General features: G+C 34.8%; 9 protein-coding genes across 10 annotated transcripts in view; 3 read left to right on the top strand and 6 right to left on the bottom strand.

Moving 5' to 3' along the window:
* Nucleotides 1–7683: 7683 nt before the first annotated feature.
* Nucleotides 7684–8952, bottom strand: LOC136807919 (uncharacterized). Its single transcript, XM_067064539.1, has 3 exons — nt 8821–8952; nt 8465–8641; nt 7684–7778 (listed from the first exon to the last, which is right to left on the bottom strand). Exons 1-3 carry the CDS (start codon nt 8900–8902, stop codon nt 7699–7701), a joined length of 339 nt encoding a protein of 112 aa, XP_066920640.1. The 5' UTR covers nt 8903–8952; the 3' UTR covers nt 7684–7698.
* A 2011-nt stretch (nt 8953–10963) lies between these two features.
* On the bottom strand, nt 10964–16326 carry LOC136807921 (uncharacterized). Its single transcript, XM_067064541.1, has 3 exons — nt 16219–16326; nt 12589–13057; nt 10964–11736 (listed from the first exon to the last, which is right to left on the bottom strand). The coding sequence occupies exons 2-3, from the start codon at nt 13017–13019 to the stop codon at nt 11232–11234; spliced, it is 936 nt and encodes a 311-aa protein (XP_066920642.1). The 5' UTR covers nt 13020–13057; nt 16219–16326; the 3' UTR covers nt 10964–11231.
* An 851-nt stretch (nt 16327–17177) lies between these two features.
* On the bottom strand, nt 17178–19508 carry LOC136807914 (uncharacterized). The gene is made up of 2 exons (XM_067064533.1): nt 19034–19508; nt 17178–18208 (listed from the first exon to the last, which is right to left on the bottom strand). The coding sequence occupies exons 1-2, from the start codon at nt 19444–19446 to the stop codon at nt 17713–17715; spliced, it is 909 nt and encodes a 302-aa protein (XP_066920634.1). The 5' UTR covers nt 19447–19508; the 3' UTR covers nt 17178–17712.
* A 3347-nt stretch (nt 19509–22855) lies between these two features.
* Nucleotides 22856–24710, bottom strand: LOC136807915 (uncharacterized). The gene is made up of 2 exons (XM_067064534.1): nt 24646–24710; nt 22856–24194 (listed from the first exon to the last, which is right to left on the bottom strand). The coding sequence occupies exon 2, from the start codon at nt 24156–24158 to the stop codon at nt 23247–23249; it is 912 nt and encodes a 303-aa protein (XP_066920635.1). The 5' UTR covers nt 24159–24194; nt 24646–24710; the 3' UTR covers nt 22856–23246.
* Nucleotides 24711–25851: 1141 nt separating this feature from the next.
* LOC136807917 (zinc metalloproteinase nas-14-like) lies at nt 25852–40890 on the bottom strand. Its single transcript, XM_067064537.1, has 16 exons — nt 40744–40890; nt 40049–40252; nt 39521–39644; nt 39012–39108; nt 38797–38865; nt 38420–38633; nt 37571–37642; nt 36800–36913; nt 36230–36358; nt 35694–35861; nt 34724–34840; nt 34352–34441; nt 33815–34057; nt 33001–33165; nt 27020–27117; nt 25852–26055 (listed from the first exon to the last, which is right to left on the bottom strand). The coding sequence occupies exons 1-16, from the start codon at nt 40811–40813 to the stop codon at nt 25921–25923; spliced, it is 2109 nt and encodes a 702-aa protein (XP_066920638.1). The 5' UTR covers nt 40814–40890; the 3' UTR covers nt 25852–25920.
* Nucleotides 28510–32806, top strand: LOC136807916 (interaptin-like). Its single transcript, XM_067064536.1, has 4 exons — nt 28510–28812; nt 29293–30885; nt 31691–32034; nt 32529–32806. Exons 1-4 carry the CDS (start codon nt 28549–28551, stop codon nt 32719–32721), a joined length of 2394 nt encoding a protein of 797 aa, XP_066920637.1. The 5' UTR covers nt 28510–28548; the 3' UTR covers nt 32722–32806.
* A 62-nt stretch (nt 40891–40952) lies between the features above and the next one.
* LOC136807918 (DNA replication complex GINS protein PSF3-like) lies at nt 40953–42745 on the bottom strand. Its single transcript, XM_067064538.1, has one exon. It carries the CDS (start codon nt 42678–42680, stop codon nt 42042–42044), a length of 639 nt encoding a protein of 212 aa, XP_066920639.1. The 5' UTR covers nt 42681–42745; the 3' UTR covers nt 40953–42041.
* An 11371-nt stretch (nt 42746–54116) lies between these two features.
* Nucleotides 54117–58655, top strand: LOC136807920 (phosphoenolpyruvate carboxykinase, cytosolic [GTP]-like). Its single transcript, XM_067064540.1, is given in 8 exon segments — nt 54117–54267; nt 55253–55510; nt 55632–55816; nt 55948–56339; nt 56449–56764; nt 56952–57425; nt 57655–57713; nt 57716–58655. Coding segments are annotated over 8 exon segments (1953 nt in total). The 5' UTR covers nt 54117–54238; the 3' UTR covers nt 57956–58655.
* A 996-nt stretch (nt 58656–59651) lies between these two features.
* LOC136807922 (pyruvate dehydrogenase phosphatase regulatory subunit, mitochondrial-like) overlaps nt 59652–70106 on the top strand; it is a 12781-nt gene continuing 2326 nt past the window's right edge. Inside the window, exons 1-16 of one of the 2 annotated variants that reach the window (XM_067064542.1) lie at nt 59652–59750; nt 60271–60353; nt 60588–60719; nt 61447–61574; nt 62397–62478; nt 63228–63309; nt 63763–63844; nt 64186–64310; nt 65474–65494; nt 65880–66123; nt 67089–67213; nt 67720–68071; nt 68503–68624; nt 68923–69083; nt 69452–69668; nt 69881–69964. In XM_067064542.1, the coding sequence (XP_066920643.1) occupies nt 60301–60353; nt 60588–60719; nt 61447–61574; nt 62397–62478; nt 63228–63309; nt 63763–63844; nt 64186–64310; nt 65474–65494; nt 65880–66123; nt 67089–67213; nt 67720–68071; nt 68503–68624; nt 68923–69083; nt 69452–69668; nt 69881–69964 (2010 nt within the window). In that variant the 5' untranslated portion in view covers nt 59652–59750; nt 60271–60300. The remainder of the gene's footprint in view (nt 59751–60270; nt 60354–60587; nt 60720–61446; nt 61575–62396; nt 62479–63227; nt 63310–63762; nt 63845–64185; nt 64311–65473; nt 65495–65879; nt 66124–67088; nt 67214–67719; nt 68072–68502; nt 68625–68922; nt 69084–69451; nt 69669–69880; nt 69965–70106) is intronic. The other variant, XM_067064543.1, reaches the window with a different exon arrangement.

Genomic DNA, 70106 nt, shown 5'->3' on the forward strand with positions numbered 1-70106 from the left:
TTGACACTTTTTAGTGAATATTTTTACACGAATCTGCTGATAGGAAATTCTGAAGTTTTAATTGTGCGGTGCAAATTTCAAAATTTCGACGGATTTTTTTAGATAAAAGTAGCCCAAATTTTCTGCGTAAATAATGGACCTAAACTTCTCGATTTCACCCGAAATTTCAACAATTTTGCTGATTCCGGACGAAATATAGTATTTCACCCTTTTCAAATTGTAATTTGACGTCTTTTAAATCGTGTAACATACCTTTCATAATTTTGGTGATGGGATACTTTTCATTAATAATTTTTGTGATTTCATTTTTCACAGAACGCTTCATCTCGGCAAGTCGTTTCAAGTTCTCGTCAATCTTCTTTCCCATAGCAACAAGACGGTTGATCTCCTCCTCGACTTTTTTATCGTGTATCTTCAGTCGGCCTTAAAGCATGATATATTAGAAAGGTTTTAAGTTAGATTTTTATGATTTACATTTGCGTTTAAAGCTTACATAATTTTATATAAGGCCAGACCGATTTAATTTGCTGTTCTACGGGCCCGACCGACCCTATTTTTGCTAAAATCAAAAAAATAATAATGAGTTTCCACTACTAGGAGTTGCCATAAAGCCATTATGGTAATAACAGGGAGGGCACATTGCTTTACATTGTATATTGGCTCACTGCTTTTGTAGTTTGAGCACTCTTGGATTGGGTGGAGAGTCTTCATTTAAGACGCTCACTATTTGCATTATGCATTGCTCGCTGCTCGCAGTTTGAGCACTCTTGTGACTCCACAATGCAATCCACAAAAAGTAACCGTACATCCTGTGCCCAAGTTCAGGAGTTGCCATAAAGCCATTATGGTAATAACTGGGAGGGCACATTGCTATACATCGAGTTTCCACTACAATATATTTCACACACTAGTTATTTGTAAGAATTAAATTTGATAAAGCTGAAAATGAATTCAAGAAATTGAAAAATTGAGAAAATCAAGCATTCCATACACTAAAATTTTATTATGATCTTCATCGAAGATAAAAATGTGAATTTTTGATCCAGATATTTTTTGGAAAATATTTTCGGTACCTTACCAACCCTGATAAATGAAAAATTTATTCTTATTTTACCGACCGACCGACCCATATTTTTCTAGCGATCTGCCCGTAGAACAACAAATTAAATTGGTCTCGCCTAACTTATAAAAATTGATTAGTTTGATTCGCAAACTTTGTCTTATTGAATTTCTAAATTTGGTGAATATTTTGACGAATAATTATAATACGTTTAAATTTCGCAAGAAGCAATTTTGAAGCATTACGTTCACACCAAATTCCCCAGCAGAAAAAATAATTTTCTAACGAGGATGAAATATCGGAAATGATAAAAATTTTACCTTCTTTTTCTTCAACTTTTCCATGTTCTGCATTGACAAACGAAACCATCAAGAAGACGGCAAATGCAAATTTTAAATCCATGATATGATTTGGTACCAAAGATGCTAAAAAAGTAGCATTCAGATTTTATAATCAGATAGTTACTTCGCCGAATACAAAAAGATCCACCCTTTTATTATTGCAATTTAATTGCCGCAAATTAAAGCGATATTTGATATAAAAATCCCTCAAGAACTGACATTCATAAGATCAAAACATTAACCCTAAATTCGGTAGAGCTTCATTCAAGACAAATTATAGTACATTCATAAAAAAGATCCACTCTTTTATTTTTATTACTGCAAATGAATCGCCACATATTAACCGTGCAATCAAAAGTAATCGATTGCCAAAAATTAAGAATTAACTAGTTAGGTCACTGATGGAGGTAACATCACTCACTCCAATGTTGATTTGAAATTTGAAATTTTAATTGTTACGAGATAATTTGATGCCTCTTCCGGCCTCCTCAAAATTAACTTCTAACGCACTTTAAGCTTAATTTCTGTGGAGAACTACTGAAAACCTTGATCGACTCCCCCCCCCCATAAGTCAAAGATAAAATATCAGATTTAGATTCCCTGGTTTAATTCAAATTTTGTCAAGGTTTGAAGAAATTATGTTACAGTACATTATGTACGAGATTTTTGGTGTCCAAATTAAGGGCTCTGACTATAGTGAATCTTTTATATTTGCCACTTACAAAATTCAAAGTTCTACTTAATGTAGCCCACAAAACTGTGGCATGTTATACATTTTCTGTTAGGCCAATTATCCTTGATATATATCGCAATGAAATAATTTGATGAAGAAGAAAATGAAGACTTTTGCGAAGAAGAGTATTTCAACTTTGAAGAGCTTAGTTTCGGCGGAGAAAAAACATTTTGAAAGAATTTTTGCGGTAGATGGTGAATCTTTTATCAAACTAAAATTTTTTTAAACAACTTTTGATGCATTAATTTAGAAAATTTTTCCGAAAAATTTGAAACAGTTTAATTCTTTGCGGATAGTTTGAAAAAACTTCGAAACAAAAAGTTTAAAACTTTTTATAAAAGAAGGTGGTACAACATATTATTAACATATTTTTAAAGTTCATAACGTCATTTTTGTAATTAAATTCTTAATTAGTCTTAAGGGATTTGATTAAAAAGCAATTTATAAAGGCAATTCTTTGTTAAAAGTGTTAAAGAACCTAAAACATAACTTTTATGTTCAAAAATACTAAAATCGATTTTCCGACCTTGGTCAGACCCCTTAAAAAACATATAATTGAAGTCTAGTCACGATAAGTGTGCACTAGTAAATTTTGCTTTGCTTGTTATTTCTCAACCAATGCTTCAATCTTAAAAAGTTTGGTATCGTTGGGAAGGTGGGAAGGAGCTTATTAATTTACTGTTAGTTTTTTCCGTGAAATTTGAAAGGAACATGAAGAAAAATGAAGAAGAAAATTTAACTTTTTATAGATAGGTCGTATATAAACGTTATTTTTACATCTTTGAAAAGCTTATTAAAGCTTGGAGATTTCAAAATTATATTTTTACTGTAGCAAAATTTAGTGCACACTTATCGTGAATAACTTTAAACCTTTATCTTTTTGAAATTTTGATCGTTCTTTGAACAAAATTTTACCAAAGAAAGAGTCGAAATTCTGTCCCAATGAAGACGCCAAAAACACCTCATCTAATTTAGTATTAGGTAATCATTTCAACCATTTCAATTTTAGATCCTATACTTATTAGGACGAATTTTTTTTTTCTTTAAAACTTTAAAGAAAATAACAAAAATGAAAGATTCAGAATAATGTTAGAGATGAATAGGTAATATAGCCTTACAGAGTTGTCGAAGTAAAGTTGTACGATGGAAGGAGGTTGCCTCTGCCCCCAAAATTTACGATGGCAAGAACAAATGTTTCAAGAAAAACACTTTTCACCTCTCTGATGTTGTCTTGTTGTGTGTGATCGCAAAAAAATAAAATTTAAGGAGCTCCCGAATTCCTGAGAGACTTTAAAATGATAAAGTTACACACTATATTCCCTCAAGAGTGTAAACACCCATTTTTTTATTTATTGAATTTTCAAATTCCAGAAGACAAAAATTCCCAGGAGACGATGGTTTGACACAGGCGGTAATTTTTCAAATTTCTGTCCAGAAAACAGGTAGAAAATCACTTCACAAAATTAAGTGAAGCTTATAATATATCTTTCTTTTGTAGGATGAATCATCATTAATTGTAAAGCCCCGAAGGAGCTAGAGATGAATCTTCAATCCTTCTCAAGAGGAAAAAGTGAAGCATTACAATTTGCGCTGCATTTAGAATGACGGATTAAATTCAGCAATCTAGCCTTTTCTTTATTTCCAAGCAGCATTGATTTTCAAATCTGGCGATGGATTTTACTAAACCACGTGGGTTGCACGTTTTGGATGGAAAATAATTAGGTTTCATTTTCCATTCAGGAGTTTCAGATCTATGCCCCTTCGTGGCTTTGAAATCAATTGGATTAACCTCAACCGGCTGGATTTACTTCCAAGAGCCCCTCCCAGTCGACCCTTAATTCGCGCACATAATTTTGCCAATTCACGTCTTCACGCGCGAAAAAAAAACACCTTCACGTTCACGCGCCAATTTTGCTTTTACATCTTTGGTTAAAACGATTGTGACCTTATTGGGCTAAATATGACCTTTTTATGGTTTCTTTAAGCAGTTTGACCTATTCTTATGCCAAACATTTTCGCCAATATGAAGTATTCTGCAGTTTTGTGACCTTGTTCTCGATAGCGTCGACCTTTTAAGGCATCTTTTACAGCTATTTGAGCTTTAATAAAGCAATATTTTAGGTCTGCAGCGCCAAAGTTACAAAGAACTACCCCTCTGGCGAAGGGTGGGCTTTTGGTGTGGGATTTTCTTCCTCGCAGAACCGTAAGAAGTCTTTTTAATTTTAAGTCGAGCTTGGGCCAATCATGGGTTGAGAAGCCGTAGACTTTAACACAAGCTTCAAAGAGGTGAAATGGTAGCAAAATCAGAGGACGAAAATTGCAACTTTTGACCCCTATCTCATTTCGACAATTTCCGCCTTTTTATTATGACTGAAAAACGGCCTTAATACACTATTGTTAGCCAAGTATACCTTGTTTGGTCACACAATTCTTATGAAAATCTTTGTTTTATTCAACACTGATGATTCGTTGGCAAAAATCTGGTACGACGGGATTCAAAACTTGACCTACATTTAATGGGGCATATACTACAAGCCTTAAGCCTACTTTTATTTCAGTTTCATGGTATATTCTACTTCTAAGAATTTTGGAGCTTTTCGCTTGCCGCCGAGAATAGATTCTGGGAAATTTTGTTGATTTTCATTCTACAGGGTGTCCAATAAAAGTATCGAGTTCGAACATGATTCTGAGTAGAAGGTTGCGGCGTGTGAATTAGATAAAAATTGCATATAACTCACTCTAGCTCCTTGGATATTGAAAATAAGTTATGAAAAAGGGGTATAGGAAACTTTCTACACCTAATGCCGTTCAGAAAATGTAAATATATCTGTGACTTTAGAGGCTGGGTAAAAGATATAGCATCTTCAAGGACAACCAGTATTTTTGAACCCTAGAATCAGCATTGACAAAACCAAAAATTCTAAATGTGAGAAAAAGCAAAAAATCTTGGAATTCTATCTCGAGAAATCGCTAAAATTTCAAACCTCCGTTTTGGGGGCCATTAGAAAAAAGCTACCTATCTTTAAGCGATTGAAAAATATTGTTGAAATTGAAAATTTTGAAAAAAACTTCCAGGAAATAAAGTAGAGATGTTAAAGGTTTTCATGCAGCAAAAATTTTTGTAAAATCTCTTTTCCTCTAGATTTGAGAGAAATTTCAAATTGGATCGCCGTTTTGGAGGCCACATACTGTATAGAAGTGGTACAGGCTTGAAGACACGAGAAGTTTTTTTCGCGTTGGTGCAATGCAATATGCTCCATCACACCAACCTGAAACGCTTTCTCGTGTCTCCACCCCATTCTTCTTTTTACCAATAAATGTGAAATCTCACTTTTGTACCTGGGAAATAATCAGCGTATCTTTTACGTATTTCCCTCACTTTTTGTCCCATGAAATAAAATAAGAAACCATGGGACACACTTTTTCTTGTGTTGGTGGGGTGGAGCATGTCGAGGAGCATGTTGTATTGCACCAACCCCCAAAGGTGCCGTGGTAAGATAAAAAATTCTATTTTAGCTCACGTTACATTGCAATAGAATTTCAGCGCTTGACCAATCAGAACTTTTGTTGATTCGGGATGTACAGTGTGATCTAGCCTCTACTTAGCAGACACCATTGAGAAATCTCATAATATTTGAGAAAAAAGGGAAATTCACCGGGAAGTTTTGAAACCACAATCGATTTGTAAGTGCTTTAAAGCAGGTTCGAAGGATAGAGTTTTAATGCTAGACTTTAGAGAGATAGCCCAATTCGACTTTCTCGCCGGAACTTTAAATCTTGAAAAACGTTAAAATAATTGGAATTTGCAATATATTTCAACCATAATTATAAACCTATCAGACTCTTGGAGGATGTCGAAAGGACACCATCGATTATTCAAACACAACATAGTAAAGGGCCTCCCCTTAGGATCCGTAGCGTCTTTCGTTGAACGCAATACGACATGTGATTGGTTCGAAAAAAAAAATAGGATTTCAGACTTTTTATGAGAGGGGGGTCACGGCTAAAGTTTTTATGGCTAAAAAAATTACGTTTTAGGCAAAACTCCAAAAAAGAAGAATAATTTACGATTTTTTTTCAACGAAAATGATTGATACTATCAGATAGAGCATGAAGTTCTGAGCAAAGGATATATTACAACAAGGTTTGTACTGAAACATATCAAGTGGAGTGGTCAGAAAGTGTTTACTACGGGGGAGTGGAGGATATTTCGAAAAATCAAAAAAAAATTTTGCACCCCCACCCCACCAGGGGCGACGTGTCACATATAAATCGGGTCTAACTACAGTAAATTTCCAGATTGTGAGTGCAATCCTATAACCCTCAATATCAAAATGTTGTGCACTCATGTGGGGAGCATTGACTACATTATATAGAAGGCGACAAGTGGCTTGATTTCAAACATGCAGGGGCAAAGAATTTAGTGACTAAGGAGGCGCAACCAGGAGAAAATTCTGACTTTGGACTCCTGATTTCCTTCAAACATAGCTCTTTTTGGACTGATTTAGCCCAGAAATGAGGCTTTCAATGTCTGAATCATATGGAATTTTAAAAGTGAAGTCTTTCTTTGCATATACAATATCTCCGTTAAGACCTGTAGGAACCTAAATGGTGACCCCTCCCTAAACCCTCAAAAACATTTTTGGACCTCCCCTCCCTGAAATCCTAAACCCCCCATAGTAGATGTATTTTACAGGATTTCTAAGTTTAAATGGGTACATCGAAATTTTTGTTTTTGAGTATAATCTCACTAAAGGTTTGCCCTTACTAACAAACTTCTTTTTATGAATCGATAAAATCCAAATTTACACCCCTGTGTCACAGACCCGGTGGACCCCCCGCCCCACTGGAAAAATTGGCCAAAAAATTGTCCCCGGTGGAAAAAAATCCCTAAAATTCCATCCCCACTGGGAAATCGATCTATGATTTTGTCCCCATTGGAAGTTGAATAAAAGAAATTGCACTTCAAAACCATCCCCGCTGGAATTTTTTAGTTTAGCTGGAAACAATAGATTTTCTATCCCAATTGGAATTTCGATAGAAATTTTCATCCCCACTGAGGGAAAAAGTTCCACCGGGGGACTGAGACAGGGGTGTAAATTTGCTAACAGGGTGAACAGAAGATGTGTTTAATATTTTCAGGTTTTCAACTTGACAAATAAACACTTCAAATTTGTAAATCAGATTTGCAAAAAAATACTTAAAATAGATGATTTCAAAACACTCATTTCTTTCGTATTGTTTATATCTGAAAGAAGCTTTACCCTCAATGCCCGCTAATGGGGTATTTTCACCATTGTAGATGGGATCACTATATATTTTTTCATTCGGGATGGGAGTCCCACCGGGTCTGTGGTACGTGTGATATGAATGAAAAGGATGAGTTTGTTTCAATAATTAACATTCTAATGTTTTGTATACAAAAAATGACTGCAGTAAAAGAAATTACAATATTTTGTCTGAGCATCATTTGATTGAATTATCTACAAAAATAGAAAAGCTACAAAACGAAGTAACGAAAGTCAAGCCTAGATTTTTGACATTACCATCAGGGAGCCAAAAGTTTAGCCGATGCAACACCAAATAACCCATGGACAACAACCACCGTTTTCAGATCTCTTGTTGTAATAATCTGATTGTTGACCTGTAGTAATAAAACAATTGTGGGTATGATAAAAAATGCACATTGAACATGCAAACTATTTATACTTACACTCTTATAGAAGAACAACCTTGATAAAACAAGGCTTGATTTTGGCAAAAAGGCTGAGGACAAGTAAGGAACAGCCGCAACCTCAGATTAAAAATCGCATAGGAATAAGATTTCAAGCCAAATTAGTCAATAAGTGAAAAGTAAAGATAATAAGAACAATTTAAGAATATCTTAGTCTTAAAATTGCAAAAAATTAAGAACAGTTGAACCACAACCAGAATTTACTAGTCCACATATAAAAAATCTCGAATTTAAATTTTTCGCCTCTAACCTGACTACTTCGGTTCAGAAATATTCCCCTTTTCAGAAGGACTTTTGGACAAAATGTTTGTGTATCTTATAGATAGTGTGTAACCAATTAAGTACAAGCTCGAATTACCTTGGTAGGATCGGAAGCCGCCGGTCTGCCTGGTTTTTACTCAAATGACAGATTGAAACTAAAATTTACTCCTAAATTTCGAAAAGATGTATCACTCGAAAACAAAGGAATCTGTTTCAATTCGTCGTCACAAATACGGCATATATTTTAAGGTTTCACTTTTTTTTTGCCCGAGAAAGGCAAAAGATTCAATTCTAGCCCTTCGGGTTTAAATGCTTCATTGAGTGTATAAACATACCTTTCATAAATTTGGTGATGGGATACTTTTCATTAATAATTTTTGTGATTTCGTTTTTCACAGAAAGCTTCATCTCGGCAAGTCGTTTCAAGTTTTCGTCAATCTTCTTTCCCATAGCAACAAGACGGTTGATCTCCTCCTCGACTTTTTTATCATGTATCTTCAGTACACCTTTTTCTAAAATCATTATGAAAACACGTTAAAACATTGACCTGTTACAAACAATTTATTATAAGCCATCTTTGTGGAAATTAATCGACGATTAAAAAAATTTAAATTTGAGATTGCTTTGACGAATAATTATTTTTGAAAATTATTCTAAAATAATATGATTATGAAACACTAAAATCTTTTACCCTTCTTCTCAACTTTCACATGTTCTGCATTAGTCAATGCAATCATCAAGATGGCAAAAAGTGCCACTAATTTTACATCCATGCTTGTATGGTTCAGTGCCAAGATAAATGCTGGAAATGTAAATTTTAAGATCAATTATTGAATACATGAATAAAATAGTACGAAAAGATTCACAAAAGATCCCGCAATATAACACCCCCTGTCTCACAGCCCCAGTGTAACTTTTTTCTTCTGTGGGGATTAAAATTCCTATTGAAATCCTAATGGGGATAAGATTCTATTGCTCAAAGGTTAAAACCCCAGTGCGGGGGGTTTTTGAGTGTAATTTTTAAACATGGAATTTCGAGTGGGGATGAAATCAAAGTCAATTTCCAAGTGGAGCTGAAATTCAAGGGTATTTTCCCACCTGGGACGAAATATCTGCTTAATTTTCCAGTGGGGCTGGTGAGGGGTGTAATATCAGATTGTAATTCATATTTTTTGCAGAAAATTTAAAAGGTTTTTTGTAAAAGACCATACCAATTTGTACCTAGAACCCAAATTTGGGATTATTCCGATTGAAATTAGAGGATACAGTACTAGTAATCTAAATAAAGAGCAAATGAAATGGAAAGGACCACAAAATCTCATCAAAGACGGAGGCTTATCGAAGAATTAATATCTCAAAAAGTTGAGCTTCACTAATGATTGTTTTTCGAGGAAAAGTTGACGATGAACTTCAATCTTATCGAAAATGGAGCCGATAACAGAACATCAATTTAGAGAATTGTACGATTGTACATAAAATGCAATGCAAGAAGTGCTTCAAGAAAGAGACTCTTCACCTCTCTCACTGATGGTGTCTTGTTGAAAGTAAACAAATCGAAAAAACGTAAAATTTAAAGAAGCTTCGAAATTCCCGAGGGACTTCAAAATAATGACATTGCTACAAAAGGTAAATTGGATTCCCTCAAGAGTGTATAAAGTTAATTGTAATTACTTATAATTATATTAATTCCAACGTTTTTTGTTGTGTTACACAGTCTTAAAGCTGGTAATTTACAAAGATTCCCAGGAGGAAGTGTGCAAGAGAATAGCATACCACAGTGAATCTAAAAATAGACATTGATTTTTCTGTTTGACCGAAATTCAATCCCATCACCCTTCGCGTTAACTACGCCTGCGTGCAAATTACACTCAACTACAAAGAAAAAGTAATGGCTTTCACGACGTTTTAATTAAGACGAAAAGGATGGTGGGATTGATTTTCGGTCAAGTGTTAAAAGTAATAATTATGACGTTTGTATAACGGTGTGCTATTGTATCGTGTAATAAATATCTGCTTGATATTCGAGCCACGAAACTTAGGCAGGATCTAGCGGCTTCAAATCCTACGTAGGAGATACACTTCTAGCCATAGCGGGCTTTTGCTACCCTGAGTATCAGAGGTTAAGTTTTCAAAGAATATATTAACCTCTGAAGACATGTGTCAATCTAATCACTGTAGAAAAAATCGAAGATGAAGGGCAAATATTACCTTATTAATGTCTAGCAGACTGTATCAGTATGCAGTTTACTATTCACGAATTCCCCAGAAACCTCCAAGTGTAATCGAAGTGAGTTTCTTTCGAAAGAAATCTTTTACATGATCCCCAAATGTATAACAGTAATTAGTAAACTATTAGGATTAATTATGGAAATGTCACTTTAATTGAATCGAAATAATAGACAGACTTTATGTTACGATTCTCTATCACTGACTCTTTTTAAAAAGCATTGATGACTTTTTTTAGTTGTGTTTTCAACGACGGGAATAAAAATATCAACTTTGAACTTCATCCAAGATTTTGGATGGTCGCCATGGTTACTTTTGTCTTCGTTGATTGCGCGCTGAATAGAATCTCGATTCGTCGGCACAGCGTCGATATGATTTCGACCTGTGCTTTTCACGGTAGGCTTTTGCTTTATTGATTTGAATTACAATTTTTCCTTTGTGCAGCAGATCTTTGCGAGTTTTCACTTACCGCGATTGCGGTTTGGAAAAATATATAAGCTTTTTCTGAATATTATTTTAGAGAGGGTCGAAAAGTCTTAACCCTTCATTTTGGATTTTTGAATTTTGTGAAATAATGTTAGAACCTTTTTTAACCTTTTTGTGATGAATTTCAATCGTATTTCAAGAAAAAAAATTACATTAAGTCTTACAATCTTGACGTAAAATCTTAGCCTTTAGAAAGTCGAGTAAAATATCTTTCTGGGTAGAGAAACCTGAAACAGGTTGAATAAAATGTACAATGCTACTAAATGAAAAAATCCCCCGACCAAACCTTCCCCGAATTTTTACTCCGTATAAGAAAAAATGAGAAATCCAAAAAATGAAAATAGATTAAAAATTAAAAATAGCTTTCTGTTCAAATTTAAAATTATCCATTCAATTCTTTCCAACAAGTGAAACTTTTTCGTCTTTTTTGGCTAGTTCACCATCAGAATTGTCAACTTTGTATTTAACCCACACAATGTAACAACGAATCACCCATAAGATACATACGATGAGTAACATTCCCAAAACCACTCCTCCAATTGCGTTATTCTCTCCCCAGACTTCTGTGAAAATACCACCCAATACCCAAATAACGCCAAAATAGAACGTGATTGTATACTCCATGTATTCTCCAAAATAACAATTTTCCAGTACGAAGAAAGCGAAAACTGAAAGGATGAAAATGGTTAAAGTAACTGCACTAGAGGTCTGGTCACTAGCGCCCAGGCCGTGATGTATAACAATAGCCATATTTTGCATACAAAGCATGAAATTCCAGGTAGCATAAAACAAAATTCCATTCTGGATAAGGATTCGATGACACCAGACGTCTGTGCTATTTTCGTCAGATATTTCATTTGTTTTGAGATAATTTCGAAGATTCAAACAGGAGAAACTGTAAAAAAAAAACAGGAAGAAATTAAAAGTGTAGCCAGTACCGCAGAATTGAAGGAAGTGACGAAAAAGTAGACCATATGTTATCGTCCGTTACAGTGATAGTAAAGGCGGTAAAATATAGCAGAATGGCGTTATGGCGTTATGACTGTAAACCTTTTTCGGCAAAAAAACCCGTTTGCGAATTTTCTTCGGCTTCGGGCTTATTTCTTAGAAAGTGGTTTGTCTTGGTCTTAGACTATAACATACGTAAATTTTAACCACTAGGCTGCTTGCATCCACTAACAGATCCGTGCTCCTTTTCTAGAGGTCAATGACTCAGACTTTTAAGTCACAGACGCTAATTGAAAACACGGCCATATTTAGCTTTTGGATCAGTAGTTGGTCATAAAAGAGGCCCCCCCCAGCGGTTGGCGTGATGGCGTGATGGAGGGTTTTTCGTGGCGTGATGCCGTGAATTTTGGGTCCGCTGGGGGCCTCATAAAAGGCTAAATAAATAGTCACAAATCGCTGATGGACCTTTCTTAACTAGGACATGAATGGCTTTTTTGGAAAGTTGACCAATTCAAGGCGAAATTAATACCTTTTAGGAAAGGAGGAATACCTTCTCGCACCTCAAAAATATTTGTAAGGATCACAAAAACCAAGCAGCTCTCTGAAAAGTTCTCACGAAATAACAAAAATCCCTTAAGTCAAAAGGTTGTGATGGACCTCATTAAGGTTAAAATTTTCTCTCCAAGCTCCAAGGAATGATTTTCGATCTTGAGCTCTGTCATACTCGTCACCCCAGAGTCTTTCAATAAATTATGTTTCTGTAATACAATCTCTACCAAAGCTAAAATATTATACTCACGCGAAAGCATAATCCAAAAATATTTGGTTCATAATCAACATGGCTAAAGATGTGCCTGACTCCAAGTTGGACCAGACAAATAACCAAACACTGATTGCAACAATACCAAACATGTATGCACCATAAAACTTCTTGTCCAAAATATTAGCCGCTGTTCCATTATTACAAAGTGAAATCAACGTAAAGAGGATCCATGCTAGTTGTAGGAAACAGTTGAATCCCCATATCGAGTAAGTGTGATGAGTAGGAGTCAATGAGACTTTTTGAAGGTCTGATGCCTCAGTGTATGACCTTGGGAAAAGCTTTTCGTTGCCGGCAAAAGACATTGAGGTGACAATACAGTGTAGGATGTAGAAATTTAAAACAATTGCGATTAAGAAACCGGTCAGGAATTTGTTACCGATAACGTTATTAGTAGTGTCGTTTGCCATGGTTGAAGATTTGTTTTGTCTTCTTCAGCTTTAGAGTTCTAAATTATAAAAGAAAGGTATCGAAATTTAATTCTAGATTTTATTTGTGATATCCAAAACTTATTACCTAAACTGGGTTTACGAGAATTGGAACAAGATTATAATTCTCTTTGTAATCAATATAGATATATAATTCCCAAGATGATTGAGATAGAAATATTAAGTAAATAAGTCAAAAAGTTTGGTATAAATTATGTTGTGAGGATCTTACTTCATATTATCCGCTTTTTTCGGGACACACTGTACTACTAATTTGAGGCTTACATTGCTTAAAATTTAGCTATTACACGCTACCATTATTGTTAAATTGTTCTTATGTTTGACAATTGAGTGTATCACCCACCATCAATAGGCCTTTTTGCCACCGCAGGAAGCCTAAAGCTTCCGAGGATGGCATTCATAGCTTCACTCGTGAGGGAAAGTTGGGAAAACATCTCATAATTTTGCGCGCGCGTTTCAGTATTTTAGTTCCGCTTAGCGGAACATTATCAATTAACGGTTATTTGATTTCCCGGAATGAAGAGCGATAAGCCGTGTTTTACAGGATAGCTCTTTTTTAGCTTGCGCGGCGGACGTTTGTTTCTTCCTATCGTGTCGGAGCTTTCAAACAATGTCAATTGAATTATCTGGTATTTCTTCTATTGACTATGTTTCAAACGATCAGCCGATGGCTCTGGCTTTAGGTATAAGGTAATGTCAGCGATAAAAAAGGAAAGTTGGTGGACCTGATGTGATGGTGGCAGACATCTTGAATTTCTCCCTGTTTCTTTAAATCTGTTTTATTCCAGTTATTAGCACAGTCCAGTAGTCCAATCGCACTACTTTTCTATAAACCCAACAATCCAGTGTGAGTTTGCTGAAAGGAAAACTAAACAATTTGAATCCTTTTTAGACATTGAGATTGATTTATATTTTCCAGCGAAACAGAACACAGACTGACAGAACAACAGTCTGACAGTTATTTATATAGTTTTTTCCATCATCGTTCTAACACTATTGATACAGAACAGCACACAGCTGACAATTAAAAGAATTTTTGAAACTGAACTAAAGTATAAAACAAGGCGCCCTATAAAAGGGAAATTCCATAAAGGAAAGTTTGCATTTTGCAAAAATCTATATATACAGTAGTTGACACTCTCTAATTCAAATTTCAAGGGATTCTCATCGAATACCACAGCATATTGAATATTGAGAAAGTCTCCCAAATCCCTAAAGTAAATATTGAATTATAGAGTAACACGGGAAGAAGAAGGCGAAGCGAAGGTTGATTATTGCGATTGGTTTTTGAACGTCGAATCAGTACAATAACCGAAGATCTTGCTGAAAATTTATATAAGTTTTTTGGAAGAAATCTTTGATATTTGCAATATTTGAGGAGTCAAATTTTGAGTTTCTAATTTGAACGCAACAAAATCGAACATTTGAATTTCAAAATATCTGGCATTTTTTTTGTTACTAGAAATCAAATAAGAGAGTGGTTTTTCAAAACCTTTAAAGTGACTTCAAATTTTTATCCAAAACGGGCTTATCAAATAGTAGAACGTCAAATTAGACAGTGTCAACTGTAATTACATTTTTTGCTTTTTGCTCCTAAAATAATTTGAAGATTTTTCACAGTATGGCAGAGGAAGACTTTGCGATTAATCTAGACACTGCATTGAATGTTGCACATTTCCGAAATTCAAGCAGGACAACTGGCAGTCGTACCTATTCTTGCGCTGTTGATTGCTTTCTTGAAATATGTTACGCTTGCTTCTTCCAGAAATGAAAGCTAAAGTATCATATGAAAAATCAAGTGATTTTTTTAAGCTGCTTCAATTAAGTGGATCAATGGAAATTTCACTTGAAGATTACGATATGAAAAGTAATGCTTTTCGACTGCTGGATGAAATTAGGGAACCGGTATGGTCTAAGATTATTGAAAATTGTGGTACCTTTGTGAGAAGAAATAGCGACGCAGAGTTTCAAGAGATTTTTGGAAGTAATATTTTCAAAGAATTATCAGAAGAAGAGAGACATGTTTTTGAAACAAGTTTTGTAATTCAGGGTACTTGTAATAGTTGTGGTAGTGAGAAGGAACAAAGAGAAACGGGTAGCATTGTCAGTCTTCTTTCGCATTTTTTGCCACCGCAGGAAGCCTAAAGCTTCCGAGGATGGCATTCATAGCTTCACGCATAAGGAAGTTGGGCAAACATCTCATAATTTTGCGCGCGTTTTTCAGTATTTTAGTTCCGGTTAAATGGTGTACCGTAACATTCTTAGCTTGACTGCATTTCTATTGTTTTATCATCATTAAAAACACTTTTCCGGATTAGTTTTGATCTGATTACCCATTTTCAAAGCTCTATATGTCTTTTTTTATTACCTCAGGGAGTCGAATTAAGGGAAATTCCTTTTTTGTTGGGAAATTCCCTATTTAAACCACAAGTAGTTATTAACCGCTCTGAGCAAAGCAAATTAGAAAATTTGAGTCTTTCTAAAACTTGTCGCGTGACTATTACATTAAAAAGGCAGATTAGTACAGTAGCGTTTACTATGATATAAACAAGCCATTATATACCATTATTTTGGTAATAAAAGAGATGACAAAAAAAACATATAAATAACTTTATCTTATCTCTATAAGAAGATATCTATGAGATAGACACAACTTGCTAATATTTGTAGACTAAATTTTGCTTCAGATGAGATGCCATTCTAACAGAAGTAAAGGCTATCAGTAACATTTCTTTCAAAATTCAACAACTTATTTGATCGTTCTTCTGCGGTGGCACTTTAATGAAAATTATGGCTAGTCATAAATTATTTTGAGTGCAACGACTGCCTCGTTTTGAAACCATTACCAAGATGATTTAATCCTTTGAGTGTTCAAGTGTTACTTTTTAATAGAGTAAACCCCTCTATGGGAGTCAATTACCATAGCAATAGTTTCAAAACGAGGTAAGCGCTGTTCATGACGTAATTTATGAAAAGGTTTATTACCCACAAACTCACACAAGTAAGAGTCCAGCTTAAGAAAAATTGCAAGATTGTAAAGATTTGTAAAAATAAGGTGTTGAAAAGTTATAAAAAGAGGAAATAAATTGTTCCTGTATATAAAAACAGAACAACACCTCACTGGATCTATAATTGCTTTAGAACAATAAAAAATACCTACCAGCCACTGTTTAACCGTACTTTCAATCAATTAATCTTGACTTCGTTATGTTTTCTTCATTTCACAGTTATAGTTTGAAGAAAAATTAGAAAACTCGAGAAAACTATCCACAGGTCTCAACAGAAAAAAACTTAATAAGACAAAAAGGTTTTTCGTTTGTGCAAACTCTCTACAAGGGTTACTTAACAACTAGAACTAAATATTGAAGTTAGAAGCATGGATGTTTGATTTTTCAAAGAATTTTTTCGATTCGAGACTTTTGCTTCGGATCAATCGGTGAAAAATTATCGAGGAATCAAAAATATTGAAAAGTTTTTCAGGCAATGAAATAAAAGCTCGAAAGGCTATAAAGCAAATCCCCTACCTAGGGGAGAGGCGTAGGGTATTTCGGAATTGCGGAAACCGACCCTTTTTTTGGTCAGAATTTCGGAGATGGGGCAAAATTCCTTTAGTATTTCGGAATTCTGAGATTGTTTTGGTATCGGAAATCCATGAATTTTTGCTTCGGAATTTCGGTATTATAAAGCTTTTATCCTCCTTTTTCGGAATTCATACATGAAAAATCAAATTTGATGAAAAATGAAGGAAAGATACCCTAAAAAATCGGTATCGGAATTGCAAGCATCTTTTTACGGAATCTTGGAAATTTTAGCAAAATTATTCGGTATTTCGGAAATCACCCCCCCCCCTACGTAGGATTTGAAGCCACTAAATCCTACTTTATCTGATACCCTGATGCGTATTGGCGGTCGCCCACGCTAAATTCTAAAGGAGCAGACCAATATGTAGTTAAAATATGCCCGACCCTCAGAAATTCAAGACTGTAGTTAAAATTGCCCGCTAGATTCACTCAAAAACACAAAGAAACCGCTAAATTCAATCCGTCGTCAAAAATACGACGTATATTCTGAGAATTGTTACTACATACAGGGATGGAAACTATTAAAATTTTGACACAATTGGATTTTTCCGTTATCTTTCAAATCAAGTATATTTCAATTTATTTTCAAGATAAAGTTATAAATGTCAAAAAAGCCTAGTGTAAGCGAATCTAAGAAAGCATGAAGTAAATAAGTGACCTGCAAAAAAAATATGGTAAAAATGAGAATTAAAAAAATATGATACCTGAAACACGAGGAAGAGATTGCATTGAATACATCTTTTCGACCGTAATCGTGCGGGTATTTTTTTGTCCGCTTTATCCCACTAAAACCGTCCCAGTCCTTTTTCGCACATATAGACAATAGAAAAATGCGTCAAAAAAGGATTGAGACGGTTTTAGTGGGATTAAGCGGACAAAAAAATGCCCGCGCGACTACGGTCGAAAAGGTGCATTACAACTTCAGTTTAGACTCAAAGAATTGCATTATTAAGACTAAAAGCAGACTATAAGAATAAGTTTCGTAAAGTTGAGTTCCAGCTCATATCTTGAACTAAAATGCTTGTGAATGGAATGTAGGAGTGCTTACAAAATATTTACAATTATAATATCGTTTATGTGGTAATAGCTTCGGTATCAGCATTATAACCAATAGATGCGTACGATCGTCGGCGATGTCTCATCACGATGATAACAATACGTGCAATCAACAGGATACAAGATAGGATCAACAACGCTAATACATAACCACCAATGACGTCATTCTCTCCCCAGACTCCTGAGAAGATTCCACTGAAAGCCCAGATTAAACCAATATAGACCGACACTGTATACTCAGTATAGGTTGGGAAGACCCATGATTCACAAACGAAGTAACCTAGAACAACAATGGTTAAAATGACCAAGGAAGCCAAGCAAGCTGATTGGTCACTGACATCCAGATCACGGTTTAAGACGATACTGAAGCTAAGCATGGTTGCTGCCAAGGTCCAGGTGAGATAGAAGAGGATACCATTTTGGACTAAGATTCTCTGGCACCAAACATCAGACTTGTTTTCAGATGAGATGTCACGTGCTTGCAGATATTCACGGAGGTTCGAGCATGCTAATCTAAAAATGAAAAAATTAAAGATAGATTAATAACATGATATAAAAAAGTTCTACATGCTTTTCTTTAAGCTTTATAAAACTCTTTCTCGATCATGACCAGCCAAAACCTTTGGATGAGAGCCTTTTTGAAAGTGGTCAGATGCATGCCACTTAGTTATTTAATTATCCTCCTAAACTCGATCCAATTCGTTTTTGACACATTTTTCTATTGTCTATAGGTGCGAAAAAAAGACTGAAACGGTTTTAGTGGGATAAAGCGGACAAAAAAAGCCCGCGCAGCAATTGGCGACTACGGTCCAAAAGGTGTTTGATACTACTACTCGGTCGGTAAAGGTAAAAATGTGACGAGAGCACTAGTTCTGATTTCCTTTCAATATACTTTTGATTCAGGCATTGTTGTAAAATACTTCATTGACTTTTTTTTCATAGATGGATTCTTCTAGGGTTTATAAAATGGTAATATTGATTTTTTCACACTTTGTTCTTCGTTTGGTACTACTTAGACACCCCTTTCTCGCAGACCCGGTAGGATTTTTTCAGCCAGTGGGGATAAAAATAACGGACTGATACTCGATGGGGATTGGTATTCCAATATTCTTTATAGCTGGGGTTTTCAATTCTTTTGTTTTTAATTCAGAAATTTCAGTGGAGATGCTGGGAAAATAGCATAATATTTTACAGTAAGAATTAGTTTATGAGTATTTTCAGTGAGGATAAAAAATGGAGGTTGATTTTCCACTGGCAAAGTTTTTCCAGTGGGAGGGGTCCCAGTGGGTCTGTGAAAAGAAGATGTACTTAGCTTAGAAGCCATTGTGTATCACTTACCCAAATGCCACTTCCAAGAAGAGTTGTTGAATCACCAACATGATCAAAGATTGAAGAGCTTCAAGTCTTGTCCAGGTGAAGAACCAAGTAGTGATAAAAACGGTGCTCAAAATGAAGCAACCATAAAATTTACCACTCAACAGGTTTGTGGCGGTTCCAGAGCGGCATAACGAGACCAGGGCGTAAACAAGCCATACAAATTGCAAGAAATAAATCACTCCCCAGATACTGAATGTAGCTCCAACAGGTGTGATCAAGACTTTGAAGATGTCAGATGCATTTCCAACTGATCTCGGGAAAAACTTGGTTGGGTTTCCAGTGGCCGCAAGCGATGCGAGGATACAATGAACAGCATATAAGAGAACAGTGACAGCGAGTAGGATTCCAGTCTTGATCTTTGTACCAGCACCCATTTTGATTTCGCTTTTTAAAGTTTTTTTCACAGATCTAAAAATAAAAGAAAAATGAAAATAGTCAAAAGTGCACAAAAAGAGTTATCTGATATTCCGATGGCGTATAGGCGTCCGCCCATGCTAAAGCTCTAAAGGAACTGCAAACCTTCAGATATAAGCTTGTCGTAGCAGTTTTCCACATCTATGATCAGATAACGAAAAGAGCTTTTCTCTAATCTTCGTTCTTTCACTATATACTCTTTCTATCTCTCTTTATCCTGTGACCTTAGCAAGAACAAGCGCTGTTACAACTGTTAATTCATGTCTAATACTTAGACCTTTAATACTTCATAAAACCCTATATACTATATATATTAGTAATGTAGAGGATAAGAAAAAGCTAAAAGCTAAAAATCAAAACTCAGCTCCTTTTTAGTGCATAATCTAAATCTCAGACCTATTATACTTCTTTATAAACGTTTTTCATTAGTATTAGAGCTTATCAAGGCTATAAAACGATGCATTTTATGAAACTAGGCTTAGCTCCATACTTTCCAAACACTAAAACAGACTTTGATAATACATTTATTAATACAAGCTCACACCCCCTTGCAATACTGTAAAACGTGTATTACAAAAAGGTCATCATGACAAAAGTTGTCTTACAGAACAACATAATAATTGTTATGAGACGTTTAATAATAGCACGATTAAATTTCAATTGTTTTTTCTATAAGCATCCAAATAATTGGTTGTTATCGTGAGATGTCATAAAGAGCTAAAAATCGTTTATTGGCAAATAACTTGCGGCTGATATTGTATTAGTGAATATAGTAACAAACCATCTGAGAGATTGTACAAGTTTAGCCGTTCTTACGGTGGTGTTTGCAGCCGATTCTTTCCTGAAGACAATCAATCTCGTTAAAATTATAGGAATCACGAAATTTCTAACAAAAAAAATATTTAAAAAAAGCAGATCGCGTTTCTGTTGTTCCTGTTATGAAAATAGAACCATCATTTTTAGCGTTGCCACGGTGTTTACACGTTTTTTTTTTTATAAGAACGTCAAAAATTTTCGAAGCCTTCGGATGTTCTTAGTTTTTTGGATTTGAAGCCTAAAAATGTTCTTAAAATGTTCTTATTTTCAGCATTTTTTGAGCATTTTGATGTAATTTCTTAAGAAAATGCATGTTTTTAAGTCTCCAAAGCCTTAGAATGTTCTTAAAATATTCTTAAATTTTTGGGCCTCGAAGCCTTATGTTCTTATATAGTTTGTTCTTATAAAAAAAACAACGTGTAATTTCAAACTTGTCATGTTAATTTGATTATTTTTTTCTGCTGATTTACAGTTACCGCCCTTTTTCATTGTTGTTTGCACGTGTGGAAAAACAATCTGACAGTCCAAGCTTTCATACAATGATTTTATAACTGATGATAATTCAATTTTCAATTTAAAACGCTCGTCAGCTACTTTTATCTATTCCTTTTTCATTGACGTAGCAACTTGGGGGGCAAGTAATATTTTTTTCAAAAATGGTTATTTTGCAAAATGCAAAGTTTTTCTTTTTTAATTTGTCATAATTGTCTTTTAAGTGCATATTTTGAGTGCATTTTCAAGCAATCTAGAGCTCAAATTTTCAAAATTTCCCCCCTTAGCCCAAACCGTGGTTGGCCCTCGCGGTGTCACTAAACTTCAGCCCCCCCAATATGAAAATATGCTTCCTACGGCACTGTTTTTATACCCGTGTGCCTGGAAAGATCCATTTATTCACTCGATAACTAACTAAAACCCGTCACTATCATCGGCGAGGAAAATACCCCGAAGTTTCACACTCATCGAAAAACAACTTTCAATCCACTGGATAAAGATTTTTAAAATTCCCCTAGCTCAGCTTTGTGTCGAAAACAGCATATTTTGAAATCCTAACCTAAATCCTAATCCTAATTATGTTGTGTAGGCAATTTCTCATTCGGATTTGCATTTGTGCTGGCTTCTCCCAGCCTTCTTTTTACCCGATGACTAAAAAACTTCTCACTGAAATCACCAAGTCAGGAGGGTCTTTTTTAACACCCCCTTCTCACAGACCCAGTGAATTTTTTCAGCCAGTGGGGATAAAAATAACATACTGAAACTCGATGGAACTTGATAGTCCCATATTTTTTATGACCGGGAATTTAAATTCCTTTGTTTTCAAGTCACGAAATTCAATGATAATTTTCCACCGGGGACGATATTTTGGCCAATTTTTCCAGGAGGAAGGGGTCCCCGTGGGTCTCTGAGAAGGGGTGTTTTTACCTAGCAAAGCCTTTGCCAAAGACTTAGGCCTATCAGTCTCAATCTTTCAAAAATAGTTTTACTGGTGGGTCTACATAAACTCTAAAAAACATCAAATTAATTCAGCCGTACAACGAACTCCAACTTCAACCGAAACAAGATAAATCTAAGTAAACTCTCTCACTTTCAAGCTTCTTTCCTTAAAACTAACATCTTCTCAAACATAGCACTTTTTTTTCAACAAATGTCTATGTTATGATATCCCATCCAAGCACTATTTTTGAATTGATTTTATAAACTCTACACGAGGTAGTCTCTTCATACTATTCCTCTATTGGCTCGTTACTAGCCGCATACAATAATATGCGAAATGTAGTTCACGTGTAATAAAAATCCTTATAATTATTGCATAATCTGTTAGAAGAAGGGTTTTATAAGAGAATAGCTGTCGTTATAAAGCTTATTATCGTGTTATGACGTTCGTAAGGGTTATAAGTCATACATGAATCTTATACACCTTTTCGACCGTAGCCGCCAACTACCGCGCGGGCATTTTTTTGTCCGTTTTACCACTCTAAAACCACGAAACCATCCCATTCTTTTTTTCGCACCTGTAGACAATAGAAAAAGTTGTAGAAAAAAGATTCTATCGAGTTTAGGGGGTGATTAAATAATAAAGTGGCACGCGCTTGACCGCGTGACTACGGTCGAAAGGTGTTGTATTTAACTTGCTAAAGCTCTATGCTGATGGAACTTTTGCATCTTCACGTTAAAGCACGTAGTTACTCTTAGGTGCCAAATAAACGGGGGGGGTTCGAATAAACGGGGGGGTTGGAAAATGGACTTTTAAAAACCCTAAAAAGGGTCAAAATGGACTAAATTTAGGCTTTTTAGAGTAAAACAAGAAACTTTCCTTTTGGGAGCTGGGAATTTTTTCAAAAATTAATAAACGGGGGGTCCTAATAACGTCCGGGGGGGGTTGGAAAAAATCGAAAAATTAACAAGCGGGGGGGCCGTTTATTTGGCACCTAAGAGTAAATGTTTTGTCTCCGTGGTTAAAGTCTTGAGTTTAAAAAAAGGAGGGGACTTTAAAATTATCCTACTTCTACCTATATTTTCCGGGGTAAATGTTTTCCTATGAAATTTCCTTTTTTTCGAGTTTTTTCCCCGTTTTTTTCTTTCAAGAAATTAAAACAAATATCTTAAACAAATCCTCATAAATTTATCAAATTCGTAAAATAAAAAACATGTGACATTCAAAAATCCAAGAAAACAAACATTGAAATTAAATTATATATATAGGTTTGATGAAAGTGTTTATTCAGCAGTTTTTACCAGTTGCTTGATGAAAGGTGTCTTGAAGAGATCATTTGACATTTGTTTCGGATTAAATTCAATTTAGACTAAGTTTTAAGGTCCTGTGTAAGAAATCCAAACAACAGTTAGAGTTAGATAATTCATCCAGCTTGGATTTTAAACACCCATGTGTCCAAAAGCCTGTGTGTAAATCCTATTTGTGAATAATTCTATGAATAATGTTGCTCCATCAATGTCCTGACACTTTCTCTGATTCTGCGTTATAAGAGATATTTGAATAGCTTGCACGTTTTCTTACTCGTAAGACAATAAGGAGAATTCTGAGGACCAATAGGATGCAAGCAGTAACCAAGAGACCCAAAGTCAAACCAGATACAACTCGATTATTATCCCAAACATTTGCAATGACTCCAGAGAGGGCCCAAATCAATGTGATGTAAGCGGAGAAAGTATATTCGGTATATGCTTTGAATGCGAAATTTTCCAAGACAAACCAAGCGATAGCTGTGACACCAAGGATAATCAATGCAATCAGGGATGATGTTTCATCACTGGTGCTCAACTCTTGGTTAAGAAAAATCGCGAAATTTAACAGCGATGCAACAATGGTCCAGGTCAAATAGAATAAGATACCATTTTGAACCAATATGCGCTGACACCAGACATCTATCTTATTATTATTGTCAATTTCATGTGTATTTAAATAATCGTGCAGATCATAACACGAAATTGTGAATGCCAGCTCGATGAAAATCTGATGGAATATGACCACAATAAAGGAAGGTAGAACCTCTTTTCTGGTCCACGAGAACAACCAACCAGTAATGAAGGCAGTGCTTATCATAAAGAAGACATAGAATCTGGTTGATAAGATACTGGTGCTGGCTCCTTGTCTACAAATTGCAGTCAAAGTGTAAATGATCCAAGCGAATTGTAAGAAATAGATCACTCCCCATATGGAGAATGTAGCTCCTACCGGCGTAACGAACAGCTTCAATTCATCAGATACTTTACCAACAGTTTCAGGAAAAAGTTTCGGTGATGCACCAGAGCCTGCAAGTCCAGCAAACACAACGTGGACAGTAAATACAACGAATGTTAAGGCACTGATCACACCAACTTTTGAACCTTTCTGAACCATGATTGCGATTGTTCTTATTCGATGTCTTTCAGGTTACTATAAACAAAAATAACAAATTGGTGTCAAAACATATAATACACTATTTTTTATAAGGACCAGTAAATTGTATTTGAGTCTCGTCTGTTCTCATATGCTAAAAACACCAAAACTGACTTAAATAGTGTAAGAAGACTTTCTTCGCAGGGCCATGACTTCCCAGCTGGCACACAACGTTGTTTCAACGTTCATCTAACATTATATGGACGTTGTGAATGTTAAATAAACGTTGAAACAACGTTGTGTGCCAGCTGGGTTTCTATCTAAGAAAGATACCGAAAACCAGAGAGCAGATTTGAAATTAGAGAAAACAGTCTTTTAGGATACTCTCCTCTAAAATATCTTTCCAATTATGTATAACTTTTTACTTCAGCATAAATAAGTGCTGACATATTGTAAAGTGTCCACATAAACTTTGAACATACTATGACTTTGAAGAATGAAAACTTACCTTGAAGACCTTGAAGACAGCCGAATCGATGGAATCAAGAGAGATAGATACTTTCTCTTCCGTGTCGAATATTTATGTATTTTTGCAAAACACGTAGAAACGAAACCTTCTATTGTTTACACAATAACAAACCTTACTGTTGAAAAAAAAGTTCAGCTTTATATATACTTACCAAAACAAATAAAATGTTGCATCAGAGATTGTATTGTCTCTTGTTACAGATAGCTCGTCCAGACAAGGTTACAGTTCTGGAGCATTGTCAATTTATACTTGCCAAGTCAAGAACAGATGTGTCCTTAAATGTTTGATTGACTTATAGACTTATACATGCATGATTGTGAAGATTAAAATTTCAAGGATAAATTATTCAGGACTCTTGGCTCTCTCTATATTTTTCATGTAAATTATGAAATCTTGACATAAGTTCAATACTAAATGACAAAGGGGGATGGGAGATGGCATGTTTATAATGAGTTGGACGAATGTCAAATTTTCTTCCGTACACTAGTTGCGATTCTAAAAATTATATAGTGTTCAGTGTAGTATTCAAACGGGGATGAAAATTTATAAATAATAAGTATACATCCCCTTCTCACAGACCCGGTGGAATTTTATCAGCCAGCAGGGCTAAAAACAACGGACCCATGTTTTTTATAGCTGGCGACTTGAATTACATTGTTTTCTAGCCAGAAAATTCAGTGGGGATGGAAAAAATAGCACAATAGTGTACAATGAGGATTTGCTTATCTGGTTATTATCATAACGGGACAAAAATTAGACTATAATTTTCCACTGGTCACGATATTTTTGCCAATTTTTCCAGTGGGAAGGGCCCCCAGTAGGTCTTTGAGAACGGGGTGTATGTATTTTCACATCAGGGCGATTTTTCCAGTGACACCGGGTCTGTGATGAGGAGGATGGCACCGGGTCTGTGATGAACAATAATCAAGTTTTTACATCAACAAAACTTGCACAATGTAACAGCAAACATAATATTCAAACAAAGAATATTGCTAAGATAAAGGACAGAGGAAAAAGGTCTCTGTTTTGTGAAACAATAAAACAATTAGGTGTATATTGAGTTCGATTGAGGTATGTAAAATAAGATAAAACTTTCCCCGTGGCTAAGTTCTACATTTTAAGTGACCTAATTTATTTTGACTCTTAGTAGTAAATTATAAGAAAAATTGACCGAAATATCATAAATTTCAAATATTGAGAGTATTATATTCTCGGATAAGAATAAGAATAGATACCGTGGCATCTAAGTTTATACTAGCATCCATAAAGTTCCATACGGACGCATGCAAAATTGTATTCGACAGGGATATACTTGATATATCGCGCTCTGATGGAACGTTTGAATTGGTTCAACACTGGTGTCACATGATCACAATTCCCATCAAACACCTGTGAAGAGATAATAGAAAATACTACAAATACTCTCTCCAATTCGAACTTTCATTATTCGAATCTTTCTGTAATTCGAACTAAAATATTGGTCCTCTCAAAGCAGGAAAGTTTTATCAATTAATCTATCTAAATAATATTTTTTTATTTACTCTCTGTAATTCGAATCTAGCTCAAATTTAAAGAAAAGTTTAGGTTCTTTGAAGATCGAATAAGAGAGAGTCAACTGTACTTGTATATAATGATTCTTCGGTATATCTTTCGATTGTTTTCACGAAACAGTTTCGAGTATAGTTTGCTCAGTTACCTACTCTTTATGGAATACACGTTTTTTTTATAAACAAGTGTCTTATGCTTATGCTTAGCATTCTATTGTTCTCAAACAATAGAGTCATTGTTAAGGTACCCAAAACCGCTGAGCCTGCATATGCTTAACAACGTTATGCTTATAAAAGAAAAACATATATTTGAAAGGGCGAGTATTTGAACCGGAAACAGCCGGCTTGCGACACTGAAGAATTAAACCACTTGATCAACACTAAGAAAACGCAAAAATTTATCAAAATGATTGATTGGGAGTTTTAGAAAAAAAAATGCATCATAGACAGCCTTAATTTTTCTGCCGCCTTTTTATTTATGCTTAAAAGATTGATTCCAAATAAAAGAAACGGTTGACATCAAAACTCGAGGAATAAGATTGGCTAACCAATACCCACTTACACCACTTTTGATTTGACTGATGGAAGTTCATCGGTATATCGGTAATTGAGAGAAAAACTGATAGGTATATCGGTATTACGAAGTCCCGTACGCCCCCACTTATTCAATATGCTCCCTTATTGGATGAAAATCCAATTACGCTAAAACTGAATTAGAGAGCACCAACTACATACAATCGTGGCTACTGAATCATAAAAAGCAAGATAAAGGCCTGGGTAGGAGCTTGATTAAAACATAAGTTTACCTTTTGACTACCATCTTGGATATAAGGTGTGAAACTTCTTCCATCCGTACTGTACTCAATCTTAAACTTCGAAACACGCTCAAAATATTTGTAGCGACCTGTAGATCGAAAATTTAAGATCTTTAACTCTCACATGTAATACTCTGATTATCTGATTTTTTCCAAACATCACCATGAGATTTTTACCACTCATACCCTAGTAGATTTGGAGTTTTGAAAAATACTTTCAACTGTCCAAGGAACAACCGTTAAAGTGGGAGACTCAAAATGAGATAAAAATTTGAGAAAAAAGCTCATTTGCTCAAAAGTGGGGAGGCTCCCCAGTCTCCCCGTTTCCGCCGGACCTGAAGGAAAAATTATTCTATTTAGTTATTTTGAGCCATTGAAAATCGAAGTCCATCTAGTCCAAATAGTAAAACAAGCTGGATGCTGATTGGACCTACCTGATGGAAACTGTCGACACAAGTGATACTTTTATGGACCTACCTGGCTAATCAACAGAAATGTTATGGACAGCATATTTCCTTTTCTAAAGACCAGACATTTTTTTTCAGAAAATTATTTTCGACACATTGATGGTAGTAATAATACGCATCTATGTACAACATTAAAACTCGAGAAAATCTTGAAAACCGCGTTTTTCGGGAAGTTTTTCGGGATATTTGTGAATCTGGAGACCGGGAATAAATCTTTTTTCAAAATAGGGCCCTGTCACATGAGAGGATTACTTTTTTAAGATTACACATCTTTGTGCAAAAAAACCAGAGCCAGATTAACTACGGCATTGTTTACTACTTGATCGGTAATCAATGGGCTTTTCCAGAAAAAAAATTTACCCCAACTGTTGAGGATATTGATTTTTCGAAGTATCAAACCCCCTGGATATCCTACTTTATTAGTAAAGACCCCCTGGATATTCACTCTTAAAAATATGCTCAACCCCCTGGATATCCTCTCTTATAAAGTTGCTTACCCCTGGATATCGTATGTTTTACTTGAAAAGACACTTTACCCCCTGGATGTCCGGTCCCTTGTAGATATTTAACCCCCTGGATATCCACCTTTGAACAAAAATCGCTCAACCCCCTGGATATCCAATATCCCCAACAGGGGGGGGGCACGGACTATTTCTGGAAGCCCAATAAATGAAAGACCGATATACCCTACCCGCGTATCGTGGTATTTATCTCTCAAAAACAAAAAAGTTAACTTTCAAATTATTCTAATAGTTACGAAAAACACGAAAGGATTATCGGCGAATCAAAGACCGAATTGAATTTCTAAGCGAAGATAAAAGCCCGCCTTTTTTGAGCTTAAAATCGCGTGGGCGACCACCGCCAATCCACCATCGGAATGACAGATATAGAAATACATCGTTATTACGTCAGTTAACGTCTAATTTTTGACGTCAAATATCATTTTACGTAAGTATCCTTTTAAACATAACCATCGAGAAAAAGATTCAATTAGAAATTTTATTGTGAATTGGATAGACGTGTGAAAAATTTATCGACGAAAATATTTTAAAGATGTGGTGGCGCGCTACATCATTAATGACAGAAGACCTGAAGAGATCTTCGAAAGTAAGACTTTCAAAGGGCTTTTATCGTGGTGAAAATCAAATTAAAAGTTATGAATCAGGCTGTGGAAACACACCGAAAGACGACGAGTTGTGTCAGATCCATAGAACATTAATCAGCTACAAGGATGTTACCCTTCCTGACAAGATTTACGGTGGCCGAAACAAACAGTCATACATTGTTACCGATGACAACAAATCCCTTCAAAGAAAGGTTTGTTTATTGAGTCTATAATTACAATATTCGGCTATCACGAAGTAAAGAATATTCTAGTTCTATTCTTCTAATCTAGTAGTTTTGGTTAAAACCATATCTTCTACCCCTACAACAACAGCCGCCTACCCAAGAGGAGCAACCCAACATCAATTGATAAGAATTTTCACTTACTTTAGGGACAGTAAGTTAGGTACAGCTTTTTGGCTTTTAGAAAAAAGTCGATTGATATACTTGGAAAACTGCCGTCTTATTCCGGACCATGTTTTTGTTTGCTGTGCAATATATGACTTTCGAAAGGACTGTTTTTAGGCTTGAAGATAACTCTCACATTAGTCCATGCAAACATTGATGCATTTTGTTACCCCTGACCTAAACACTAAAGGTGTGGCCTCAGCCTTAGTAAAATTAGAGCTCAGTCCTTTTATGGGCTTATTCATCCGCGAACTCCGACTTAAACATTTTTCAAAAATGTTATAGATTATGAAGGAGTTGAATGTCGGCCCATTGGAATTCAGCATTGCGATGAAGACTTATCAAAATGTCGTCACAGTTCAGAATGAGGAAAACATACAGGAAGATGTATACGTAGGAGGAATAGAAGGCATAAATACGTCTCCAACAGATAGTGAGAACAATACTAAAGTACAGAGAAGTAAAGATACTTCTCCACCAAATGATTTAGCTCTTATGGAAGAACTTTGTACAATCAAAGGTGATTATGGTAAAATGAAAGGTGACTACGACAGCATTGTGGACAGGAACACGGCAGCTGAGACTGAGATCCGGCGATTATCTTTGGTCAAAGAAGAATCCGATCTTGTACATCGTGAAGAGGCAGATGCTTTGTGCAACACGATCGATGATTTGAATAAAAAATTGACAACGGCTCGTAAAGAGGTTGAAGAGATGGGCATGGATATCAAGGAATGTATAGCCGATACTACCTCTCAGTTGAAACAACACTTTGACGTGTTATTGGCCGAAGAAAAAGAACAAAACCAAGCCCTTCTAGCAAAAAAGGAGGCTGATATTTGTGAAAAAGACTCTCAAATCTTTGAAATAAAAAAATATTTTGAGAGGGAGCTAGATGCCGTGAAAGAACAAGGAGTGAAACGTTTAGAAAGAATGCTTTCTATTGAAAAAGAAAAATCGGAGATGGATCAAAAAACTATTCAAGAGCTTCGTAAAAGCTTGGATGCCGATCAAAAAATACTCCTTGATAAACAACACTCCTTACAGCAGCAAACGGAATTAGTAAATGGCCAGGCCTCTCAGCTCGTAGAATTGAATGACAAGAAAGCTGTCATCAAGAAGAAATTGTTTAAGGCTACCAAAGAGGTCAAGGAAGCTAAAGATAAGGTAGCCCAGGGTCAAGAAGCGTTTAACAAACAACAACAGGAGCTGGAAGATCTAAACGCAATTAATGAGATATTGACAAAGAGTAACGAGGAAGAGCGTAAGAAACATATTGAAGAACTGACACAAAAAGAAAGCGAGTTGGTTAAGATGTGCGACAGTTCCAAACAGCAACTCAACATCAGCGAACAAAAAATGGGATTGCTCAAGACAGAGAATGATGCATTGAAATTAGCGCAAGTCGAATCTGAATTAACACATGCGGCAGAGATGGCGAAACAGAATGAAGTATTGGTCCGTGCGAAAAACGCTCACAAGGACGAGATTGGTGAAGCCAAGGAGCAGATTGACCAGTTGAAGAGAGAAGCGGGCCAGATGGATTTCATGCACCAGGAGACATTGGCTGTAAAATATGGCAACCTGGAAGAATCTGAATTGACAATTTGTTTCTTACAAAAAGAAAAAGCAATATGTGAAAAGAAACTAGAGACTGCATCGAAAAGTGTTCTTTGTTTGGAGAAGAGATTAAACCAACGTGAAGTCGAGATTCGTGCTCGTTTGGAAGATATTTCTGCACAAAAGAAGAAAGAAAATGCGGACAAAGCTACTATCGAAAAACAAAAGGTCTCTATGGAGAAAATCCAGAACGATTTGAAACGTGAAAAGAAGAGGATCGAATCTTTGATCCGTGAACGTAATGCATACAGAGATGAAGTAAGATCTCAGCATTTTATTCTAATAAATTGACATCGATCAGAATCCAATTAAAATAAATCTTTAGGAACTGAATAGCTAGGTTTTCCTTAAGAATAAATATTTATTGAGTAAATCATTTTTTGTTTAAATGATTGTTGGTTAATCAGTATAAACGCTACAATAGAGTCTCTTTAACTCGAACCTCTATAACTCGATTATCTCCTTAATTTTTATTGTCCCTCCAGTCAACAATGCTTTAAACCTTACTCCATAACTCATAATGTTCTTAACTCAAACACATTTGAGTAATGGAGGGTCAACTGGACTTACTGTGCTTCGTACACATCCAAATAAACTTTTACAATACAAAATACGAGAAAAAAATATAACAATATAGGCGAAAATAAAAAAATGTAGTGTTTCCGGAGTGCGGAAAGGAAAAAAGCTCTCATGCGGCCGGCCGGAAAATTTTTTTTTGCTATTTTTGATAACTTAAGATCATTGAAATATAACTTTAAAGATAACCTTTATGTAAAAATAGTATGGAGTAAGCCCTGAATACTAATATCTCAACTACCAACAAAAGTCTGCAGCTGGGTCAGAAAATTTTTTTTTTTCACCCGGCCAGTTTCCGGAAACATACTACATATTTTTATTTTCGCCTAAGGTATAGATCGATATTGATCGCAGGTATTGGGAATGTTCCTCATCTAATAAAAACTTGTCTTTAGGCAACCAGTAATTTCTTTCGAACATTTCTAGAGGGGAGACCGTCTTGATTATGTCTGGGTTATCAAAATTATATTTAAATATTTCTTTTTAGGCTCACACGAATAGCATACAAAAGATTGAAGCTAACAAAAAGCTTGAGGCTACTAAAGAACACTTGCAAACGGTTAAGAAAGAATATGAGTGTAAAATTGCTCAAATGCAACCTATCCAAGAGACAAAGGCAGTGGGCAAGCAAAAGCAAAAGAAACGAAAGAGAAAATCAAAACAGGTTGCTTCCAACGACATCGAAGCAAACACACTTACTATTGCTACACAAACTAATAAAGAACTTACAAACCCACAAGAAGCAAAGCGTAACGATTTAAACGAAGATCGACCAAAGAAGTCAGATCTAGATAATGGGAAGATTCAGAAAGTCGCTAAAGTACAAAAAAGGTATCTAAGCTAATGATGAATAAATCGAACGATAGAATCTTGGACTACTATATAGTTCACCTGTTTCCTTTCTGCTTCTAGACATTTTCGATCACTGAATGCCCCCCCCCTTCTCACAGACCCGGTAGGATTTTTCCAGCCAGTAGAGGTAAAAATAACGGACCAAAACTCAATGGAGATTGATATTCCCATGTTTTTAATTGCTGGGGAATTGAATTCCGTTGTTTTCGAGCCAGAAAATTCAGTGGGGATGGAAAAAATAGCACAATATTTTACAGTGAGAATTTGCTTATCTGATTATTTTTAGCGGGGACAAAAATTTGAGTAGAATTTTCCACCGGGGACGATATTTTGGCTAGTTTTTCCAGTGGGAAGGGTTCCCAGTGGGTCTGTGAGAAGGGATTGTTGAATAGATCTTGCCTCGCAACCCTTTTACAATGTCCAGATTGGTAAAGCTTGCTTTCCATTAAACATCATCACTACTGATTTTTTAGTTTTGTTCAACGAAAAAGTCCATCAACAATATCTAAAAACATTGTAAGCAAATCAGACGTTATTTTCGACCAACATGACAACGAAAGACCCTGGGGTGTATATGACACTTCACTTGTCACCTTTTGTATCGGAATATGGTTTCTTCTCATCAAGGTCTGCAGCATTGTCACCAACGATGATTCACTCTGGTAGTGACGTCATCACCAAATTATACGTATACATTTGTAAATAATTTTCTCATCCTGGATTCTTTATACTACTTTTTACCACTTTTTTATATCTATAAATTATTTTCTAAAAACTAACCCAAAAAAACTAAAATAACTTCTTGTTCATTCTCCAAAAACTAGATATTCTTTTTAGATTTGATCCGCTAGTTCTATAGCTATGAGCTTTATAGACAAAATAAATTAACTATTTGGAGCGAACAAACGAACGCGAATTTTTAAGAAAGAGACCGAGATTTTTTACCTTGAGTGGCGATGTAAGTGATGGTCCTCATTTGTCCAAGATCAACTTGTAAGAAATCAGTTTTGGCGTCATCGTAACTGTTTGAACACCAAGAACCAATACGTTTAGACGTCGAGTTGTCGGGCATATAAAGACGTGCGTTTGCTGCCGATGCTACCCAACCACCTAAAGAAAGGGGAAAACTTCTATATGGCTCGAGTCTTTTTTAAAAAAATGAAAAATATTTCAGTAGAGGTCAAAAGATATCTACTTTTTTCTCATGAGTATTTTAGTCTACTAAAATTTTTCGGCTATACACCTTTTCGACCGTAGACGCCAATTAACGCATTCTTTTGTCCGCTTTATCCCACTCAAACCGTCCCAGAGTACTTTTTTCGGATCTATAGACAATAAAAAGATGTGTCAAAAAAGGATTGGATCGAGTTTAGTGGGATAAAGCGGACAAAGAAATAAACGCGCGGCAATTGGAGGTTACAGTCGAAAAGGTGTATTTTGATGAGAACTGTGCATCTGATTTTCTGTGACATTTTCTTTGAGCCTTTTCTGGTTGAAGAATACACATTAAGATTGAACATCTACGGAGTAAAGGTTGATCTTTTGGGAATTTATTTCAAAGTACAAAGTAGAAGACGAAATCTCCAGTACATGGAGTGAGAACCGTCTCTTCTAACCATGGCTTCTCGTTAAAGCAATCCCAACTAACGCAAACAACAATAGGATCCGGTCCACTAATATACGATATTGGAAGTGTAAATCTATATTCACAGGATAATATCAATGACCAGGTTGAAAAATTAGCCAGTTTACTACTTACGTCCAGGATGAAAATCAGTCCTTGATGAAAACGCACTATCAGGAATCTTAAAATTGCCAGTACCGTCATAAGACAATCCAAGAGGGTTTGAACAGCTTCCTGGAGGTCGTTGAATACCGGAATCACACTTTGAAACACCACAAGTAATCATACAGTGGCTGTTCATCCAGCTAGGATTTCGTTGACATTCGCCAATGCTTTTCCAATAAGGACATCTTGAATCATCATCGATGCACAACTTGCCTTTAAAGTGAATGAACATTCTTAGTAATGGAAATACTGAATTTTTGCAAGGCTTTTAGGAGTCTTTTAATAAGAATACCCAATAAAGGTGTTGGATAGACTTTTAATCAACATTTTTGGCAAATTTAGAAATAATGATAATTGCCTATGACAGTTAGCATAACATCCTTTATTTTTTTATATTAACTTCCTCACTTTATTTGCCTTTGAAATTGAAAAAGTTGATGGTTGGGATATTTCTTCAAAGGGCGCAGGGTCCAATTTAAAAAAAAATTTCCCCTTCGTTTATCTTACCATATCCGAGATATCTTCGGTAAACGGAAGGAGTTGTGGGTACAGTCACTGTTGGGTTCGGGCGTTGTGTGGGTGGGTAGGTTGGACGCCCTGAAAAAACAAAACATTATATTATATTACAATGGTTGATCTATATTTCGAGCTCCATAATTTCTTGTCCTTTCAGCTTTCAGCTCACAAACCCTTAAGGACAGCTCTTTACCAATTGCCCTTTATAACTTAAAGAAATTTTCTTTCTGTGAGCTAAGATGTGAATATTTCTCAAATTTTTTTAAATGACGTTAGGTAGAGCTGGTGCAAAAGAAGAGCAAGGTGTATCAGTGCCTACCCTTTGAGAATAGCAAAATTTAAAAGAATATGTTATCATCGTACCGTTACAGTTATCACAGCTTCTTGGACACAGACGTTTGACAGTTGGATTGGTAACACAATGACCAGCACTAGCCCAATCTCCACAATCATGGTCTTCGTCTTTACACATCTCATTTTCTAGAGAAAAAAGGTTCCAAAAATGACTAAAATCATTGTAGAAGATTGTTAAGTTCCTAATGGGTAGATTAGAAATGAGGTTAACTTATAAGTACATAATTTTACGCATCTTAACGGTTCACTGACCTTGACGGCTCACGAAGACGTTACACTGGTGCTTGAAAAGTGGACCCTATCCGATATAAATGTTTGAAAGATATTTGGGAACCTGTTAAAACAAAAAATCGAAAACATTTCCCATTTTCACTCTGAAAAGAGGTAAATTATGACTAAAAGTAGATTAAAAATTGAAAATTTCCACCCTGAATATTTTAAACAAAGGAAAGAACATCAATTCTTTTATCCCTTTCTCGTTGAGAAATTCTATTGGTTATTCTGCTTTGTCAGCTTTCTATATCATAAAAAGAATAGCTTAAGGCAAGGATTACAAGACGAGTAAATTTCTAGAGTCTACTTCTGGCTGAACTTTGCTTTTTGATAATTTTTTATGACACTGAGTCCAGTGAAGTAGACTAGGGGCATTTGGCGAGGTCACCATTTTGAAAAAAAATGTTCAAAATCCAAATAACAATAAAACTACTTGGAGTTGAAAGATATATAATCAAAAATGAGAAACAAACACGATTAACAGATTTGCAATCCCTTATTCTCAAATAAAAACATTGCCTCATACTGTTTTTACCTTCCAAAAAAAACTTAAATCTAGCGGGCTGTTTTACAGTCCGCCTAAGCAAAAGCATATTACCATACTTTACTACCGGGCCACTTAATCGCGCCATTCAGTCTATAAAAAAAGCTTTAAGTGGACCCCGGGCTAGGACCTCGCTAGCTAAACAATTAAATAAAAACTTACTAGAACAGCTTGGATTGCAACTTTTTCTGCAAGCATTTTTGACAGTTTCACTCAATGAACAATGTCCCATTCCTGCCCATTCAGGACATTCTTTTCGTTCATCAACACAATCACCAGAATTGCCAGAGCCTCCATTTCCACCACCGTTTCCTCCGTTTCCTCCGTTATCTATTGAAATTAAAGATTTGCCGGTATCTTAGTTGCTAGGCCTTGTTATAAAAACCTTTGCGATTTATTCATTGGATAGCACAACTTTATCTCAAACTGGTGAGTTTTATATTTATTAACCTTCTTCGGTTTGAGTTTTGTTTATGCAGAGTTTCAGCAAGTAGGCAGTTCTTACAAGCCAAAACAAGGTCGAAATACATCTACTCTGCCACTAGGGTTATCATTAGGACAATAAAAACTACATGGTAACAATTTAAATTTCAGCAAACTCTTTTTAAAAGTCCCCAAACTGGTCAAAATAGAATCGTTTAAGAGCTTCTAAGGGGAGCAGAATTAGAGAACATATAAAATATAATGTCAAACTTTACCTGTGCATGAGCCACACGATTTCTTGCAAGCCATTCTGACAGTATCACTTGTCTTACAATATCCCATGCTAGCCCAATCTCCACATTCTGATCTTTGATCAACACAACTACCAGAATTGCCAGAACCTCCTAAAATAGAAAGGTCAAAACAAAACAACACATTTTTTTAATAGAAGAAAGGTATATAGATATTTAAAATTGATACCTTAAAGGTAGAAATTTTCACAGAACAAATTTTTGCGGAACAAATTTTCGCGGTTTTTTGACAAATCAGTCCTAAATGACCCGTACTTTAAGGGCTACTTAGACTACACAATATATTGACGAACAAAATTTGACGATATCGTTTTCGGACCGTAATGTACGAAGTAAATTATAGGTACTCTATTATAAAAAGAAAGTTTCTTTCTGTAAGCAATCCACCTATATTGTTGGAATATTGAAAATCGAGCTGACAATATATTGCGGACACCTTTTCAATAAATTGCTGGCACTCAGCAATATATCATCGATATATTGCCTAACAATATATTGTGTAGTGTACGTAGCCCTTTAAGAACTTCTTAGTACCTTGACATGAAGGCGATCCACAGCTTTTCTTACAATGTTGTTGAACATAATCATTGGTTGAACAATAACCAGCTTTTGCCCATCCATCACATGATGTATTTTCGTCGACACAAGCTAAATTAATCAAAATAGTAAAAGATATTACTACCTCTGAGGAGCTCCTTACCTAATCAGCTTCCGAAACTTACTGACTTTCTCGACCTGAAATTACTTAAAATTCAGGTTCATTCATTAAAAACATTATTGCGGACATAAGAATCATGGTAGGGGACCATTCTTTAGGACGTAACTCGATAAAAACGGTGCCAAAGTGACGTTTTCTCAATGTTTGACGTTAATTTTCTCGAGTTAGGTTGAGAAATCGACCATATCCGCTTTAAAGTCCTCTATATCGTTTTTCGAGGGCTTTCCAATGGTATAAGTGGTTTTGTGTTTTAGCGACTTTGAAATTTCGTCAAATTTCGGGTCCCAAGGGTTTTTGCTTGTGACGTCAGTCTTTTCCCCATAAAAAAAATTGCTGGACCTAATTAATTTAATCCCTCTCAAAAAAGTTTCTAAATACATTCTTCTTTCGAATGAGCAAAAAAAATTCCATTCCGGAAATTGTTGTCACGGGTCCTAAAAAATGGCCCCCTACTATCAGAAACGGATTTTATGTTCTAGTTTCTGCCCCTGCAAGCAGTACCAAACTGAAAACAAAGTTTAGACCACAATCACGAGATATCCTAGACTTTTAAAGGGGATTCTTTCAATAAAAGATTAGATATTTACCATTTGAGTCCTGCATTGGAATTCGACCTGCGTGTCTTTTCATTCTTGCTTGCTTACGTTTTCGCTCAACAGCTGAGAAAGATTGGAAAATGATATAAGATTGACACAAGTATTAGAGTTATGATAGAAGTTGTTCCCGGGGGGGGGGGCACTCAAGGTAAATGACCTACCAGATGTTCGGCCCTTAACGGTAGGTTTTTCATAGTTCAGCTAGTGCACTGTAAGGGTAGGAAATTACAAAACTACACTGAACTGCACTGTAAGGGTAGGAAATTGTGATAAAAAGCCAATTTTTTGGTAAAATTGGCACAAAATTGGTCAATTTTGGAGGAAAAATTCCACATTTTCTTGGAAAATTGCAAAAACTGTAAGGGTATGATTTGAGAAGCCAAATTTTGGGTCGAACGTATGGTTGTTTTCAGATCGAGTGCCCCCCTCCCCCCGGGAAGTTGTTCCACTCTCGGTTAAACATGTATAATTCTTTAAATATAGGAACTTTTGTGAATAGGCCTTATTTCTTGAAGGTTTCTGTTTAGTCAAAAATTAAACGAAGGGTTCACAAAAGCTTTTTGGCGAAAATTTTTTCATATTCGTACAAATTTTTACTCTTCAAAATGATAGTATGTTGAAGAATCCACGAAGGGTTATAACTGTAAGATTTCTTCCAAAAGAAGAACTCGCAAATTCAAGTTTTTATCTCATTAAAATTTCTGTCTGAAACATCTCTGCCTTTTAAAGTATGTTTAGAGAATTGTAATTTTCTATTCATTTAGAGGTTTAATAGAATAAAGATTCGTCAACCGTTGGAATAAAACCTCAAGCAATTTTCCGTTTTATAATTCCACTTACCTGAGCAGTCGTACATCAAAGAAGTCTGCTTAGCGTCTAAAGCACTCAAGGCTACATAAGGTGTTTTCCCATTGAGAGATTTAAGAGGAGTCATGGTCTTTTTGCCATTAGCAGAAAACGCGTGCCAGGGATAATGCATGATACTTTCGTAATCGTATGGTACACCAAGAGAATCTGTATTCTGAACGATGTCAAAAGCGTCCTTGAATTGTCCCTACAAAGAAAAAACAACAGCTAGTATAACAGACGTTCGACAAAAGTTAATCTTACAATTAATCTTAGCTCTAGAATTTATGTGTATTTTTCCCAAGAAACTAGACTTTCGTTTAATAATCCCTGAAGCCTCCCTTTATCCCGAACCATTCTCTGTTACTTACTATATTTTCCCAGTGAACTTTAACATACTGATCTCTGTCTTTACGGTTCTGTTCATGGTAAAATCCAACCTGTCAGGTAAAAAGTACAAGGTATAATATAGTCTGAATCGCACCCCTCTTGAAAACCGCAGTTACTACACAGGACGTCAGCAGCTTGCAGATATAAAGGTTACAATCTGATCAGGCAATTGATAAAATCAATTATTTTAACTCACCACGTGACCAATCTCATGAGTCATGACATGTTGGAATTCACATCCATGACCAACAGAGATTTTGGTGTATGAAGTCATTCCTACGTTTCCCCAGCAACTATAATCAAACAAATAGGACTTTGGAACTTTATAACTCAAATCTTAGAAACACTTTTGTAAAGGAAGGCATTATCTTTATTCATTACTGCAACTCAGCTTAAAGGGCTCTTTCAAGGGCCAATTATTCACCAAGAAACATTTAATGTGATTTTGTTAGAAAAGACACGATGGTTTTCAAGAGATTTCAAAGTTCAGATTAATTCGAGCTACATTGGGATAGATGACTTAGTTTCAATCATAGAAAGATACAAAGAATAATACAAGTTCGAATTGGAATCCATTGTAGTTACCCAGCTGGCACACAACGTTTTTTCGACGTTTATCTAACGTTTCCAACGTCTATATAACGTTAGATGAACGTTGAAACAACGTTGTGTGCCAGCTGGGTAGTTTAACTGTAAAGAGCTAACTGTGTATTTCTGAAGAATTGCAAGAAATATTTTTCATTGGTTCTCTTGACAAATCGAATACAAGTTTTGGCTTCCCATTCTTGCATAGCTTTCTTGATCGAATCCATTGCATCATCCAAATTCTCTAGAACGTTTAAAGAAACAAAACAATCAATATATGTAGGATTTAGGATTTGATTTACATCATCCAATTGGTCGCAGCCAGCTTGAAACATCTCTCAAGCTTCCAGGCATGTGGCCCAAAGGTCCGCTAGATGCAGGCGATGTACTTTAACAGCAACAGACTAAATAGCTTTCTCATCACCAAGTAGTCTAAGAGAGAAACTCTTTATTAGGCTCATTAGCGAGTTTACGTATCTGTGTTTTCTGCAACGGAGATGGCTAGTTTCTGATTTCTCTAGATCATGACTGGAGGATGAAGACAGTAAATCGGCATTCGCCGACTGCAAATACATACTCTTGCAAATGTACCAATATCCCTGGTTACGTGAAACAGTTGAATTCTTAACAAAAGTTAAAGTGACAAACCTAACGAGCAATCAATTTCATAAGGAATAACAGCATTGGTCCAACGTCTGTTGATTCTGTTATCTGCACCAAATACATTGGAGGAAGATGATGAACCACCCATATTGTAGTGGTGTTTCAAGGCGACTTTTTGACGACCGTTCAACTGCACATCACCAAAGAAGAGATGGTTAGGTGGTGATTGTTGAGGTGATTCCTCAGGTTCTGGAAACCAAAATTTAAAGGTTTAAAAAAAAAAAAACTGAAAATGACTTATGATATCGAGTGACGTACGTTTATAGAAAGAAAAGAAAGTAGGGGCACATCTTATACTGACAAAGCAGTTACTAACAAGGATTTTTTTTTTAAACTTGTGCTAATTTTACGCGGCGATGCAATATTGTTCCATTGATGTTGATTCAGTGAATTTGGCTGGCACTTGCAGATAGTAATAGGTCCACTCAAAATTAAATTCTAGTGGATTTTGCAAAAACTGACCGTCCATTTTCATTCAGGACTGATGGTTCAAAGTTAATTTTTCTCACACTTTTGCCATAAAGCCTTTTTTGATCAGGCTGGAGAGAGTTTGGTCAAATTTATGACATTCAGAGTATTAATAGAAAGTCACAGATTATATTTTAATTTGTCGCCTATTTTCTAGAAATGTTTCTCTATGTCAAACAATAGAATTAAACCAATAGAAAAACCTAACTCACCTTTTCCAAATTCAAATGCCAAAACTGCATTTTGAAATGCAATCATGCACAATAAAATATTCAGCCACATGGTCTAATGCAACCGATTTTCAATTTCAACCAATTTTCAATTTCAACCAGAAAATTATTGCGATATTTTTCAAAAAATACCCAACCATGAAAAACCCTTTCCATTTTATACTTGGTTCAATAGGAAACGAAACATTGAGTCAGGTTGAGTCAATATATTTGGAGAATTTTATTACCTAATTATTAAATTTATTAACGATTTATTGCTGACAGATGCAATTAATTTGAATTTCATATTTATAAAAGCTTTGTAAATATTTGGGGTTGATCAATTAATGTTGAGAAATGGTTGAAAGTTAGGGAATTTTAGATACATTTTCAGAGACATAAAATCTAGTTTTGCACACGGTACAAATCCCTTGTAGCGGCTTATAGCGGCTTATTTGTCTCTTCCAAGGGACTAGTCTGAATCACTGACCTGTAAAAAACCACAAGTAGTATAAGGAGCACGAATCCATTAAAGGATAGGCTGCTGGCATCCACTAACAGATTCGTGTTCCTTATACTACCTGGGGCTTTGTAGAGGTCTGCGATTCAGACTAGTGGAAGGATGGTAACAATCTCATAAAAAACGATGTAATCCTGATCTTAATCAGAGTTATGCATCTATCAACCCGTAGCGGCGCGGTCGGTTTTTCAGGGCACTTGTAATGATTTAACAAACACAATTTGTTCTCGAAGTACGGCTGCCTATCTATAAAACAAACTAAGCAAAGTCCCACCAAAACGAGAGACATTTTCATGAGTCTCTGTGGTGAAGTGCAAACTATTCGAATAGCTTTACTTAATGGGCGGTACTTCATCACTTCAATTCAGTATCTTACATTGTTCACAAGAGCGCCCCTACGCTTGTGTTTTCGATACCGTAGTTGAAAGAAAATTTCCTTGTAAAGTAGAGTCTTTTTAACTCGAAACCTCTATAACTCGAATGTCTTCTTAACTAGAAATTTCCTTTAATTTGAACAAATTTGTGTTCCCTGTGCAGATTCGTCAGACTCCACTGTAGATTTATTACCAGTCCCCTTATAAGCTGACCGCGCCGCTAAAGGTTGACAGGTGAAGTAAGGAGGATGAAGAGAAGTGTTTATCCATCAATCATAAGAGCTAGCTCCAAAAGAAATTATACGGTATTTTTGAAACTGATGTGGGGTATGATTGCAGCCTTGAGGATGGGGTTTAAAAAAAGCCAAAGAAAAATATTAAAGATTTTTAACTAAACTAATAAAATTTTATTCTTCCATTTCAGCGCGTTTTCGTTTCCTTTGTATGTTTACCGTATTAGAAATAGTCAATTGTCCCACGTGACCTTTAAGCCATGCGTTATGATCATGCAAAGTTGACTGTCCGCTTTCAAATAATGCTATTTCAAATTCATCTAATTTTTGTTTGATTTTAACGACATCTTGATGTGACGCATTATGAGAAGCATCCATAACTTTACGAAATCGCTTGACAAAAACTTCCAACATAGCACGCGCCACATCGCCAGAATCACGGTGTTGAAAATGTAACAATCGGGTGCCAAAACGGAAAAAATAAGGTCCCATTTTATGTAAGTCTAAAACATTGGCGTCCGCTTTAAAAATTTCACGATAGGATCCGTTGTAGATTTTTGGTAACTCAACCGAAGCTATGAGACGCCGTCCAGTGCAAAGTTTCAAGGCTAGCCAACACGGGATTTCCATTTTGGTACCACTATCCAGATGTTCGTTGGTGGTACTAGGATCTAAGAACCCTAGTCGATAACACGGTAATTCGAATTTGACGGGTACTTTTTCTTGCATTGTAATGATATCGTCTAAATCGTAGTAGTATACGCTTGTAGGGCGTGGTGTCAATTGGCGCATCAAATTGTCACTTTCATCCATCTTTGCGATGTCTTATACTGTATATTTATTTGCTATTGTTTTTTTTTTGTTTTTTTGCAGCTGAAACTGAAGAAATGAAATGAGGATTATGAAAAGTTTAAAATAATTTACTCTCTGGTACCTAATAGCCGGGGGGTTGGAATAAGCGGGGGGGTTGGAATAAAAATGTCATGGGTGGAAAATTTTTGAAAAGGAGGCTGATACAGCAGAACTAGGACAAACGAGGTAACTTTCAAAACAATTTTCCAAAAATTAATAAGCGGGGGTTGGAATAAGAATGTCCTGGGTGGAAAATTTTCGAAAAATTAATTAGCAGGGGGACGGCTTTATTACTATTAGGTAATAATTTTTTTTTCAATCGAGCGCTGTGTTAATCTCTTTCCCCAACAAAAATGATTGATGTCAAAGGAAGCGATCGCTAATACACTAATAGGGACCAACCCCTCAACTTAAATCTTCTAATTGTCAACAGATTAGGTAGACAGACCGGGTACTGGATTTGTCTTGTAGTTCTTTAACACAGATCGGTGGACTTTTTTTTATAACTACTTCAAGTTTTGAACCTATACTCGATAGTCAAATTTCCTATTTGCTACTAAAGCTAAATTTCAATAGCATACCGCAGTTATTCTAAAAATAGAAATCAAAATTACTGTTTGTCCGAGTTTTAATCCCATCATCCTTTGCATTAATTGCTTTTGCAAGTTAAATACACTTATTGACAATACAAAAGTAATAGCTTGCACGCATCACGAATCAAGATGAAAAGGATTGTGGGATTGAATTTCGGTCAAATGTTAAAAGTAATAAGTATGACCATGAGTTGGTATGACGTTTTCATAGCGATGTGCTATTGAGAAAGGAAATTGCTAGCCTGGGAATCCAAGCGTTAAACTTTTTTCACAGTCTAGTTTATGATATTTTTGCTGCTGGTTTAACGCTTGGTGCAGGTAACTCGCCTGCAGGGACATTTTTCCCTGCAATGCAGGTTCGGCCTGATTGGCCAGCTTTTGGCGTATTACTTAGCAGTACTTTCGCGCGCATTTTGATATTTTCGATGCGCGCGCATAATTTATGGAAAAAGCTGACTCTGCAGAAAAAAGGAAAACAAATGAAAATGAAAATATAGATTCATTTCGAAACAAAATGGCTGTTGGCTGGAAGTCTAAATACATGTGGCTGATGTTTTGATGTAGTTTTTAGTAGTTTTGAAAGTCTTTTAGAGCTTGTGAAAGAGTTTTTATGGTAAGGTAATTATGTGTGTTTGCCTGGGTTTCCAAAGTTCAGAAAGTCTGTCAACAAGGGTTCACACACAGACTGTTTATAACATTCTGTGTCAGACTAATCTACCTGCACCAAGCTCTATAATTTTAGAACTTTGTGACGTGAGGTATTTTTTGTTTTTTCTAAAATTATGAGCTTGGATTCCCAGGCTAGGAAATTGCAAGATGGTCATAATCTAAAATGGCATTCTGAACAAAGTGTTAATATTTGATTGCATTGGTCAAAAATGGGAAGTAACTTGCGACCAAGTTCTCATTTGATCTCGTTTCTTTGGTGACGTCAGATGACGCTAATATGTACCTCAGCCTTAAGAAAAACAAAAACAAGTTTTGAAACTTACACATTGCTGTGTGAAATTATACAAAAGACCTGAGTCTACAAAAGTCTGCTTGAAAGATCAACACTTGATGACTTTGGTCAATTAAACGGGACTAGGGTTCAATATTCAAAGTTCAAAAATCGTAATCACTTAGTAGTTTGGACTTTGTCCACAGAATATTTTACTCTTGATGCTCAGCGCATTTACTAGTGCACTGTTGCGGCTTCGAGGATTTGATTTAATAAAATTTAATAAACTTTGATGGGTGAAATTCATTGCTTATCATAAGAGATAAGGTGAAATTCATTTTTCGAATATATGAGATTTATCTTTATTTTTATTTGATCATCTCATCTGATAAGAAAGAAAAGTCACGCGACTTTCGAGACCGATTTTAGACATTAAAACTTTGACTGTTTGAGTGGATTTCAACTACTATAATTTCTGATGAATTTATTGGTAAAATCAAGGTTTTATAGCTCAGACTATGATTCTATTAAAAATTACGTTGCCCCATCAAAAAGCTAACAAATTAGATCATCTATGCTTATGTTTTAATGCTATTTCAAAATTTTCGAAAACAAAACTTGAACCCTGCAAAGAAGCGGCTGTGTGACCTAGACGAGAGAAAGTTTTGCAGCAATAGTTAAATAAATGTGTCACAATAAGTACAAAATTGGATTTCATTTGATCGATTTAAAATACAATCAAAAGTCTGGTTACCGAACAAAAATGATTAATGAAATAGCCTGGATGCTACATTTCAATTAACTGTGATTACTCAAAAGACATTGGATTGTCTATTGAGAGATTCGGACAAAATTTACAGACCATGTTCTGTAAAATACAATCGTACACGATTGCTTAATAAACGAAATATGAATTATACAATTAGGGGATTGACGGAGATTACTTCTACAGAGTAATTCAATTATAACCTCAATTAAAAATATTTCTATCCGTGATGCATCAGAATTAAGAACAAAGTTCAACGGTCAAACTCTAGATATGGGTTCATGAACAAAGTCGAATATCCATAAACCATAACTTCAAGCTTTTGAACAAAGTTTTCAAATACTACCAACGTCAAAACAAGTGATAAGATTCGTGATGAAGAATAACAATTTTAAAATAAACATACTTAATCATCAGAAATTCCTTGGATCCCAAGCCAAAAATACTCGGAAATGCTTATGAAAAACATTGGAGGGATCAAAGTTTGGCTTGAAGCTTGATGAAGGTGTGGGAAGGGGTGTTCTGAAGGAACGAACAAGCTCTTGATGTTGTCAAAGTTAGTTCCGTTAACACTTGTGATTATCAGATTAAAGGAACGGTAAAAATTAAGAACATTTTAAGGTTTTGATGACTCTAAAAGCACAAATTCAGTAAGAAATTTTACAAAAATACTCACAAAATGGTGAAAATGAAAACATTCTAAGAATATTTTATAGGCTTAAAACTGACAAAGGTAAGACCATCCGAAGGCTTCAATAATTATATCAATTCAGTGACATTGGACAGCCAGCTAAAGGACGGTTATAGTTGACCTACGAAATTACAAAAAGAATTCAAGATAAAAAACTTTTTCGACTCCTATTACCATCATAGAGGGTACGGGATGTATGATTTTGAGATCTCCATAAAATGTTCTTATTTTCACCATTTTGTGAGTATTTTTGTGCAATTTCTTACTGAATTTTAGACTAGTAAACTAGCCGTTGAAAACAGACTCTATCTAAAAATTCAAGCTCAAAAGAAAAAGCATCGAAAAAGTGATGTTGCGTGTCTTTTTTGAATTTCAACGACTAGAAGCTTCTTCCCTCAAAAAACGTTGTTTAATTTTTCAACTTTTTTTAGATTTTTTGAAAACCATCCAACTTTTTTGACTAAATTTTATTTCATAGTAACATTGAACTTAGGAACATAGAAATAAAAGAACAATTGTTAAAACGCAATTAAAAGAAAGAAAAATAAACGCAAACACGTACGCACCTGACATACAGAAATCTGTATGTCTGAGCTTATGATTTTAGCTGAAGAAAAAAAAGGCGTGGAAGAAGCTTCAAGTCTGTAATTCTCCTTTTGCACGTACATTTATAGTTTACTTTTTATTATTATTATTGTATAGTTCTTACAGCCAGAGTAATTACAGACTTGTTTACAAGTCTAACTGAATTTGTGCTTTAGAGTCATCAAAGCCTTAAAAATGTTCTTAATTTTTACCGTGTTTTAGAGTCACCGTAAAGCTATAAAATGTTTTTTAAATATCTTGTTCATCGTCAGCTTGGAACCAAAAAGGGAACTTTTTCTGGTGATTTTCTAACAAAAAGGCAATTTTCAGAATTTTTGCTACTAATTTCAACATATTTGTAACTTTTTGTTGGAGCAGCGTCCGATAATCGGACCCTTAAAAACCATAAAAAATCACCTGGCTTGTCCTTTTAAGAAACGTTTAAGCCTATGTATAACTTTCATGAAAATTGATAAATTTACTAACTCGTGATGTATCAAAAATGAAAATTTTAATCTAGCCTAGCAACCAATCATCAACAAAATGAAACAATATATAAATTATCAATCACCCAACGAAGGGTTTTTCCCTTCAATACACTTCAGTGATAAGGGAATTTCCCATCCAACAATTTCATTGACAAAGTTTACTAAATGACGGGAAAAAATGTTGTTTGTTTATTTTAACATGTTCAGCGGATGACGTCTGACTTATGTTTTTGTTTGATCTGGTTTTTGTAACATAAAGTAATACTTTTTCCGGACTTTCATCGATAGTTCAACAAAAAGGACTTTCTTATTAGAAAACCCATTTCTTAAAACTTTGAAATAAAAGCTCTGTAAAATTTGATATACGACTTTTCGGCCAACAATAAAAATATTAAGTTAAGGACCATTCCAAAATGTAACCTGTTTTTTTAGTTTTTTAAGGCAAAAAAAGATATTTTTATTAAAATTGACTTTATAATTTTGGTAGTTTCTTACAAAAAAAGTGTTGAGCTCACTGCATTGCACTTCCTTTTTCACACTTGTAGCAAAGGTTAAGGACAAAGTCGTGACTTAACCAAAAAGTCAGAGTATTGATCAAAGTTGAAAATCTAAAGTACAAAGTTTGAATTGCAGACCAATGCGGCTTTCTCTTTTATGACAAGAGGTTCAGATAGAACAAGGAAAATATCAAACACTTTTAAAAATTGTTTTAAGGAAAAAAAGCACAACATTAATTTTGCCTTTGAAAGATTCATCATCATTCAGTCATCACTGTGTCACAGATCCACTGGAAAATTTGGCAAAAATTTCGTCCCCGGTGGGAAAAATACCCTAGAATTCCAGCCCCACTGAGAAATTCATTTTTTTTCGAAATTCATTGTTCAGAAATTGCACACCAAAACCATTCCCAATAGATTTTTTAGCCTTGGAACAATAGAATTTTTATCCCCATTGAGATTTCAATCGAAATTTTTATCCCCACTGTAGGCAAAAAGTTTCACCGGGGCTGTGAGGCAGGGGTGTCCAAATGTTGAAAATACAGAGTCATGATATATTGATATCGAATTATCAAAACTGCCGCTTTGAATTTTAACCCGAAATAAATTTTGTAAACAGAGAAATGCGCTTTCTCACTGTTTGACTTGATTATCAGCAACTTTTAATCATAATTTCGACGTCAGCTGATAAAAGTGGTTGGCAAAAGAAGGTCAAAAGAATCGTCAACTCATCAAAAAGTCATTTCGTCGAGTCATGCCATGTCATTTGCTTGATAGACTTAATTCGAAAAAAAAATGTAGGTTGGAAAAGGTTCAATTTCTACTAAAAAGAAAGAAACTCCTACTTTAAAACGGTCAGAAAAAACACAATAGAAGCCTACATGCCATTGAACAGAACCTACATGACATTGAACAGAAGCTACACTCTAAAACATGCAACCATCCTACACTCTTCTATCCAGACAGGCAGATAGACACACCGTAGAACACACCTATCTAAAAAAAGATTGCTTAAGATAAAAAAAATTTCTTGATCAATTAAATTGATATCATGAAAGAAAACGTGCGAAAAGAAAGAGGTCGAGTGAATTTAGTGCTTGCCGTTATATCACGAACAATTTCATTTCTTACAGCACACACCTCCAAGCGTACCAACTAATGACGTCATTATTCATGATTGCAACATCATCTTAAAATGGTGTTTTTCATAATCACTTACAACATTGACGAGTCAAAATTGATAATAACACCCAAATTAATATACAGGCTTAATTCTTGTGCAATTTCTGAACGACAAAAAAGGGGAGAAATTTCACTTTTTAGTATATAATACGATTAGTATTACGAAATCTAGAAAAATATCGTTTTATAGTTTAGAAAAAACGAATATATATAACATGGTAATTAAAAGACGGAAATTTGAGAGATTACTATGCATGATAATATTCAATTAAAATATAATCCTACGCGTCCATTTCAAGATTAACAAAAGGAAAAATATAAGGCATTTGTACAATAAGAAAAGAAATATATTTATCTTAGTAGTGTGGTGTGGTGTAACATCCCACAGAAACTCCTTCAATCTACCCCTAATTTAACATCTCCATTATTGTTTTGATTAACTCTTATCTGCTTCCAAAGTGCCACAGTGCACTTCCTACTATAAACCAAAACTTATGACATCACATTCTTGGACTTTGATCAGTTTTTTCGAATTCAATGCTTTTTTTGATAAAACAACAGTTTAAGGATATTGAAAATAAGATTTAGTATCAACCAATCAGATTTGAGGATCAGGATCTTGGAGAGCTATATAAATGAGGAGCTACTGGTTTCTCCAAGTATTATTATATAATCATTTTTGAAGTTTGTTCAAACTTGTCGTTTTTAAACGAAGAAATTTAACAAGCACCACAAAAAAGACTTTGAAATCAAGAAAACTAAAGTAAGTCCATCATCTACTTTACGATTTGAGTACTAATTAAAGGGATAATCAGATGGTTTGAGATATTTGGCATGTGGGATCCTTCTATTGCCCTGAGCAAAACCTCAATATTTTCAAGTCCAGATATTTAAATTACAAGCTTTTGACTTTTAGTAAGAAAACAATAGAATTTCAACGTAAGAACCGTGTGAGAACCCATTTTCAGAAATTTTAAATTTTGATATCTCGACTTTAGAATATAGTTAGACAAAAATACTTGGTGATTTTATTCAAAATCACATAGGGTTTTAAAGGCAAAAAATCTCAAACCATCTGATTATCCCTTTAAAATTTTTATTCTAATGGGTAAGTTGTTTAATATGTGTGCAACTGTACTTTCAGGACAGTTTGTTCTTTACCTTGTTAAATGTGAGTCAATTAGAAATTAGAAAGTTGTGATAAAATACCTAGTATTAAAAAGACTTTGGTCCTTATTTGCAAAAACTATTTTTTAAGTAAAAAGTAAAACTTGACAAGCTTTTAATTTTTAATCATTTAGATTTAATAAGATCAGTACATCCGAAAGAAGCTAGTCTTTGAAACTAGTTTAACTTACTTTCTAAAAACTGTCATAAGATGAAATTACACAATTTTTAGAAAATATTTATACAACACATGATATTTATAATCTTCCATTATTTGAGAGGGATTTTAAATTTCGAAACTTTGACCTGTCAGACATGTAAGCATTGCTCAAGAGAGGAATTTAAAGTCCTTTGATACACGTGGTTTAGAGATTTTATCCTAAAATTTGAAAGAAAAACATATCTGAAAGATAAAGGTTTTGAGAAAAATTATAGCATTCCATCGTGACGTCATGACTTTTATAAAAGGCAAGCTAGAAACAGAGCTGAGATACAGTTAAATAACAGTCAACCGTTTTTAGCAACCTTGCACAAGAACCTAAACAACTTTAAAGGTAAGATTTGATGTAATTATTTTGCTAGATGGTACGTATAAGTAATAGTGAGATATCAAAGTTTAAGTAGATAAAGAAAGAAAGTTGTGTAATTTTCGTAAGTTATCTAGAGCTAAAAACAAGTCTTCTTGGGAAAAATTAAATACTATTGGATAAAAAATACAACGCAAAAATTTTTCCATTTTATCATGCTTCAGTGGGCAAAACCTAAAATAATAAGAAATACTTCTTCTTTTTATGGAACCCCAAAAATTCCAGGAAAATTGCACGAATTCCAAAATCAGTATTCAAAGCAAAGGTTTCATTGTCACATAGAAGCCCAGTTTCGATGAACTTTGCAGAATTCTACCAGCATCTAGCACAGTAATCCATCTTAAACTGAAAATCTTGTGTGTACTGCGCTTTAGCTTGTTCCAGCTTACCTTTTGAAAAGTTCTTTGAAAAAGATAACTAGATATTTCAAATTTTCAAATATGCTTAGGGAAGAGGAAAATTTGAGGAAATTCAAAGGTACACAATTTTTCCTGGAAAAGTTAAAAAACATACAGAAAATTCTTCTAGAAAAATAGCAGGATAGCCGTATTTATCATTATCATTCCCTGATTCAACTTAATCCCTTCAGAAAACTGTCAACAAAAATATTGTATGCATGGGTTCTCTGAAAAGATTTCTTTATAACTTCAGCCATAAAAAATCTACAGGTTGGCATGATCCCATGAAATTTATTCTTGTCTCTCTATTTTTCTTTGCCTTGCTTTTGCTTTGCCTTTGCCTGCTTATTATTAATTGCATTTTTTAATAATTCTAGATCAATTAGATAATTTAAAAAAGTATAACTTTCTGCCTCCTGACAAATTGCAGGGTACAAATTCCTGTAAATTCCAATTTTCACACATTGAGCAAGACTCAGACACACTGGGTCCAGAAAGCTAAGCTTTATAAATAGGAAAATGAGGGACACAAAAAGGTACTTTTGATTATATTTTGATTCTGAAGTCTTTCCTATAACTGGATCATGTTAAAACTATGATAAACCATTGATGCTTTTCAGAATTTTTCATGTAAATTGAAAATTTTACTTTGAAAAATTCAGGCAAACTTTCAACTAAAACCAAAAGTGTCATTTAGAAATTGAATCATATTCAGAATGGGCAAATTGGGCATGAAAAATCCAGGCAAACTTTCAACTAAAACCAAAAGTGTCATTTAGAAATTGAATCATATTCAGAATGGGCTTTTGTAGTGGCTTGAAGTGGCTTTAGTTTTCAAAATATATATTGTTGAGTATGTGACTTTACTATATGATTAATGAGATTGGATATTTTTGCTGGAGGTTAACTTGTTTTTTTAAATCAAAAAATTTCCATGGAAAATCTTATTTTTATTTTGCTTTTACTTACTTTTGATACTTTTGATGGGTTTTTAGAGTCTCTCAATCATTCCATTTGGATTTTAGATGCCCAAAAATACATTTCATTATTTTCCCTTTAGATTTAGGACATAATGTCACTGGAGATATTATGCAAAAAGAACTGATTCAAAAGCTTATTTACCATGAAATCAAAATCTTGTCCAAATCAAGAATATATTTTACAGACAATCGCTAGACATTTGTGACACTTTGTAAACTTGTTTGAATGTGCACTTTTAAACTCGGTGTGCAGACGCTTAGTTATAAGTTATATGAAACACATTAAGATATTGATCTACTAGGCTATCTACTATGGAATTTGGAGTACCAAATTTTCAAAAAGATTTTGATAATTCAATCACTTTTTTAACAACCCTTCGAAGACTCAATAACCGTACATACTTTGATTGTTATTAATTAATTTCGATAAACTCAACACAACCAATTGATTACTTCTATAACTATTGATTACTTAAAGTCTGTCTCAATATAATTTGACAAAAAAGGCTATAACTTTTGATAGAATTCAAATTAGATAGCAGTTTTGTGCTTGTTGAGAAGACAAACAGGAGTGGAACATTATCATAAAGAAAAAATTCAAAAAAGATTGAAAAACAAAGATGGAAATGAAGAAGAAGAAAATCAACTTCTTCAATAATTGTGCTTATAATTATCATTTTCACACGAGTGATTCTTTGACCTTAGAGCATCATTAATGTGAAAAACAATCTTCAAAAAAATTTATTTTATCCAAAGATATAGTCCAAAGTTTGTCACTGATTGACTTCAAAAACCATCAAAAACAAACAAAAAAGAGCCCTTTTTTAAGTCAACCAGCGACAAAGTTTTAAGCTGTATTTTTTGACTGAAGCAATATTTTGTGATTTTATTTCGTATATCTATGATGTTCTAAAGATTAAAGAATTTTTAATATGAAAATGAAAATCATAGCATTATTCAACAAGAAGTTGATTTTCTACTATCTTATTTTTCATCTTTGTTTTTCAATTTTTTTAATTTTTTTCTTTTTTGACAGTTTACAGTAGTGGAAGTACCTCGATTTTAAGCATGTTCAAAAAGTTCACAATAACGACTTTCTTTTTATAACGGAAACCAAACGAGTAAGAAAAAGTCAAGCAACTAAATCTCAGCGCTCCGTGGTTGTGACGTAGTTTACAAAATTGTTAAGATATAATGACATACTTTTTAACAACTTTTTTCTATGTCATTTTTGAAGCCTCTTCGTAGGAGAATTTTATTACACTTCATGGCAGATTAAAAAGACGATTAGAAAACGAAAGCTTCTTCATTTTTCATTTTTGCATTTAAGGGGAAGAATGAAATTTTCAGAAGATTATTTATTTGATATGAGGATTCCCATTTCCGTAAAATTGCAATTCCTCATGGTTGTGAAATGGTGGCTATGGGTAATTCCTTTGTTCTTTTGCCATTTTCATTTGTTCTATGTGACGTAAAGATGCTTCACAAATCAAAGTATTTCCACTAACTGTTTGATAATATTCAACTCTGAAATATCTTTTTAATGAGCACAAAACCAATATCTATCAGAAGTTATAGCCTTGGTTGTCTCTATTGCAAATTATGTTGAGACAAACTTTAGATAACCAATTGATTACATATATAGTATAGATGTCTTTAAGAAAAACCAAAAACATTGACCTTAAAACCAAAGCACAATAAGAAGCAGCAGCAGCCATAAGAATAACCTTCAGTAATTACCCCACCATTTTGTGTGGGTTTCCCGAAGTAACTCATATCGTGCATTCTGATTGATCGGAGAAAAACAAAGTGGTTTTCGCGCGTGATTTTTATTAAAGAAGAATATGTTGAAATTAGAAAGAGATGTCGACATTAGACCAACTTACAGTAATTAATTAGTTATTCAAAAGACGAAAGACCGTCATGTTCCTTTATTTATATGCTAATGACAAATGAACAGCATGGCAGTGCTTGGAACCAAAACTGTTGATAAGAATCTGCCAAACCAAACAATCAAAACAAAACACCCCCACCACCCACAGTCCACTTTGAAAACAAAATTTAAAAATTGAATAGAAAACCTTTTTCATCTTTGTGCCAGTAAGTCCAGTGAAAAAAAATTTTGTTTCTAAAAATGAACTCACAGCTCTCTAAAAATATTATCTGTTAAAAGTAAAAAAAGGACGGTGTGTAGTTATAGTTGGTAGAGTTATTTCCTCTCTTCTCTAACTAATAATTCTCACTGAACTAAATTTCCTTACATTTAGTGGTGTTGTTTGCTGTTCATTCATTACACATCCCTTACACTATATAAAGAGGTTTTTAAAATCTGAAACATTAAAAATTTTGTTAAGATTTTGACTTTTTTTGATGTTGATGTCGCTATCAAAGATGGCGGGTTTCCCGCCAGAAATTGTAAACAAAAACTAGCCTGTGAAACCTATTCCGGTCCTTGAAATATCACAGGAATAGAATTTTGGTTCGGTAAAATAAATCAAAAGAATTTGATAATGAGATTTCCTGATTTCATGAATGTGCAAAGTTGCCCAGGGAATTTGATAAGCACGTTGCACTCAGTGGCTGGAGAAGGCGACACAAAAATCACTTTAAACTAAAATTGCTCGAGGTTTTAAAGTACAACAAAAATGGCACCATATGCTAAGCTACTCACAAGGTATACAATTTTTGTTTACACCAAATTTCTCGGAATTTTTTTGCAAAATGAAGTCATTGCAAAGCAATTTAAAAAAATAAATTTTACTCGACTGTTCGATTCGATGAATTTGAGGCTTTTGTAGTTTTTATTCCTTGACTCTCATGGACATAGATCAGCATGATTTGTTTATAGAACAAGGTATATTGTTTTGTTTGCAGTATAGTTGTTAAAAAAGTTTTGTTTGTTTTGGCTTATGACATTGTTTTTATTACAAACTTTCGACCTTTTGTTCTTATTTATTTTGTGTTGATGGGACTTTTTATAGCAGTATTTGACTGAAATTTGAAACCTTTTATAAAGCACTCAATGCCTTTTTACTTCCGCGTCTATAACAAGTTTTTAGATAGATTTATCTATTTTTGTGAGTTTTGGACGCATTCAACCGAAAATATAGAAACATTTTTAGATTTCTTACTCCTAAACTAAATTATTCATGATCAATACAAGAGTTTCCAATCCCTATACAAATGACCTCTTTTCAATCTCTAAGCTATGATTCCTATAATATTTCTTGACTTCATTCATCCCGTTTAAGGATTTGAATATGTCTTTTAAATACAAAATTTAGAAATGTAAAAATGGCTTTACAATTAATGATAGGAACTTATCAGTTAGATTTAAATAGTTTTTAAAGATTAATGTCTTGCATTAAGAAGATTAAAAGACATTTAAGAGTTTCTATTGCTCAAAACAGTTAGACTCACACCTTAATTTAAACCCTATTGTCAAGACACAAAAATTGAAATGCTAGAATTCTAAGTACCTTATAACCAACCTATATGTAAAATAGAAAATGAACCACTGAACTGACTTGGATATTTTTTAATTCAAGGGTTTATTTTATAGATAAACTTGGCACTACATTAGACATTCCCATACTTTCCCATTAATTCAAAAGACTCCTCAAAATCAAAAGCGTGAAAATGTTATATTTTTGTTTCAGGTTCAGCCTTCACTCAACCCACTTATTTCGAGCTCTGCAATTACGACAAATGGCATCCTTATCAAAAAATATTTCTGTCACACATGGCAATTTTGAAACACTCCCAAATAAAGTAAAGGATTTTGTCGTACAAAAAAGTGAATTATGTCAGCCAGATTTTCTCCACATTTGTGATGGCTCAGAAGATGAGGCACAAAGCTTAGCTGATCTTCTTGTAAAAAATGGAACTGCAAGAAAATTGGAAAAAATGGATAATTGGTAAGAATGCACTTATGATTACTATTAACAAAGAATACCTCCACTCACTTTTAACTAAAAACCATTTTGATTTTTTTAATCAAAATTGTCATGATAAAGATTGAATATTCTTTATTTTTAGCTATGCTGTCCGTACTAATCCAGCTGATGTTGCACGTGTTGAATCAAAAACGTTGATCTGTACTGAAAATAAACATGATACTGTCCCCCACACCAGAGATGGAGTTAGATGTTCAGTTGGACAATGGACTGAGCCTAAAGAAATGAAGGAAAAGCTCCAAGGATTATTCCAAGGATGCATGAAGGGTAAAGATTTGAGATTTGAAATTATACTTAATACATTGCTCTGATTTGTGAGTGTTTTTTACATGGTTTTCACATGGTTATGTTTCATCTGATTTTTTGTTTTTATTCATGATCTCTTTTGTATCTTATAGGAAGAACCATGTATGTTATTCCATTTTCAATGGGACCTGTTGGCTCTCCTTTGTCCAAAATTGGTATTGAACTTACTGATTCTCCATATGTCTCAATGTCTATGGGTGTTATGACTAGAATGGGATCAAAAGTATTGAATTCTCTGGGTGATGGTGATTTTGTCAAATGTTCTCACTCTGTTGGACAACCTTTACCTCTTGAAAAACCAGACCCATATAACTGGCCATGTAATCCAGAAAAGACTGTTATCACACATTTCCCAGCTGACAGAGAAATCATCTCCTTTGGATCTGGTTATGGTGGAAACTCACTTCTTGGAAAGAAATGTTTTGCTTTGAGAATCGCATCTGCTGTTGCTAGAGATGAAGGATGGTTAGCTGAACACATGCTGGTATGTTCTCATTCCCCTTGAATTCGCAAAGTTAATTTATTCATGCTATCAAGTGCTATCTATGAAATCTGAAAAGTAACTAATTGGTTTTCATTGTCACCTCTTTTAGATCCTTGGATTGACTAACCCACAAGGTGAAAAGAAATATGTTGCTGCTGCATTTCCAAGTGCTTGTGGAAAGACAAACTTAGCTATGTTAACCCCAACTTTACCAGGATGGAAAGCAGAATGTGTCGGTGATGATATTGCATGGATGAAATTTGACGAGGAAGGTGTCTTGAGAGCTATTAATCCAGAATATGGATTCTTTGGTGTTGCCCCCGGAACCTCAATGGAAACCAACCCACAAGCATTAATTGCTTGTCAGAAGAACACTGTCTTTACTAACTGCGCTACTACTGATGATGGTGAAATCTACTGGGAAGGTACGACAAGATCAAATTTAATTTCTCAGACTTCTTCTTGCCCTTTTTTAATTGCTGGAAATGATCATCAATTTTTAAAAATGACTGAAGTTCTTAAGCTACTCTATTCATTTCGCTATCAATGCGCTAATCTGTATTCATGATTCATGAATATTAATTCGATTAATTTGATGAATTTTTTCTCCAGGTCTTGAAAAGGAAGTCAACCTTGAAGGTCGTTCAGTCACTGACTGGTTGGGTAAACCATGGACTAAAGAATCTGGAACAAAAGCTGCTCATCCAAACTCTCGATTCTGTACGCCAGCTGGAAATTGCAAAGTTATCGATCCACTTTGGGAAGATCCTAAAGGTGTCCCAATCTCTGCTATCTTGTTTGGTGGACGCCGACCAGAAGGTGTGCCATTGATCTACGAAGCATTTAATTGGCAACATGGTGTGTTTGTTGCAAGTGCTCTTTGCTCTGAAACGACGGCTGCTGCAGAACACAAAGGCAAAGCTATAATGAGAGATCCCTTCGCCATGAGACCATTCTTTGGATATAACGCTGGACATTACTTTAAACACTGGTTGAGTCTTGAAGATGATAAGAAACATCAATTACCTAAAATTTTCCATGTCAACTGGTTCAGAAAAGGAGAAGACGGCAAATTCCTATGGCCTGGTAAGTCCTTGTTTACATTCTCATGGCTCTCTTTCATTTCATATAGACTTTACAAATTAATTGTGAACCTTTCCTCTTCATTTTATAAAATTTCCTTGAATACCAGTTTGAAAGACTAAAATCTCTCATATTAAAAATGGCATGCAATCTCAAAGGAGGGATTATAATAGTTTTCTTAGCTGTAGTTTCCAAACAACCTATAACAATTACAATAATTTTCATATTTCAGGATTCGGTGAAAACTGTCGTGTCTTGAAATGGGTTTTCGATCGCGTCGACGGCAAACACGGAGTCCACAAAAATCCACCGTCGGATATTTACCTGAAAATGACGCATTAGACTTAAATGGACTAGATGAAGATTTAAATATGAAAGAACTAATGTCTGTTCCCACTGACTATTGGATGGAACAACTAGATGATATTGAGAAATATTATAATCAACAATTTGGTGAAGATATTCCACAACAATTATGGGATGAAGTACATTCTTTCAGGGAACGATTGACAAAATCTCCTACCGCCGCTTAAATGTGTTATTTATTGGAAGATGATGATTGTTGTTGATGCTTTTTGTCCTTTTTAACCTTATATTTAGAATTTTTCCTACACCATTTCTGAAAAATGAAAAACAATTTTTATGATGTTGTAGTCACAATCGGACTTGTCATTTTCTTCTTATTTTCCTCATTTTACTGAGTTGGAATTGTCAATAAGTGTAAAATGATTTTACTTTTTTATTTAGTGATCGTAAAACAAAATTACACTAAGAAAGCTAAGCTATGCACGTTGCTAATATACAATAGTATAGTAAAGAGGACTTTTTTAGTTTTAGGGACTTGATTTCTTTTTAAAGTGTTTGTTCGTTTTCTTTTTGTTAACAGAATTTTTTAATTGTTCAGCTGTATTTAAAAATGCTATTTTATGTCTTTGTTTTATTTTGTTATATCTTTATTTTTCAGCTTTCTTTTGGTACAATATACAGTCTTTTTTTTCGTTTATCTGTCACGGTATTATTTTTGTTTGGCTAGAGAGATATTTATAAGAAATATTAAAATTTAAATATTATTATCATGTGATAGTTTAACATTTTTGTAAACTTCAAGTTTATAAGGGAGAATAATTTTTTGTTACTTTGTATCATCTTATTTTAATGCTAGAGTTTATATTTGTTTTGTAATATTGACGTTTTTGAAGTCAGTAAAATACAACGTTTTCGAAAAAAAATCAACATTGCTGCACGGTTTTATACCCCCTAATGAATCGTTCAATTTTTTATTAATATTTGCAGAATCAAGATTTCAATGTTTTTTTCCTTTTACTCTTTTCATCAGACGAATTGATAAGAAATTAAATTTTTGCGTTTAAGAGAGAAAAAAAACAAATAGCCAGAAAAAACATAGTCAGCGAAGATTTTTACCTGATTTCAATATCTCGCCGCTGGCTCACCATAGGATAACGATGGATGGCCTCACAATATTATTTCAAACTAAAGTCTGTTCCAAAAATGACAGTCAGCACATTTTGATACATTGTCCTTGAAGGTGTAGAGATAAATTAATATACTGCTAGAAATATCGTTTTGAGTGGATTTCCACCTTTTTAAAACTTTGGAACTTCCCTGATTTCAAATATGTATTCGGATTTTAAAACCTTAAAAAACCTTAAAACAATTTGCTTGAAAATCTCCTTCAAAGGAAATATATCAGAATGTACGGGCTGCAAATTTCTGTCGAACAGACTTGAAAAAATCTGCAAACTACTTAACTAACGACATAATATATCTCGTTTATGTCTGAAGATGATGAGCAAATCATTCCGAAATATAACAAATATTGTTGTCTGAGCTTTAGCAGGCATCTTACATTACTTATGTCTTTTTTGTTTGTCAAACATGCTGTTTAATTTCAAAATACAAAACAATAAACTCAATCTCAAGTATTTCTATGATTTTTTAATGTTTGTTAATGTAATTTTTATTTGTAAGCACATTCTTGTAGAACATGAATCGATTTGAAATTTCTAGCTACTATAAACTTTATATAAGTTAACGCTTTACAGCATCTTGAATTTTGTCTTAATATCAATCTAAATTGTTTCTCGATTCTAAATTCAAAATGTTCGAGAGAAGATAATATAAATCTTATTTTATTGGATTTTCTTATAGTAAACAACTAGCGCTGCAAAATCATATATCATAACATTGAGGCTTAGCAGCCAGCAAATCAAGTGATATCATATTATTTTGCAGCTATTTTAAAAGAGATGTTAACTGACACGAGTATGCATGCAAAATTTTGAAGAAAATTTAACTCAAAGGTACAAAGTAAGTTTTTTTACTACAGCCGAGCCTGAGAAACGGTTAGCCAAATCCTATCATTTTCAACCATAGACTGGAGTGGCAATGGCTTTAACAGAAAGGTTTGATCGCTAAGATTTCTATGTTAGTTTTTTTACTTGGTCTAGCAACCTCACAAAAACAATTATTCTACGAGTATTGATTAATGGGTTATTCATTTCTAGATCTTAGCATTACTCGAGTACTCTTAGGTGCCAAATAAACGGGGGGGGTTCGAATAAATGGGGGGGTTGGAAAAAAATTTCAAATTAAATAAACGGGGGGGACCTAATTACCGGGGGGTTGGAAAATGGACCTTTAAAAACCCTAAAAAGGGTCAAAATAGACTAAATTTAGGCTTTTTAGAGTAAAACAAGGAATTTTCCTTTTTGTAGCTGGGAATTTTTTCTAATAAGGTCCGGGGGGGTGGAAAAAAATCGAAAAATTAACAAGCGGGGGGGGCCGTTTATTTGGCACCTAAGAGTACGTGGTTATCTTTCCTTTATAGAATATTTGGTTCTGAAGTGTTTCAGCAATAATGCTCCTTGCAAGGAAATTTCTGAAGACATCGTCCTTATTGAAAGCAAAGAGGTATAATTCAACAAGTTTACCGATATCATTATAATTCCACCCTGTCACAGATGCGGTCAAATCCTCCCGGTGACAAATTCCATCACTGCTCCAGTTAAAATGAAATCTGAAGATAAGCTTTTTTGTTAGCTCAGAGCTTTTGCATATCTTCTTTGCCTATAAATTTTTAAAATACCTCATTTTATCAAGTCTCGAAAAGAAAACGTGTTCGTTGACTTTTTTATTAATTTTCAGATTATATTCAGTGAAGAATGTGCCAAGTTCTGCGGAAATTGTGATAGCAGGTGGTGGAATTATCGGAACATCCATTGCGTATCACCTTGCAGAACTTGGATGGAAAGATATTGTCATTTTGGAGCAAGGAAGGTAAAAAAAGCATACCAAAATAAATATAAGAACTTTGTATTGTTCTTTTGTCCATTCAGCTTGCACAAAAAGCTCTTTGAAGGTTCATTTAACATTCTGGAATCGATTTGTTTTAGTTTGTGTCAGTTGAAGTGTCTTGTTTATGTCATCCAAATCTCCTCTCACAAAAACTGAGGAAAAAAATGTCATAAATGGCCTTAACTCAAACTAGAATCCTGCCCCCTTAGTTTGCTTTTTAATGATTCTGATAGCCATAACGCTTGTATCACGTTCATCAGTAAAATCAAAAAGTGGTTCAGCTCTGGCTACGAGATTTGTTTAGGGCTCACGAGGTTTGATTGTGTATCGAACCAATCAAACAACTTTCAATCGAACCAATCTAACCTTACTCAAACGCAATCGAACACAATCGAATATTACCCAGGAATCGGCCGTTCGATTGAGATTCGCGTTCGATTAGGTTTGATTGCCATTTTTGTTTGTAGTTGTTTGATTGACACCGTCTGGATATTCTATATAATAAGATGATGAAATGTTGAAAATTTCAGACCATTAGCTCAATTGGTTCAAAAGTTAGGACTTTTCTAAAATTGTCCCAAAGTCGTAGGGGGTCTTTTAGAGTAGGTCTGGTTGTCTACAGCATTTTTCTATGTAAAATAACTTTTTTTTCTGATTGACTGAGGGACCTTAGAAATGCTCAAATTTAATGATTTTTTCAATATTTCAGTCCTGGGTGTGGTACATCATGGCATGCTGCTGGATTGGTTGGAAGTTTGAAAAGTACTAAAGTTGAATTGCAAAATGTCTTGTACGCTCAAAAGTTGTTTGAGAAATTCGAACAAGACCATGGAGTCGGTATGATTGGATATTTAATTTCTGAATTTAAATATGACGATAACAAACGGAAAATGAAAACGGCTAGCTATTTCATAGAATTATGTTTTGTCGTAATATTCCTTCCCTAAATTTTCCTTTCCCATACCTTTCTCACAGCCTCGGTGGAACTTTTTTCTCAGTGGGGATAAAAATTTCAATTGGAATTCCAATGGGGATAGATATTGTTCCAAGGTTAATTTCCAGGTTAATTTCCCACCGGGACGAAATTTTTGACAAATTTTCCATTGGGGCTGGGGTGTTGCTATTCCAGCAAAGGTGCCCCTGAATATGGATTTTTCAACAATAAATTCTTTCTAGACTAATCTCTTTTTATTCGAGGCTTGAAACATCTGAGAGGAACACAAATTTTCCAATGAAAGTCCTCGTAATGATTTCTCTTGTGCGATTCTTCTCTTTCGAAAATACCTTGAGTGGATTAGTTTTGGCGGGGATTAAATTTGGCGAATTGGTCGAGTTTTGACAAAATTCCCCAAATTAAATCCCCGCCAAAATTTCAAAAATCGGCCATTCGCCAAATTAAATCCCCGCTAATTTTTTTTAACAAAAAGAATATTATGTTGAATAATCAAACCTTTTTACTATATTTTATAGTAACTTTCATCCGTTTTAGTGTCTCCAAATTTCCAATTCGTCATATTAAAACTCTGCCAATTTTTACAAAATTGATCAATCGCATCAAATTAAATCCCCGCCAAATACCGCTTGGTATACACCTCAGGTAATAGTCTGAGGAGATGTCAAACCCTAGCCTAATGCAAGACCATTTATTTTCTGTTTAAGGGTTTAAAAAGTGCGGGAGTTTGAGTTTAGCGCAAACTGACGAAAGAGCGAAAGCTCTCAAACGTATGGAAACTATGATCAAGTAAGATTTATTCCAACTTATATCAATTTTTCTAACTTTGTTTATTCATTCATTTTACACTTCCATGGTCATCTAGATTGACAAATCCCAAGTTTCCGGACTTTAACCCTAATATGAAAATTCCCTCCCAGCCCCCGATATTTTATAATTTTAATAGCGCTTAAGATTGTAGCAAAAGGTAGGGTAAGTCTACTCTACTCTTGTCTCCCGAATAGACGCCCCCCCCCGCTAATTGTTAAGAGAAATAATCCATCCCCCTGCTAATTAAATTCGAGTAATTCAATATTTTATTACAGTGTAGATAGACCTTAAACTTGTTAAAATTTTCCTTTTTGTTAATATTGGTTCTTATTTTACGTGTTCGTTTGCTAAAGTTTCTTTTTTGTTGTTGAAATTGATATCAGTTAAAAAAAATTCTGTCTTCAAATCCCCCCCCCCCCCGCTTATTAGAATATCGAAATTTTCTTATCCCCCTGCTTATTCGGACCCCCCCCATCTATTCGGGAGACAAGAACCCCCCCCCCCATCTATTCGGGAGACAAGAGTAATTCGATCTTCAAGGGAACAAGTATTTTCTTCTAATTACAAACAGTATTTTTTACTTCTTTCCAGCTGAATGGACCGATATTTGTAGTTCGAGTTAAAGAAAGATTGGAACGGTAGAGTTTAGAATTAGAAAGGATTTATTGATTTTTTATTAGTATCTGTACAACAGTATCTGTTAATTTTCCCTTTCATTATTCTTGCAGTTCGTTTGGTGGCGAATGTCATTTGATTTCACCAGAAGAAGCAGGAAAATTGAACCCTTACATCAATATCGATGATATCAAGGTATTTTACCTAGAAAAAGGCTAAGCATGAAATATGAAAAGTTATGGACAAGAGTCCGTTGTTGAAGGAAATTTATGCGCCGGGGGGGGGGCAGTCAGGCAAATTGACCGACGGGTATGTGCGGCGATTAAGGGTATGTTTTTCAAAATATCAGAAATGCACTGTAAGGGTAGACTTTTGATAAATGCACTGTAAGGGTGGAAATTTCAGCAAATCTGGGAAAATGAAATTCACCAATTTTTTTCTGCACAGTAAGGGTGCGATTCTAAAAGCCAATTTTTTCGCCGCACATACCGTCAGTTGGAAAACCCACTGCCCCCCCCCGGGCTTCTACACCTTTCTAGTTGTTAAAAATTTGTCGACAAACGAGCTGTTGTTTTTTGTTGTCTACTTAAAGCAGAGATGGTGGTTTATTCTTACCTTTGAAATCCTTTCTGAATATCTTTCTCATAGCTGGCATTTTTTGTACCGAATGACGGAGTAGTTAACCCAACAGATGTTGTCAATGCTTATCTTAAAGGCGCCATGAATAATGGTAAGACCACTTTCATCAATTCAATAGAGCTTTGGAATAAAGTCAACTCTCTTTTATTTCGAATCTCTATAATTCGAATCTTTCTGTAATTCGAACAAAAATTTTGGGCCCTTGAAGATTGAATTAGAGAGAGTCAACTGTAAACAACATTGCACTGTGTCCACCTGCAGCTTTACTAAACTGGGAACACAGCGTTTGCATATCATCAGGTGATGACTACTGATGGCTTTAGATGGATTTTAGCGTATCCAGAAAATAGCGCAATTTCTTTACCTTTGCTTTTAAATTTCGCGAAACTTACTCCGATTAAAGTACCAATTACTTTCTAAACAAATTTGCAGGGAGTACAAAGTTATTGGAAGGCGTTCAAGTGCAGAAAATAAAATGTGATGGCAGACGAGTGACAAATATTGAAACAGATCATGGCAACATCAAATGTGATTATTTCATCAACAGCGCAGGGCTTGTAAGTATCTTTCTTATTTGCCTGCAAGATTTTAAGAGGACAATTTTTAACAAAACGAGGCCTGATTCGTACTTTTAGAACTTGAACTTGAAATAGCGGGATGAGCTGGAGTTTTTACAAGATACTTCACTAATTGGTCATTTGAAGTGATAGATATGACGCGTTCTTTAGAAAAAGTAATAAGATTCTTTTATTACATCTTAACGACCAACCAAATCAAATAAGAGCTTGTAAAAACTCCAGCTTGTCCCGAAATAGCAGAGAAATGGGATGGAATAAAAAAGTGCTTCTCTGATTACCCGAAGTGTCTATTGAAAACTCCTTTGTTTTAGCTTTAATTTGGTCGTTACAAGAAGTTCAGAAAAAAACGGCTCGCCATGCGAAGAGGGCTGGTTTCTATATGCTGTGTTTATAAAAGTGGTTTTTCGTTTTTGATCCATTACTTTTTAAACTTTCAGTATCCAGTAACAAATTTTACACTAACTTGTAGTCTGAAAAATTCTCATCACAATGATACCAAATTATTTCTAAAAAATTTGATAGAAATTTATCAAAGACAGATTTGATTTCTTATTTTCGTGCACTTTAGCTTTTAATCTAATTATGCGGGCATGATGCCGCAATATCATTAGAATCGCTTGAAAATTCTGAGCAAGAAAATATAGTTATCTTTTGATATAAAAGAGGTCTTCCCAAAATATAAGCCCTAAAGTTTACGCATAATTTGACCTGACACAAAAGAATTTCGTCATACCACGCTAATTATACAGCTTTTTTAAAGCAACAACACAAAAGAAATCCATTAGCTCGAAACAAACTCCCTTAAGGGCAAAGGACCTGGTATATGACGAGCCGTTTGTCTATTGTTCTGAAGAAGCTGTTTTTCCATCTCTTTACATTCCTCTGGAAATAGGGCCGAAAAAATGTAGATTTTGAAGAAAACTTAACATAAAAGAATTCTCGAAGAAAATTTAATCTCAAGAGTGATAGTCAAAATTTTGTTTTGTTTTTATGAATTCATGAACTCACTACTTGTACTCCGATTGGGTGTACCTAACATTCTATCAACCTTGGATTTTAGTATTTTCTATTAATCAAGAAATTTCATTCCCTTAAGCTCAATTTGGTCACAAACACTCATATATTTCACTCTTGCTTTTTAGTGGGCAAGAGAACTCGGACAAGTAAGTATAAAACTTTCATTTTTATTTCATTATTGTTTCCTCGAATTGAATACACACTTCTCGAGATAAATCAAAATCATTCCTAAAAAGATTCCCGTTCAAACTCGAATCACTCAGAGATCACCACTGTGTTTTATTGTTTATTTTTTCAGAAATCTGATATCCCAGTCCAAGTAGTGGTTTTATTTTTCGTTTCGGGATCAATAATTCAACTTTCGACAAATGCAAATGTCCATAAGATTTCAAATGGCATAAGTGATGGGGGGTTTGAGCGACCTTGAATTTTCACCTTTTCCAGGGGCTAAAGTTTTAAATTAATGAAGATTCCCATTTAAGTTTCCAAGTTACCGAGTATCCAAAGTTCACTGTGTTTTCGTTTTTTTAGAAATCTGATATACCAGTCCAAGTCCCTTTACATGCATGTGAACATTTCTACATCGTGACAAAACCATGCAACGTCGATACTATGATGCCAGTCACGCGTGACTACGATTCATTTGCTTATATGAGAGAATGGAGTGGAGGCTTGATGGCTGGTGGATTCGAACCCAACCCACTGCCGTGTTTTCATGATAAAATACCAGAGAAATTTGAATTTCAACTTTTGGACGAAAACTGGGATCAGTTCAGTAAGTAAAAACTTAGATATTGATTCGTAGATTACATCATTTCGCGGGTGTTCCCGTTGAGCCATTGAGTTTAAATCCCCGAAGGGGCTCGAGAGGATTCTTTAAACTTTCCCATAAGCATTAAAATTTGCGAACGACGGATTAATTCTAGCACTTTGGTTGTTTTCGTGCGATATGTTTTTAAATATGGCGATATATTTCACTTTCAATCTGGGGGTTCTGTGAAAACCACGCGGCTCGCACTCGTACTCCTGCGGGACTTTGAAGTCAATGCGTTAAACCTCCGAAAATCTAATAAAACTTTATTATATCTGAAGTTTTGAATCTAAGCAAGATAGGAAATATAAGGGTCGAAAGAATCAATGCATTTTTGTGAATTTCTTTCCTTTTTCCTTGGCCTTGTGAGTATCTATCTAGGGGGTATGCGCACTGCTCTTGTTTTGAATATTGAATTTCTCCGAATACATCGCATGCGCATTGAGGTTTTAATGAAACAATAGAGAGTTTCCAAACCTAAGCCAATCAGCTGTATTGTAAACATTCTTTTATTTTAAATCTCTATGGATAAACTTCTTTTGTTTAAAATTTCTATTATGTTTAATCCTATTAAAAAGCGAATTCCCGGTGGGGGTCACTAGTGGCCGCCCATAGCAGAGCCTATAGACCAAGAGTAAGGCCAAAAAGCCTGGAGCCGTCTATTGTGTAGACTATCTAGGGGGTTACTCTCACCTGCCGTGCAAATCGTCAAAACAATACCCATCTAGCGGAACATCAATATAAAATGTGTTGTGGGTCAAACCATGATGAGTTTAGGCCACTTGATAAAAAACATAAAAAAATATTTCTTTTTTTTCTTGTTTCTCTGCACAATTAAGAGTGCTCGATGCTTAAGTAGAGCTTGTTAAATAAAGATTAAGAAGCGGTGTATTTCTTCTCAATGTTATAATGAATATTTCATATTTCAGTGCCTTTGATGGAAGGAATAAGCAACCGTTTCCCGTTGATGAAAACGGCTGAAATTCGAACTTTTCTTAACGGGCCTGAATCGTTCACACCGGACTACAGACCATATTTTTCACGCTCTATGGAGGTAATTTATTTTCATAAGTAAGTCGATTTAGCTGTCAACCTTATTCGTACTAGGGGGGCTGTTTCTGTTCGGGGTCGAAACTAATATTAATAGCTTCTAAAAATCATAGTATTTATTGAGTATTTAAGATAAAATAAGCAATTTCTTTGTCAAATGTTACCTTATATGACAAGGATCTTGTGTGCCAAATTTCGTCCAAAAAGGCCCACGAGATGAAAACAAAAGTTAAGGGTTGTACAGGAACAGTACCCCCCCCCCCTTAGTTTTGAACCTTCCCTAAAAGCTTAGTATAAATAGGGTCATTGCAGTAATTTGAGACTTTTTGAAGCATTTTTTGAAGAAAAACGTTACACTTACTGAATGGGACCACTTAGGTTTCAATAAATTAGACGCGCGAGAATTTTTTTTGCAAAGATGTCGAAAAGAATCACCCTGAATAGAACTGAATGGGCTTCATATAAGATTGAATCGAGAAATGAAATCGATTTTTTTCTTCAAATTTTCAGTTAGAGAATTACTACATAGCAGCGGGTATGACATCATACGGAATAGCCTTTAGCGCCGGTGTCGGTCGCACCCTTGCGGAACTCATAACACACGGAGAGGCTTCGAACTTCGATTTTTACACATCAGATATCCGAAGGATTGCACCCGGAACTAACAATAAACGGATATGTAGGACTGGTGCAAGGGATACGCTGCAAAATGCCTACCTATTACAATACCCGGATAAGTGTCATCTGTCTTCAAGGAATGTTTTAACTTCGAGTATACATAACTTGTTAACTAAACAAGGTGCAGTATGGACAAAAGAAAATGCTTGGGAAATTCCGACCTTCTTCAAAGAAGCTAACCAAGGTAGCTAAGACTTTCGTTATTTTGGCCAATTTTTACTGTCAGTAACTTTGCTTTCAAGACAAATACTTCAGACAAATTGTTCATTTTGTGAAAAGTCCGTGATTTGCACAACAGAGGACTCAGGATTAAAATATCTTTGCTTTTTCATTATACTTTGGAAAGAGGCACTTCCTCACCCCGCACAAAAAAAATCACGGTGTTGCTTGAATCGATAAAAAGAGCCTCATTAACTTGAATCTCTATTACTTGAATATCTTCTTAAGTCGGACAACGTTCTTGGTCTCTTTAGGTAACAAACCTTTATAAGAAAGTATCCAAAACTCGAACTTTCCATAATTCGAACAAGCTTAGCTTCCAATGCATTTCTTTCTTAGGTCAGGCGAGAATCCATTAACTTTTTTGGTGGAACTTCGGTAAATTTCTCTTTTCAGATGAATTCCCAGGATCGTTCGGTAGACCTTTTTGGCTTCAGAATGTTCAAAATGAAATCAAAGCAGCCAAAACAACCATGGGAATTGTTGATTTGTCATCACAAAGCGTTTTTCAACTAACAGTAAGCCAATTTTTTATTCAAGTTGAAGTTGAAATCTCTGATACAAATACAAATACATTCCTAAAAGTTAAAGTGAGAGAGACTAATATTCTTTTTCAAAAATTATTAAAGTGGTGGGGGTGGTTAGAAAAAAATGACCAAGTTGGGATTTTTTTATGAATTGAAAAGGGTGATGTTACGAGAGGCTTAAAAAATTGCGCGCTGATTTTATCTGAGTTACTTTAATAACGGCTACAATCCCTTACGCTAAGAAACGTATTAGATTTTTTTTCTCGAGATTTGACCTTGCCATTTTCAGGACATTGGCAATAACAGCATGGCTCAACTTATGAACGTGATTTTACCTGGGAAATTTACTGGTGAATGGAAAAATGGACAGACATCTATTTCTACACCAATCGTAAACCAAAATGGTAGATGTGTTGCTATGGTAACTATCAACAAATCTTCGAATAACAGGTAAAAAGAATTGTGGTAAAAATTTTCAAGTCAATTATTTTTTGATATTTCAGAGATAGCGAATGTTATCTTTGATCGTCAACTATGACGTCATAATCGAGTCTCCCAGCTTGTTTTACCCTCCAACTACCAATCACGTAACCAGAGCCGCTTGTACACCACTTTCTTTTACTTAACTGATGGACGTGAGTAATACCATCGTGAGCCTTTTGTGAGCGCTATCAGAGTCAAAAAATCATAATTACCCTTCATGTTCGTTTTGCCTGTTCGCCAATATTGTTTACCGTCGTATTTGGGTTATTTATTCCTTTCGGGAATCTGTTTTTAAAGACAAAGGAAATCCTATTTTTTTTCCTTTTCCTTTTCAGCATTTTAATTTCAACAGATGCGTTTAATCACAACACACTATACACGTTTTTGCAAGACCTGCTTAACAGTGATAAACAGTCCAATCAAATCATTTTACAAGACATGACTAGCGCTTACTCATGTTTTGGTCTTGTTGGCCCAAACACTATGGAACTATTAAAAGATCTAATTCCGCCTCCAGACAACGAGGACATCGAGACACTAAAAGGTTGTAAGGTAAATGCTGAGCCAAATAGAAAACAGACATAAAACTTTTACCCCGAAATATCATTTTCAAAGCAAAACGAGAAGACAAATATTCTTCAAAAATCCAGCGACTATTTAATATTTCTCATAAAAAAATCAATGCGTATTACGCTATCAGATCCATGGCAAACGAAGTTAAGGGATTGGGTTTGAGCTCGGAAATTCCCGCTTGTCTTTTTTAGTTGATAGACATTGGATATGCGAGCAATGTCATTATTTATCCTGGTCAACTTGGTGAAGGATTCAACTTACTTATCCCAACAAATGTAAGTGAAAACTGAAAATGTATAGTTCTTTCCAGGGCTGTACTATATCTCTTCAAACATTTTGATTCAGGTTTATGGATCGGTTATAGCTATCACGTGGCAGACCACACCAGCTTAAACCACTCTAATTCTTAATGCTCTA

The sequence above is a fragment of the Clytia hemisphaerica genome, unplaced genomic scaffold (genome assembly GCF_902728285.1).
Source record: "Clytia hemisphaerica strain Z4C2 unplaced genomic scaffold, Clytia hemisphaerica genome assembly, whole genome shotgun sequence".
Classification (NCBI taxonomy): Eukaryota; Metazoa; Cnidaria; class Hydrozoa; order Leptothecata; family Clytiidae; genus Clytia; species Clytia hemisphaerica.

Excerpts from the sequence above, each read along its gene's own strand:
- LOC136807916 (XM_067064536.1), top strand. The coding sequence starts at position 28,549 with ATGTGGTGGCGCGCTACATCATTAATGACAGAAGACCTGAAGAGATCT. Across the intron at positions 28,813-29,292 it reads ACAAATCCCTTCAAAGAAAG|ATTATGAAGGAGTTGAATGT; the intron begins GTTTGTTTATTG and ends AAAATGTTATAG. Across the intron at positions 30,886-31,690 it reads GTAATGCATACAGAGATGAA|GCTCACACGAATAGCATACA; the intron begins GTAAGATCTCAG and ends ATTTCTTTTTAG.
- LOC136807921 (XM_067064541.1), bottom strand. The coding sequence starts at position 13,019 with ATGGCAAACGACACTACTAATAACGTTATCGGTAACAAATTCCTGACC. Across the intron at positions 11,737-12,588 it reads TTTTTGGATTATGCTTTCGC|TTTCTCCTGTTTGAATCTTC; the intron begins GTGAGTATAATA and ends TTTTTTTTACAG.
- LOC136807918 (XM_067064538.1), bottom strand. The coding sequence starts at position 42,680 with ATGGATGAAAGTGACAATTTGATGCGCCAATTGACACCACGCCCTACA.
- LOC136807917 (XM_067064537.1), bottom strand. The coding sequence starts at position 40,813 with ATGTGGCTGAATATTTTATTGTGCATGATTGCATTTCAAAATGCAGTT. Across the intron at positions 39,109-39,520 it reads CAATTCTTCAGAAATACACA|TTGCTGGGGAAACGTAGGAA; the intron begins GTTAGCTCTTTA and ends GTTTGATTATAG. Across the intron at positions 33,166-33,814 it reads GACTGATTTTCATCCTGGAC|GTGGTTGGGTAGCATCGGCA; the intron begins GTAAGTAGTAAA and ends CCCTTTCTTTAG.
- LOC136807919 (XM_067064539.1), bottom strand. The coding sequence starts at position 8,902 with ATGGATGTAAAATTAGTGGCACTTTTTGCCATCTTGATGATTGCATTG. Across the intron at positions 8,642-8,820 it reads TGTGAAAGTTGAGAAGAAGG|AAAAAGGTGTACTGAAGATA; the intron begins GTAAAAGATTTT and ends TAATGATTTTAG. Across the intron at positions 7,779-8,464 it reads CATCACCAAATTTATGAAAG|GTCAACAATCAGATTATTAC; the intron begins GTATGTTTATAC and ends TTATTACTACAG.
- LOC136807915 (XM_067064534.1), bottom strand. The coding sequence starts at position 24,158 with ATGGTTCAGAAAGGTTCAAAAGTTGGTGTGATCAGTGCCTTAACATTC.
- LOC136807914 (XM_067064533.1), bottom strand. The coding sequence starts at position 19,446 with ATGGGTGCTGGTACAAAGATCAAGACTGGAATCCTACTCGCTGTCACT. Across the intron at positions 18,209-19,033 it reads TTCTTGGAAGTGGCATTTGG|ATTAGCATGCTCGAACCTCC; the intron begins GTAAGTGATACA and ends TTTCATTTTTAG.